Genomic DNA, 72089 nt, shown 5'->3' on the forward strand with positions numbered 1-72089 from the left:
ACTGCCGGTCTCAAGCCTGGATAAAGGAGGAGGATTGCGGTAAGCCAGTGGCAGCCAACATAAAAACGTAGTCATACCCTATGAATATGAACCAATATGAGAATTTCGTTGGGGCGTTCCCTACTGAGCGACACACTGTACTCTATAGGCTCGGAGGCAGTGATAAATGGGCAAGGGTTGCTAGGTCGTCCCCCGAAAGTGATGTGTCACACCGGCGACCAGGTGTAGTGTCAAATAGGTAAGGGTTCCCTCACTTTGTTGGATGGGTGGGGGTAAAGAAGTTAGTCCAAGACCATAAAATTAGGTTAGCCACTTGGAACATAGGGTCTTTAACTGGTAAGTTTGTAGAGTTAGTAGATATTATGTGTAGGAGAAAGATTGATATTTTATGTCTATAAGAGACTAAATGGGTAAGTGCGAAAGCAAAAGTGATAGAACCTTGGGGATATAAGATTTGGTATACAGGAATAAATAGGAATAGAAATGGAGTAAGGATTGTTATGAGTCGTGAGTTTATAGATAATGTAGTTGAGGTCCGTAGGAAGGGTGATAGGATTTTACTTATTAAATTAGTATTATGTACGGATATTATTAATATTATTAGTGTTTATGCACCTCAAGTAGGTTTAGATGATTCCATTAAGCATCAATTTTGGGAAGATTTAGATGAAGTAGTACAAGGGATATCTTATGGAGAAAAGCTTTTCATCGGCGGTGACCTTAATGGACATGTAGGCATTAGTAGGGATGAATTTGAGAATATCCATGGAGGCTATGGTATAGGAAAAAGAAACGTAAGTGGAGAAAGGATTTTAGATTTTGGTTTGTCCTATGATATGATCTTAGCAAACACTTGGTTTAGGAAGAGAGAGTCTCACCTAGTAACATTTAAAAGTGGGATTAATACGAGTCAGATAGATTTTTTCCTACTTAGAACGAGAGATAGGGGTTGTTACATCGATTGTAAGGTTATACCGGGAGAAAGTGTAGCTACACAACATATAGTCTTGATTTTAGATCTTAGAATTAGACAATGATGTAAAAGGGATAGACATAGGATAGATCCTAGAATTAAGTGTTGGGCACTGAAAGGAGCTAAACAATGAATGCTTGTAGAGCAGGTAGTTAAGGAAGTTGATTGGTGTCTCGAGGAGGATTCAGAATTAATGTGGAATAAGATAGCGAGTGGCATGAGAAAGGTGGCTAAAGAGGTATTGGGTGAGTCTAAAGGCGGTGCATCGCTAGGTAAGGATATATCGTGATGGAACGAGGATGTCAAATTAGCTATTAAGGTTAAAAGAGAGTGTTATAGAAATCTAAGTAAGAGTCGTAATAATGAAAATTTAGAGAAGTATATGATAGCAAAGAAGGAAGCTAAAAAAGTAGTTTGAAACGCGAGGAATAAGGTATATAAGGAGATTTATGACAAGTTGGATACCAAAGAGGGTGATAAGGATATTTATAGGCTTGCAAAGATGAGAGATATAAAATCGAAGGATCTAGGCATGGTTAGATGTATCAAGGATAAAACACAAAAGGTTTTAGTCAAAGATAAGGAGATTAAGGAGAGATGAAAAGATTATTTTGATAAGCTATTTAATGGAAGTCATGCTCAGGATCTTGGAGACTTCTCTATTCTTTTTTCTGAGATGAATCGTGACTTCATACGCAAGATTCAAAAGAAAGAAATTGCAGAGGCTTTGAAGAAAATGAAATCAAGAAGGGCAGTTGGCTCAGATGGTATACCTATCGAGGCTTGGAAATGTTCGGGAGAGAAAGGTTTAAAATGATTGACAAATCTTTTTAACAAGATTTGGCAGACAAATAAGATGTCTAATGAGTGGAGGAAGAGTACTTTGGTGCCTCTAAATAAGAATAAGGGTGATATACAAGATTCCACAAACTATCAGGGTATAAAACTCATGAGTCATACTATGAAACTTTGGGAGAGGGTGATTGAGTCTAGGTTGAGAAAGGTTGTCATGATATCGGAGAATCAATTTGGTTTTATGCATGGAAGATCAACTATGGAAGCTATGCATCTTCTTAGACAACTTATTGAGAGAAATAGAGAGAAACAAAGATTTGTATATGGTTTTTATTGATTTGGAGAAGGCATATGATAGAGTACCTAGGGACGTTCTCTGGTGGACAATGATAAAGAAAAGTGTTTCTCTCAAGTACATTAGTATAATTAAAGATATGTATGAAGGAGTGGTAACCAATGTCCGCACTTGTGGAGGGGTGACAACCAAATTTCCTATAACGATTGGGTTACATCAAGAATCTGCTTTAAGCCCTTTCCTATTTGCTATAGTGATGGATGAGCTTAAGAGATCAATTCAAGAAAATGTGTTGTGGTGTATGTTGTTTGTTGATGATATTATTTTGATTGATGAGTCTAGAGTTGGGGTTAATGCTAAGTTAGAATTATGGAGACAGACATTGGAAGCAAGTGGTTTTAAGTTGAGTAAGAGTAAGAGAGAATATATAGAATATCGGTTTAGTAAGCAACGAAGTAGTGATGAGAGTGTAGTGAAGCTTGGTGAGCAAGAAATACCAGTTGATGATTGTTTCAAATATTTGGGATCTATCATTCAAAAGTATGGAGAAATTGATGGAGATGTAAATCATAGGATAAAGGTTGGGTGGATGAAATGGAAAAGTGCAACTGGAGTGTTGTGCAATCATAGAATGCCATCGTGGTTGAAGAGAAAGTTTTATAGGACGATTATTAGGTCTGCTTTACTACATGGTACGGAATGTTGGGCTGCCAAGAGACATCATATTCAAAAAATGAGTGTAGCTAAGATGCGTATGCTTAGATGGTTGTGTGGAAATACAATAAAAGATAAGATTCAGAACGAGGAGATATGTAAGAAGGTAGGCATTGCACCCATTGAAAATAAGATGAAAGAGAATCGTTTACGGTGGTTTGGACATATTCGGCGAAGGCCTAATGATGCTCCAGTTGGAAGGATGGAGAAATGAAAAAATATATTAGTTAAAAGAGGTCGGGGTAGGCCTAGGAAGACATAGATGGAGATGATAGAAAAGGATATGAATGCTTTGAACCTCACCGAGGACATGGCATTGGATAGAAATGATTGGAGGAGAATGATTCATATGGAAAACCCAGAATGATTTTCTTTTTTGGTTCATATCGCCGACCCCAATTGTTTTGGGATGAAGGCGTAGTTGTTGTTGTTGCAAGTTATTTGTTAAAAATTTTGAAAAAACAATCTAAGGCTCCACATGGATTCCACCAACAATCAATAATTTTTTGGATACTTGAAATTCATAGGGATCAAAGCATGCTTCCAAAGGCACAAACAAGGACTGCAAACTCAATGGATCTTAAACCCTTGTATGTACAGAATTTTTACAATAAAAGGAGGGCATGAGCTTTTGGAATGTGGCATTAAATTTTACTTGCCGCGTTATCATTTTTTATATATTTACATAGAAACCGCCCCCAAGATGTCTTGCCCAAGCCAAAGCATGGCAACTCTCTTGGGGCAAGTTGGAGTGTCAGCGGGTCGGGTTTGGTTCGGACATAGGTGGAATCAGACTTGTATTCAATTTTTGGGTATGATATCGGGTTCGAACTCAGGTCCAATCGAGTCCACTATATGAAAAATCATACCCGGACTCAATAAGAATTACATGAATCAGACTCAGACCATACCTGGTAAAATCATATTTTTTATCATTTTTATATTGAAAATTTGTGGGTCATTAATTAGAAATTGGGGTGGGTTCTGGTATAAATTTTTCATAAATTATACCTGGGTCCATGTATTAATCAGTCTGAATCCCGACCCGACTCTTATTATTATCACCATACCTGAATCCTGTAGGGCTTGGTTCGGTCGGGTCTGGATAAAGCAGACCCATTAACACCCCTAGGTGCAAGGAGAAAGCCCATGGAGTTTTATGCTGGCGGGACAACATGAGTAAGTCTGTTAAAGCCAACACGGATAGGTCTATGATCCTGGGGTGGTTTCTCCGTGTAAATATTAAAAAAATATATATCACCAATAGATACTCTTTTGGTTTTTTTTTTTAGAATATCATGCATAACCTTCTTCATCTTCTTTATTGAACTCCAAATATATCCTTCATATGTGCAGCTGAGATGAGTTTATGGCATGGAAGGAGCTATTTCTGGTCCAACAATCACCTTGGAGAGTTGTTGGACGGTGGATTAAGGTGTGTTGGCTGGGCCCCACATGGAATCACAATTCACAAAGGCTCACCACCCCAACTGGGGAGTCAAATATGGACACTTTTGTGTCCTTGACCAGCAAGCCAAGCACCTCACTGTAATTTAATCTTTTTCATAGGAAACATCACTACTGTTTGACATTTCCAAAACAGCAGCAACCCTGCAATTTCCATCTTCTGATTACACCAACAAGATGGGAAATTTCAAACTTCAAACCTAACTGGGGATATGATTAAATAAAAGAAAACTAAACCACATGGTCATATTTGAGTTCTTGGATTTTCCAAGATAAACCAGGAAAATATGAAGGCAGACAGCATGTTTGTGGGCTTTAGGAAACAAGGCATGGAGGAAACGTTCGGAGTTGGGACACTATCATAGGGAGAGAGAGAGAGTTGTTACCTTTGCCTTTACCTCACCATGGTGACCAAATCCAAACGCCGACCTCTCAAAGTTGGGATGGGAATGGAACAACACCCCACACCTCACCACCACCCGGTTCTCTCTCTTCATCAGAACAGAGGGAAACCTATCCTAAAAATCCCCAACATGCCCCCTATTGCCAGAAACTTTCCTCTCGCTTTCTCTCTCTACGAAATAACACGCCATCTCCCCCTCCTCTTCCACAACTTTCCTTTTCCTCTCCCTCCTGCAGCTCCAGGGTTCCGAGTGCCCATGGTAAAGACTCCTTTCTCTCTCCCCCTCTCTCTCTCTAGCTTTTCTGGTCGATTTTCTTGTTGGTTTCGCTTGTTGGTGGCTGTTTCTGTTGGTTCTGCGCCTACCCATTTGCCTGTATTGAGGTGGGTGCTGTGTTTTCTTCTTTGTTTTTGGATTTGGGGTTTATGGGGATCGGTGGTTTTTGGCCGTTGGGTTGGTTGTGTTCTTGGTTTCTTCTTTTTTCGTGTGAATTTCTTTGGTTGCTTGACTTTTTGGGCACTTGGCCTGTGGTTTGTTTGTGGGGTTTGTAATATGTTCGTTTTCTTTTTGGGGTTTCTGTAAATGGTTGGTTTGCTCAATTGGGTGATCTTTTTCTATGATGGGTTTGCGTAAAGATTGGTTTTCTTTGATGTGGGTGTCTCAAATTTGGGAGGGTTTTGTTGATGTCTTAGGAATTCTTTTTGCCTGCCCATTGCTTTAGAGGTGGCATGCTGTTGGTGCTTTTAGGGTTTGTTTTGGCTTTGTGCCCTTAAAGTGGTGCTGCTCCAATGGTGCAATAGCAGAGGCGTTTATGGGGTTCCATTGGTGTTGGTTCTCTTGGAATTTGTTGATTGTTTCGTCTTTTGTCTTTGCTGTTTTAGGTTTGTATTTTGGCGCTTTTAAGTTTTCTTTATTCTTGTTACTGCCATTGCTCACTGGGGCTTTTGTCTCGAAGAAGAGAGGCATGTTGTTTTCATTGGTTTTGGTTCTTTTGGGATCCTCTGTCCGTGATTTATTCAGGATTCCATTTTTTTTTTGTGTGTGTGTGTGTCGGGGGGGGCTGTTGTTTCTGTAGTGCAGGTGCCAAAATATTGAGACACTGTGGTATTAGGCTTTCCTTGATTCTTTTGGAATGTGCTTTTCTCTGTGGCTATATTTCATGTTGTCTTTGGTGGTGACGGTTTGAAGCTTTAATTTATTTTTTACACCCTTCTGAGGTTTCATCAATAACAAGAAGGTTCTGCCCTTTGTAAACTAATGATATTCAATAATCTTCAAACACGTTCTAAGCAAGAATGCCTGACCCATTTGCGCTCCCTGAGAAAACCACCAAACCACATCTTCAAAATTCTTTCTTTCAAACCTAATCTCATGTTTTATCATTAATGAAAGAATGCCTTGATTCTATTGTTACTGTTGAAAACTTTTTGACTTCCTAGATGAACGACATTTGCACCAAACCGTAATCAATTCCTGAAAAGAGAAATAAGCAACAAAATTGTCATCTTGATACTGCCATAACTAAAATAAGTACTTCAGAACTCCATTCATTAAGTGTGCAATTTCTCTTGCCAATTTCTTCTCATGGTTGCTGTGAAGCTTTCCAGAATCCACTGATTGAGGTGACACAAGGCTGTCCTGAAGACTTCATAAATGGGTAGAGCCAATTCTTGGCATTCACTGAATTTGTAGCAGAAAAAGCTGTGGATGGAAAGTGGATATTGAAAAGGGTATAAGTACAAATTTCTGGTTGGAAACCCTAGTTTCCTCATGTTTGAGTCCACATTGCTGTGCTAGAACAAAGAATTAGATGATTCCAAGAGGGCTGAACAATACTTTGCTGCAACAATGTACTGGAAACCAAAGAGAAAATAAAAAGATCTATTCCTTTGCTGTCAAGCCCTTCCAGAAACCTTTCAGTCTATTCCTTCAGTAATTATTTGTATTCTTGTCTGTGAGACGTTTGGAATCTTTTGAGTTCTATCCTTCTTGAATACATCCGTATTATTATCCATGTCTGCTAGGGTTCAAATTAGTAGAAAACAAATGAAGGGAAACATTGGTGACTAGGGCCTTCTTGCTTAGAATTTGCTTGATTGTGATTGGTTTGAGGTTAATGGTTTCTTAGTTGATCTATAGTGCCATCTTGATTGTAGCATATCTGGCAACATCAAATATAAAGGAAAGTTGATGGCATGGGCCTTGCCAGAATTTGCTCGCCTACTCTTGTGATTGGTTTGAGAGTGATGATTTTAGTTGTTGTGTAGTTCCACTTTTAGTGCCTTTTCCTTTTTTTCACCTGTATTACTTTACCTGAGCTGATTTTCATGTCACATGTTCTGGGTAATTTGTTTTTGCTTTCAAATATAGTCTCTTCCAGTTGCTATTTTATTATTGAATGATTACCTATCGGTTTCTCATTGTGATCTTGATTTTATGTTCGCCTCTTTATGAATGCAGGTAATTGCTTTATTTGTTTTACTTTCCTAACAGCTTTGAATGATTAGTTTCTTAGTGTTTTTTTTGTGCTTGTTACCCATTTTCTTCTTTTGTATTGTTTTTTCTTTCCATCAGGTATTATTTAATGCAAATTTTAGAGTATCCAGCATATTGAACTCATCTCATTCTATGGGGTTGTCGTAGCAAGGTGGCACAGAGTAAGCAATTTTAGTGCTTTGGGGTGTTGATTGCCCTGATGGAGGGAAGCAGTGGTTTGGTGTTTGATGGTGCAAATCTTGTAAGAAAGAAGCGTAGTAGTTTCTCATGTAGGAGGCCTAAGACAGATTCACAATTCTTGCATGATGGACGTGAACTTTCTTCGTTCTCACTCACTTTAGCTTCTGATGGAGGGAATTTTAGTAAAGCTGCAAGTGATGACAATTGGGGGAATGGTCTGAGTTACAAACAAAAAGAACTCAAATCTATCAATGATGTTGAAAGTGAAAATAGACCATGGACATCAAGTTCTGAGGATTCGAAGAAAACTAGACAAAATAGTGAAACAGTTGGAAAATTTGATGACATTCACATGAGGCCTGCAGATAAATGTCACAGCAGCAGTGGTCCTGAGTTCAAGCGAAGCAGTGAGGCAGTTCTTGTGCCAGCTAACTGGAAAAGTTTGAGCAATCATAGACAAAACCAACTTCAGTCAACTGAGACTGGAGCCAAGCAAATTAAGGTTGGCTCGGGAGACTCTGTGAGGTCTGTTAGCATTGTGAGAAATGTAGACAGCAGAAGTAACCCTGGACAGTTGGGGGTCATTTCAAATAGCGTGGAAAGTGACAATGCTGTTGCTGCTGAGAATGGAAGCAGTCACTCTTCTCAGGAAAATAAGCTTAGAAAGGTGAAGCTCAAGGTTGGAGGGGTTACCCATACGATTCATACGAAGCCTATGCCTAACTCTGGTGGTAACCGGCGTGGCTCCCCAGTTGGTTCTTCTGCAAAGCCTCCACGTTCTTCAGATGTACCTAAGCAGCGGCACAGGCTGATTCTGCAGGTATATTTTGTTGAATTATATTTGTTTAGGCATTAATGCAGTTTGTGAACTGAGAGTTTGGAAGTTCACATGTGATGTCTCTTTAAGTTCTTTTTTTTTCTACTTAGGCAATCTATTTGCAAAGAATTTTTGTTAGAATCCGTGCTTAAAGTACCTAACAAATTTGGAGAGTTTCTTTAGAAAATCATTTATATATTGTTTATGTTTTTGTGAAGGAATTCTTATGTGTTGTTGGATTTCTGTTGTGTTTAGCTTGCAATGCTACAAGGTGATGGGTTTGTCATTCATTTCATTCTCCCATTTTCTCAATATAAAGGGTTGGGGCTTCGCATAACTTGGATGGGTATTTACAGTTTGTTGAATACAGTTCCTTTTCAGTGTGCTTTAGTGCTTCATTTCTAAGTGTAATAAACACTTTTGGATATCTAAAATCTGCAGGATAACTCAGATGACGAGGGTCAATCACCTCCAGATAGTGCAAACGGGCTGCAGGGTATCCAATGGAAGAATTTCAAGAATGGGGATTTCACCTTACCATCAAAGCTGGAGTCTAGAGGAAAGGTCTCTGAAGGAAATATCTGTGGAAAATTAACTGAAGCAAGGTTCCCTGGTGTTCCAGAACCAGTTCGTAAGAGCAAGCGTGTTCCAAAGAGGCGTGTATTAAATGGAGACTTTGATGGCGGTGGTGATGATGATGATGAGATCCGGTATCTTGAAAGACTGAAAACCTCAAAAGCAAATGTAGATTATGTTGCAGATTATGATGATGCTTATCAGGAAGAAAACCATAAAAATAGAAGCTCAAGAAATTCCACAAAGCGTGGTACTAGTGAGTTTGATGTAGATATTGACTATGATGGTGGAACTTCCTCACACAAGGAAAACCGTAAAAAAGCACGATCAAGGGTTGCAGATGATCTTTATGGTGTTGATGAAGAAAGCAGTTTAGCTAATGAAGATGATGAAAGCTTCAGTTCTGGGTTGAGAAGAAAGAAACCGAAGAAAGGGCTTCTTGATGCTTTGGTCGATGATAAGAAGGAGATCCCTCTGACAACACGTCAGCGGGCACTTCAATCTGGGAAAGATACATCATCTGAAGTTGCTCTGGTTGAGTTCCCTAATGGGTTACCAGCAGCACCCCCTAGAAGTAAGTCGTGCTTCTCTTCTTGGTTCTTTCAGCATTTTCTACAAATGAGGCCTTCTTTTAACATATGCACGTTTGGAAGTGCGAAATTGATAGGAAAGATGAGTGGAAAAGGAAAAGATGCAGTTTTTCCATTTTTTCCAAACAAAAGAAGATTTTTCACATGAAAATTTTCCTAAAAAACCAAGCTTTTGATATAGAAAATTTCTCCATCTCTGGAGATGGTTAATTTTTCATATGAAAAGCCTCTCTCTCAATTCCATTTTCAGATGTCACAAACAAAAGAAAAAATTTATATGTAAACTTTCTTTAATATGAGATTTTCTCTTACTTCCAAATGTGGTCTTAATGACAGAGCAAAAGGAAAAAACTGAGGTGGAGCAGTTGAAGAAGGCTGAGGCAGCCCAGAGACGTCGAATGCAAGTAGAAAAAGCAGCCAGGGAGTCGGAGGTTCGTACTCGAATTGTGTCCATAATTATCTTATAACCCTCCATACTTGTTCACCATGTTTAAGTATTGTTTTCTTTCTTCCAATTTTTCAGGCACAGGCAATTAGGAAAATACTTGGTCAAGATGCAAACGGAAACAAACGAGAAGACAAGTTGAGAAAACGGAAAGAGGAAATGGCTCTGGTAAAAGAGAGCAAAATATGCCTTATTGATTCTTTTACACCTTCAAGCCTGTTGTATGATATCGTATTTGGTTTCTCACACTTCATCTTCACAGGAGAAGGCTGAGCGAGCCAAGACTCTTGCTTCCAACACTGTCAGATGGACCATGGGACCATCTGGAACAGTTGTTTCATTTCCTAAAGATGTTGGTCTACCCAGTATTTTCAACTCTCAACCCTGCAGGTAAACATCACCCACCATTCGCAATCCTCAGACTAGGCTTTTTTTCGGGGGGGATATTTGATGAGGGAAAACCCCAGTTCAGCTGGTGGGGCCGGGAGCGATTGACGCTCTGCCATATGGCCCACCCCAACCAGTTTGAGTTTAAGCACACTCTGTTTTGAGAGTTGTCTACATGAGTTAGTGCAGGTCTTCTAATATGTTTTGATCTTTGGAATTTTGCAAATTCTTTGTTTGTTTGTATTGAGTTAATGTGTTTATTTGCATCACTTATGCAGCTATCCTCCACCTAGGGAAAAATGTTCAGGTCCTTCATGTACAAACACATACAAGTATAGAGATTCTAAATCAAATCTTCCACTTTGCAGTCTTCAGTGCTATAAAGCAGTCAACAAAATGATGGAACCGGTTACATCATGCTGATGTGTGCTTCTATCTGCTCTATAGAATCTCTTTTGGTTGTAAACCTGCAGATATATGGAAGTTGTGATCAGATATATGGAAGTTGTGATCGGAACATTTTTTTTATTGTGAAAGCAGTTTGCTTCCTATCCGAAGTATGAAGTGCATAAGGTCTGGGATCATTTTTCTGAGTAGCTTTGAACATGCATGTATGCACATGCAGAAGATATTTTTTGTCACCCTTCAGAATCCTCTCCCTCTCTTCTTGAGACGTAAGTACCTTTTAACATGTTATGCCTATCCAAAATGAATTGCCACCCTTCACTATGAATACATCTCTCTCTCTCTCTCTCTCTCTCTCTCTCTCTCTCTCTCTCTCTCTTGCTGCCTTCTATCCTGGACATGTTTTATTTTACCCTTGTCTCAGGATCCAAAATATTTTGGGTTTGGAGGGGCTTTTAATTACACCTTGTTAACAGAGAAAAAATTGAACTCCTGCATTAAAATTGTTCAATTAGTACCATCTTCAAGCATTTTGTTTTGTTGGCTAGTGGTATCGTTTAGACTTTGGCAGCAGCACGTGCGCCACGCAAACATGACAATAGGAGCATTACAGATCATATGACCGATACTTGTCAGTGTCAGTGTTATAACATGTCCGACTTGTGTCACCCATGATACGCCCCTTAAATAAGGGTTCACTGTGACATCATTCAAGTCTTGTAAGATAATTGTTGGCATATTATTAGAAATTATCAACTAGTTTTAGTGAATGGTCATGTTCAATTGATTAATATAAGAAACAGCTTACACGAGAATACAAGGATCAGCAGGAAGGTTTCATTTTTTTTAAGCGTGCTGCAGAGCAGATTCCCTTGCATAGACAGACTGCAAGCATTAGCTGAATAATGACTCTTATTAAGTTCAATATAACGTTTTTTGCTTTCAGTTTAAGCGAAATTTGAAGTTATGATCAAAGGCACTCTTGGAGACATACTATTGTAAATGCATGTCTTAATCCTTCATGGACAGAGCACAGTCATCACCACTAGGGGTGGCAATTTCTGAGCGGGTTCGGGTTGGGCTTAAGCCAACCCGTTTAATAAACGGGTCGACCCGTGTAACCCGTTTATTAAACAGGTCGGGTTCGGGTTGGGGGTATGCCAACCCGGCTGACCCGTTTAATAAACGGGTTAGGCGGGTGGGTCAACCCGCCAACCCGTCTGACCGACCCGCCAACCAGTCTGCCCGACCCGCCAACCCGACCCGCCAACCCGATCTGTCAACCCGCCAACCTGACCCACGAACCTGAAAACCCGTTTACCCGACCCAACCCATTTATTAAATGGGTTGGCGGGTCGTGTCGGGTTACCCGTTTATTAAACGGGTCGGGTTCGTGTTTGCCACAGCCGACCCGTTTAATAAACGGGTCGGGTTCGGGTTGAGGTATGCTGACACGCCAACCCGACCCGATTGCCACCCCTAATCACCACAATAGTTTCACGTCCACAAAGCAACAGGTGTTCTCATGAGCGTGAATTATAACCATTTGTTTTTCAAAAGTAGAAATCAATTTTGATATATGAAAGTTACATCTTGTGGTAGGGGCAGAGCAGCATACAATACGGGTCTATGGGATCCATTTGGATCTTATTCTGGTTTAGGGTTATCTATGTGAGTTTGTTTAGGTTTGGATTTTTTTTTTGAAACATGGATCTATCTCCGATTCAAATTAGAATCAAGGCTCTCTTATAAATACTCTTAGGGAGTAGTTGATGAATGAAAACATCTGTTTTTCTTTGATCCATTAAATTTTAATTCATGTTTCCAATTGTCTTTCCTGCTTTTTTTCGATTTTCGTGCGTAGTAGGTTATCTTAGATTTTTTCAATGTCGTGTTCAAGGGTGCATCATATCCATACACACACCAGTGTCACTGAGCCCTTTAAGCAGCAGGATACAAATTGATTTGCAGAGAATGATTAAAAGCAGAGGCTCAGTAATTCAATCACTTCAAACAAATGCACAAAATAGAAAGAGGTTTCAAATATTTCCTATCAAGGCATGTCCAAGCAGAGGTTCAATATGTGATTTTTATAAATATTTCCCATCTATGTTGTATTTTGAGTCAGAACTGAAGCACAGGAAAATGACAAAGGTTTACATAAACAAGTTGCTATCACTAAAAGCCCCCAACAGATTCATTGTAAATCAGGACATGGAAGTAAGCCTAGCCAAGAGCACGTTGCGTAACCAACATGGACAGGAGCAAGGATTTGAATGATACAGAGATGTTAACTATACAAACAACGGCACCAATGCAGGCCATTCTCCCTCAGCACCCTGCTGCCTTCAAGAAGTTGTCAAATGGGCTAGCAGGAGGCAGTCTCAGAGCTTGCCATGGCTCTGGTGGCAAATCATCTTTCTGCTGATCTATTTCACACGTGTCCTGATCATTACATGAAAAAGGGGCACTGAGAATCGGAACATACAGTGCAAAGGCAAACGAAGTCAGATGCAAAAACACCATGAAATCTCGCTCGCGTGATATCACTACCTTTGAGTGCACCATTGGCTTTACAGGTTGGATGTCATTTGAAAGAGAGAGCAACGAGTCTGTTTTTGGGTCTTGGACCAACCAACTTGACAACTTCTTCCTGGTTCCCAAGCCAAGGGCCTCACATTGACTTGCCATTGTGCTGTATGAAAGTGGAGATGTTGTCACAGACGCACTGGCAACATGACCTGCTACTTCAAGCGCCTAATCAAACAAAAACAATGAATACAAGTTAGACAAAGAACAATAACTTGTATTCACACACATTCCAGTAAATGCACAAAAGCACAGAGAGAGAGAGAGAGAGAGAGAGAAAGACCGATTCTAGCAGCTGCCCAACACTGATTATCCGTGACAGAGATGCAGAATCTGTTTTTGCAACAGGGTGTGGAAGGTCACAGATAGATGATTCACTTACAAGATCATCCTCCGTCAATGCACTTGCAGAAAAATCCTGTAGAACAAGTTATTTCTTAGCCAAGAATGGTATCCGATAATAAGCATTCTTGCTGTCAGATATATCTATGTAGAAGTTTCAATAAAGAACCATGGTTACATATATGAGGCATGCAAAAAACCAAAAATAAATGCATTTCTTCCGAGTGGGTTAGTGCTGCATAGGCACCACAGGAACTTCATGATGAAAAAAGAAACCACAAAGCCAGAGAATAATATTAATTGGACAATCAAGAATGACATTCATAAACTTGAGAATACTAAAGCTTTGGGTAATTGAGCTACCTCATCAAACGAAACTGATTCCTTCATATGGGCAGTCGTCTTACTCGTTCCCAGGTCAAGCACAGATTGAGGACCAAGCAAGAAGGTATCATCAGGCACAAATGTTTCACATAGTTCCTTGGTTAACATGTCCTCATCAAGCTGAAGATAAGAAGAGGGATATAAACTCAAATCAATTATTCCTAACAATAACATTGATCCACACGATATCATACCTTAGTCTTGCTGGATATGCCTCGAACTATAACATCTATAAGAGCCTTCCCTGACTCACTTTCTGCCATCCTTAAAGTGGAAAGTGAGGACAAGGCTGCATTTTCATCAGAATTGGTTCCATATTCCTTCAGATCATCTGGTGACTTTACGTATATGTAAAGGTCATCTGCGATACTTATATATGGATCCATCTGAAAAAAAAAAAGCAAACTGCTGCATAAGTTGATGAAACCAATGATTGCTAATGATATGTGTTTTTAAGCTCCAAAATAAATCAAGTTAAGAACATAATATTCAAATACCCAACACATAACTGATAGTGAGTAATAACACACGGATGGAGACCATCTTCGTTATTTCAGATCTGCAACAATCTCTATTTAGAATAACCATCTAAAGTCGGGTGTCAGATCTGACAAAAATGGCTAAAAAACTGCATTTGTTTAAACCCACTCTGTAACCTAAAGCTCAATGTAAACGCTTTGGAAAAAGAAAATTCCAAAAAGGAATAAATATTAGAAAATGTAAATGAAGATGGGCAAGATCATTCCACATTCTTGCATTGATTACAATGCTACTTGTATTGTCTCCTAAGTTCCCTTGTACCATCCTGACCTGCTTCACTGGCCGCAGGTCATGGTCAACAAGGCCCAAGGCACAAGCTGGGTTAGGACTAATTGAAAGGATACTGATAAATAAGAAACACTAGGTCTTGGATCCCAGTTCTCTGCCTATGTAGAAAAAACAGTAATATGCCCTCTAAGGTTTCAAATATTGAAGCATTGGAAAGGATAAAGTCTGACAAGATTCAAAGTATCCTGGTATGTTTCAATGAATGGGGACTCAATTTGATCTTGTACATTCCTAAATAGATTGAAACTACTATCAAGATCCTTTGCCATATACTTAAGAGCAAAGAATATAAGTTGATGATGATCTCTTCATGATTGGACACTTAAGTAATAAGAATCTGACTCATAATTGATGACACCCATGATATTTCACTGCAGAGTATCATTATACCAAAGTCATCAATGAAGTGCATCCCAACTGATACCCAAGAAAAGAACATGAAAGTAGCTAACAAAAAACAACAAAACATAGACCTCATCAAATACAGACAAAAGACAAAAAGCACCCACTTTCATGAATGGGATGAAAAATCAGTTTCAAGTATCTTACGCTGCTCAAGCCCAAGGACATCTTAAGAAGGTCAATTAGATCCGGTATGTGATATATTTTTGCTGCAGACATCATCATTGCTGTTGCCAATGTATAAAGTGACCTTTGGTGGGAAGGAGACAACATTCCTGCTCAGACAATGAAATATAATGAGACGGAATATGGTTAGCTACATGGATACAGGCTTCTATCAATAACTTAAGTTATAAATGTATAAGACATGATGGTCTAGACTCCATACTGAAAAAAAAAAGGAGCAAAGAAAGATGTGAAGGACAAAATAGACAAGCTGCATTCTCAGCAGTTAAAAAGAACACAGTTCTTGAAGGCGTCATTGGCTATGGCTGATAAATGAAAACAAGCAAAGCATGCCATGTTGAAGCTCAAATTGCTATGGCTCAATACCAGCTCGAAAAGTGAACTGAAATGAAAAAGGACAAAACAGGATTTGAACATCCTGCCTCATACCCGAGTAATACAATAACCAACTCCCTCATACATCTTGTGCCTAAATATGTGTTAGCCAACCCAAGCCAAACAGTGCTTGTTCAGATTCAGCCTGTTAAGAATGATTAGTAAACTAGGTTTTTCTTGGACAGAAAAGCCTATTTTATGCACCCTAACAACTTGCAACAAAGCCAAACCAAGAAAAGATGCAAGCAGTTCAGTTCCTTTGTCAGCCCCTCCAGCATCAATCAGCAAACATATAGCAAAGCTTTCAGGCAAATAAAAGAGAAATTTTATGTCAAGTGACAAGATTTCAAGCACACTGATACCAACTGTGTTAGGAAAAAATAGATCAATGAGTGACATGCAAGATTCAGGCTAGGCCAAGGTTTTGATATGTCTGGATTTGATTTTGAAAGAACCATACCAGGTCCAAGAACAGCACCCACAAGTTCTGGATAACCTATGTCACAGGGACTCGGCAAACCGGGTGCCGCACCCGCATCGACGCAATGTGACGCGGGTGCGGCACCCGGTGCAGTCAACCCGTCCCTCGGCACCCGGTGCGGTCAACCCGTCCCTGGGTGCGTTGACCGCACCCAGGATCATTTGTGTCCAATTTTTTTAATAAAAAAAAAATCTTCTGGTGGGCGCGCACCCCCCCTGGACCCCCGCCTGCTGACCGCGCAGCGGGAGCCGCACCGGGGGGGAGGGAAGCCCCCCGGACCCCCCTTTCTGCAAGGGCAAAAACTCTGAATCAGACTCCACAACTCATCAGCTTGACCCCTCCCCTGCACAAAGAGGGCGCAGGGAGGGGGCTCGACCCCTCCCCTGCACAAATTTTATATATATATACATATTTGCCGCACCCCCGCACCCAATGTGACATAGTGGATAACTGAATCACCATCCAGGCCAAGGAATCGGAAAGAGACCTAAGTCTGACCCAATTGCAAAAATCCAGCATTTCCCACAAAATAAGAAAAATGGTACTTTGCTAGATCTTGGCCATAACCAACAAGTAAAACTATGCCAGACCAATTAGCAATAAGTTGCTCCAACCAACTGGATAAGCCTATTGAACTCATTCAATATACACAAGTCATCGAAAACCCTAACTTGATTTTATTTGCATCAACGAGCAATAGGAAACAACGGCTTGAATATACCATCAGGATCAAGTGACACACTCCTGAGAGAAATGGGTAGCTGAAATGAACGCAGAACATTGTGATTTGATCCCTGCACGATTCCAATCTCAAGGTAAGAAACTTTTCATTGCATGCACAGAGAATGATGGATAAAAATAGTTAGAGATCAAGGAAAACAAATGTGCACATAATCAGAGCACCTATTTTTCTAATGGACAATTTCAACAACTGAAATTTTACAATATTAAAACCAAAAAATGAGCACATACCAGAAACTTACATAATTGAAAGAAAAGGCTGCCAGATAATACCAGCCATGACAGCCAATAATAAGTAGCCTTGAATAAAGAAACACCTATGATCATTCACGCATGCATGTGTATGTGTACATCCTGCCCCATGCACAGCTGAGCTGTGCTATACTATAACAGTATAATGCAGAAAAGTGCCAGGCATATATTCCGCTATCTTTTCACACGAAAAAACTAGCTGTTCAACCATGGAAAATTATTTTTTTTCCAACTGAGAAGCTGGAATACTAGTTCCACATAATTCCACAACCCTGCAAAGTTGAAAATTTTAATATTTTTTCCATGACATGTATAAGTGCTTTGTGCAAAAGGATTAGATATTTAGTATTAAATATTTTATTTATGTTTATAAAACATAGATCTCTCCATGAATAATAATATCACTAAAGGCATGTTTGCATAACCTACAGAAGTGAAACATAAGCAACAGATTTATTTCTTGTTTACATTGCTTCATGTTTCCTCTTAGGCAGCAGTTCCAGTCAGGCCTGCCATATATTCCCAGGCTGTCGACACAAAAGAATAATTTTGAAACTAATTGTTATGGAAATGACTCCATTTTACACAAACTTAGCTTGCCTTTCCAGCAAAGCTCTTCCCATACAAACCCCTTTGAAATCCAACAGATTATGATGCTAAAAGAATCGATTTCTGGATTTATTCCTAAAGCATAAAATAAAGTGACAAGAACATACAACAAATACCTTCAACCATGAAGCAAGAAGTGTCAAGCTGAATGAATGAGCTATAGCTGCAAAATTTGATGGCAAATTATCCGGTAAATTGGACTGTATCCAGAAGGCTGAAAGTAATTGCGTTGTTTGATCTTCACTTAGTTTGACAATGTTTCCTTCCTGTAATCCACGAACTACAACATGTTACACAACAGGACATACAAGCCAGTATGAAGCAAAATTACTGCAGACTGCAGAGTTTTCAAAAAATATGAGCACCAGAGATGCCTATGTAAATGATAATATCAAAAAGATCCATAGACAATTATAAGCCTGATAATGTGCACTACTAAAAGATTTGTTATAGTGTGATTCATACATACCAGGTCGGTTGAACCAGGGCTGCTAGCAGCAATGTCAACAATTGAACAACTTATCCTGTACAAATTTGGAGAACTTCTCCGAACACACCCATGTTTAAACTCCTCATCAGTAGATTCTTTATCCTTGGAATCATCATGACTGTCACCACTTTTTTCAACATTTGGACCATCTTTTTCTCTCCGTAGTTTTTCAAACAGCTTAGAGGCCGAGGAAAAAATAGTAGCTGTTCTTGAATGCAGTCTTCTTGGTTCATAAACAGACTCCATGTACAAGGACATGCAGTCATGTCTTGCATGGATAGAAGCTGGGACAAGCAGCACGGTGAAAATTCGATGGGCTATCAAACGGGCCTCCGTGTCTGGATGTATCATAGCTTTCAGAAGTTGAAGAAGCAGAGCCTCTGGGTAAACCTACAAAACATAAACTCAAGAAATAAGAAATACTGATGGACAAATAAGATAATCATGTCACTGTTCATTCAGTGAACCATGTCATGTGAACAAAATCACCAGTGAAGAAAATTCAATCATACTCCTGCTTTTTAGTATAGCAGAAAATGGAAAGGGCCAAACTAATCCTAGTCCCCCTGAAACTATGACCATGACAGCTGCAGGTCATAGAACTTCAAACCAGGACTAGGTTAACAGAAAATATAGAAAAGGGCAAGTCAACAACTTTTAACTATTAATAAGCACAAGAAATGTGCTACAAATCTTTTTGTTAAACCCCATCTGAAAAACAGGGAAAAAGAAAAAAGAGGAGGGAATCAAATTATCCCAATTACACAACCATTGAAATTATCGGAAAATGTGGTACACCAGATCATTTGCCATCAACTGAAGATTTAAAACCACGGTACACCATTTGCTTCAACAATGTTACTGATATACCATGAAAAATTTGTTCCCACTCCAACATGTTTTCCCATCCAATATATTTAAAACAGCATGCCTAGAGTATGAAGAACACAAAGCTACTCTACACATTTATACAAACATATTACATAGATACATATGTTTGTGTATCTATATAGGCATATGTGCGTGTGTACAATGAGAAACAGTTACACACCCTGACAAATTTAAGATAACATGAATTCATGACTTAACTTTCACCAAACCATGGGATTTTAGTAATTTTAAAAACAGAAACACATTAAAAGACTTTATATCAGAGTTACCGGAAACGCCTATGGAATAGGGGAAGCGCGCTTCCCCGGGACGCGCTTCGGAAGCGTGAAACGCGGCGCTTCCGAAATGCAAGGGGAAGCGCAGCTTCAATTGAGGAAGTGTGTCCCCCTTTAAACGGAAGTGTGTACCCCTTTAAAGTTGGACGTGATTCCCTTTAAAGGGGGATGCGCTTCCTATTAAAGGGGTATGCATCCCCCTTTAAAGGGGGATGTGTACCCCGATAAAGGGGGACGTGTACCCCTTTAATGGGGGATGTGTACCCCGATAAAGGGTGACGCTATTGTAGAAAGGATGAATTTGCCCTTAAAAAATTACACATGAATCTATTTTTTACTAAGGAAAAATGGGTATTCTACAAAACCAGTGAAAAAACAAAACTGAAAGGGGCTTAGGGTTTTGTTTTTTCACGTATCACCCGTCTCTCTCTCTCTCTCTCTCTCTCTCTCTCTCTCTCTCTCTCTCTCTCTCTCTCTCTCTCTCTCTTTCGACGACCTCAAAAAATTCTGGTGACCTCCACCCACTTCTGACGATGAAGATGTTCAGGACCTTCAGGTACGCTATCTCTTCTCTTACCCTCTCTCTCTCGAATCGGTTTCGCCTCTTGACTTTTTTTTTCTTTTTTTTTATGAGTTCTGGATCTGCTGGGTCCTCAATGAAAAGGGGACAGCAAGAAGCAAGGGTTGGGTTGGAGGGCTCGACCAGTCCCAACACGAAGCAAGGGCACACTAGGCGCAGGGTGACCTCCGGGCTCCGGCCACAAAGATGTAAAGGGAAAGGTGAAGAGTTGATGGCAGTTGGGTTGTGCCAGTTGCGAGCTAGGGAGAGGAGGACCTCTGACCACCTGTCGCATGGCAAGTGGCGATGTTGGGCATGGGGGGGCTCGACAGAGACACACAAAGAGGGAGAAGGTTGGGAGAGGAGGCTCTAACAGGGAGCAGCACCGATGGGTTGGGGCTCGTTGGAGGTAGAGATGGTGGTGTGTGAGGCGTGCACGCCGACGGGGGTGAACCAAGAGGGTGAGAGAGGGAGAAGAAGAAAGCAGAGAGAGAAGGTAAAAAAAAACACAGAGTGGGGGTTATAGATTGTGGTGGGTGCCTTATTGTATGGGTTGGATCCAACCAACTGAGACTGGGTATAAATGGGGGTTAGAGTGGTTTGGGGTTGGATCCTTATGGGTCCAACCCAAACAGAGTAGGTGAGAGGATGGTTTGGTGGAGGCTTTTGGTTTGGGTTGGATTCTTATGGATCCAACCCAAACTAGGTATTTAAGAGGCATAGTGGGTTGGGTTGAGTCCAAATGATGTTTATTTTTTTGTTTTAGTAATTGGTAAATTATGAAAGTAATGATTTCATTGATTTGTGTTCTTCACTCTCCATCCTTAGGGATGGCAGTGGACTGGGGGAAAGCGGGGCCCCGCCTCGCCCCGTTTGGACCGGGGATGAAGGGTATGAAACGGGGATGGAGGAGGGATAAAGGTTAAAATCCATCCCCGTTCGGGGGTGGAGGCGGGGATGGATGTGCACTTTTCCCCGCCCCGCCCCGCCCCGCCCCGACCACTTTTCCCCACAATATCCCTGCCCCACCCCGCCTCATCCCCGTTTGAACCGGGGATGAAGGCGGGGGTGGAGGATAAAATCCATCCCCGCCGGAGATGGAGGCGGTGGTGGAGGATAAAATCTTGAGGCGAGGCGGGGGTGGAGACCTTGTCCCCCGCCCCGCCCCACTGCCATCCCTATCCATCCTTTGTTATTAATAATAGTTTGTTTTTTGTTTTAGGTTGATTCCATGTGTTGAAGCAGAATTCTTTTGACTCTTGAAATTTCAGAAGTTGAATTCTTTCCGTATTACATGGAGTTATTCACTCTAAATGATGACCACTACTTAGGTTTTTAGTGTGTCTAGATTTCTAGATTAGCAAAAATGTATTTGTTGAGCCATCTGAGTTTTCATTTTTTGTGTTTAGAATAAAAAATGACTTCAAATTAATTACTACAAGTATTAGGTTGGAGGTAACTTGTCCATGGGTAGTAAGAACCGGTACTTGATGTGCTGCATAATCGAGCTCTTTTGTTATCTACATTCTTTTTTATTGTCATCCATTTGTCCTTGTGAACTTGTCTCAGTATAAAGACAACCATATATGTTTTAATGGTCTTAATCTATTGAGAGTTGAGAATCTGAAATGCATATTTCTGTCTCAGATTACATTTACCTCACCCAATTCCCATTCAGTGTCAATCTGAATTTTGTCTTTCTTCATTGTGATGTTGTCTTTGTTTAACAATTTTTCATAAATGCAATCTTTTGAAAGAACTTCCTTTCTTTTTCTCTTTTTTTTTGTTTGCTTCATCATAGTATATTATAGATAGATCTTTCATCTTTATGAATGATGCTTATTTAAAATTTTAAAGTGTTTTAGGTTGATTCATATACTTTTATGACACAGGTATATTTGCATGTTCTTTACTTCATTAATGACCATCAGAAGCTATGATCACGACAATTATGATGACGATGATGATTTTTTGTACAATTTGGAATTGGAGCATGAATCATCTAGTGGTGTTGGGAATGACAATACAAGAAAGGGCAAGGGGTCTTCTGATTGTCCACAGTTTGAGGACAAAAAAAAAATTGTTTTGACGAGGAAGATGAAGAAGAATATGACTTGAATGACTACTATTCTGAAGATGACCAAAATGATGAACCACCTAGCATGCATAAAACAATTGTCCTATGGCGTCATGTATTGAAACAAAAAAAGAGTGGGCAAGGAAAGCAAGGTGGAACCCAAGTTTTTACGTGCAGACACTACAAAAATATTTATCATGGGTCATATACTTGAGTTTTTGCACATCTCATGGGATCTCCAAAGGGACAAAGTGTTGGGATTGCCTTTTGCCATGTAGTTACAAAAAATACAGAATTGGCAAGAAAAATTAAGAGGCAAGTTCGCCGAGTGGAAGTTTCATCAAGTGCATTTGAGTTGAGGAGATCAAGAATTGATAATCCGAAGAAGCCTATTAGTATGACTACATCATCTAGTGGAAGCCGAAAAACAGTTGATATTCGTGATACCTTTAAAAAAGTAGAAAGAGATGATGTAGATCACAAAATTATCATATTTTTGTGTGCAAATGGCATACCTTTCAATATGCTTCGATCACCATATTGGGAAGAGATGATATCTGCAGTTAGTAAAATGCCTAAATATAAACCCTCATAATATGAAAAAAGCGTGAACAACGTTGCTTGACAGTGAGAAAGTGTGTGTTCACAGGGAGTTAAATAAATTTCGAAAAAAGTTTGAGGAGTTTGGAGTTTCCATTGTCTCAAACGGTTGGACAAATATCAAGAACAAACACTTGATAAATATACTTGCATCAAACTATTTTGGCTTGATGTTCTTATATGCAAGTGATTTTTCTAATGTGCAGTCAGCTGCAAGCATTGCCAAGTTTTTTAAGACGGGATTCAAACTTGTGAGGCCTTCTAATGTAATGCAAGTGATTCCAGACAATGCAGCAAATTACAAGTTAGCAGGTGAAGAATTAAAACAAATGTATAAGTATATTTTTTGGTCACCTTGTGTTGTGCACACACTTAATTTGATCTTTAAGGATTTGGCAGATGAGTTTCATTGGTTGGGAGAAACATATTTGCAGAATAAAGAAATTGTGAAGTATATCACAAATCATTCAAAAGCACTAGCAATCTTTAGAAGCAATGAAAAATTATAGCTAATAAAGATTGCAAAAACAAGGTTTGCTTCGCATTATACTACTTTGAAGTGCTTGCTTGATGTGAGGGAGAGCTTGAGGCTCACAGTAATTTCAGATAGATGAAGCGAATGAAATCAGTCATACATGGATGAAACTATGAAAAAATGTTGTTACAACAGAAACCACTGTTCTTGATGAAGAATATTCGGATTCTTGACGTTTAGCATTATTAATTACAAAACTCATATATAAGATGATTAAATTTTGTGATCAGGAAGGCCCTATAATTGATTAAGTGTATGAAGGCATGGACAACATATTGGGGGAAATCAAAGACAATCTAAAAGGACAACCAGATTTGTATGAAAAGATTTATCAGATTGTCTCAAATAGATGAGATAGAATGAATGTGCCTCTCCATAGTCTAGCCCACATGCTTACTCCAAAATATTACGAGTTAGAGTATCTCAAGATCCCAGATGAGTTTCTCCTGATAAAAAAATTATTTTATCTATTTAATAAAGTTTAAAGTTTAATGATTTAATTATTTTATTATTTCATTTGCATTTTATTGAAGTCATATCTGCTGAAAATGAATAGCTATTTACACTTTATAGGTCACAACTTGTGGCTTTTGCATCAAGAAGTGAAAGATTTAGCCAAAATACAGCAAGAATAGATGCATTGAATCCTACAATGTCGGTGCTTAATTGATGGCGTTTTTATGGTGGTGATACACTTAAGTTGAAAGCATTAGTCATTAAGGTTTTATCTCAACCTATTAGCACATCTTCTGCAGAAAGAGTGTTGAGCAACTATAGTTATATTCACAATGTTAAAAGAAATAGGCTCAATGAAGATCGTGTTGATACCTTGGTGTATATTCATTCCAATCTTCGATTGATTGAAAGGTATAATTAAACTATGATGTATTTTTTTTAGTATTTTTTTTCTCTTTTTCTATCATTGATTGTTTATTAGCATTCATATTCTTATAAAAAGGTGCAACAAGAAGGACCTAGTCGAAAATGGGATATCAATCTAGAGCTTCCTATTGTAGAAGAAAGTACGTTGAGATTAGAGGACATGCATTAGAGAGATTTGGATGATAGTGCACAACAATCAAGCACTATTTCCAATCCAAACCCAAAGATGCATAACCAAGAGCTTCATTACCTCCAATAATCATACGTACAAATGAAGTTGAAGAATATACAAATCAATCCATTAGAGCTAGTAGAACTGCAGATATACAAGAGCGACCATGAGTTCCTCAACGTCGAATTGATTGTTTCTTTAGCAGGAGACCTAGGCAAGGTATGTTGATCTTGTGTTTTTTATTTTTACTTTTTCTATATATATATTTTTTATATTTTAAATTAAGGTTTTTTAACATTTTCATTTTTTAACATATTCATTATAGGAAATGAAGGAAGGAGCAGAAGGCATGGTCGTGGAGGACAAGAAGCACGTGATGAAGTAGAAAGTTTTTGATCTATTGCTGACTTGAAGGAGAAGAGAAAAATAGCATATTAATGAAATATTGAATTTTTAATTATTCTTTTGATAATATAGTAGTAGTAGTCGAACTTAGAAACTTTTATGTTACTTTTTTTGCCAAGGTCTTGTAATATTTTGTTTGTTTGATATGTACTTTTATTTTGAACCTTGCATGATGAAGTGAAATAGTGGATTGTGTTAATTTTAAGTTTATAGTTTAGAACTTTATAGCTTATAATTTACAGTTTAAATCTTTATAGCTTAAAATTTTAACCATATCTCTATGTAATCTTTGAGTTTATTGATTTCTCATTTTCTATGTTGCAGAGATCACAAGATTTACAACAATCACAACATCAAATAACAAGTCATTTGATTCTTTTATTGAAAAATGTACATTTTTTAATCAAATTTATTTGTTTACTTAATGCATTATTTAGTGCTTGCATGCATTTGTCAAAAAATGTGAATTATGATCTTCTCTTGATGTATTATTTTTTAAATGTTTAACAGTTACAATATGATGCATTTGTTAGATAATTGCAACTTATATTATTTATTGTCTTAGATACATGTTTTATTTTGTCAATGATGACATAAATCTTATTTTTTGATAAAATAAAAATATATAATTATATTTTTGCTTCTCTTTCGATTCCTATTCGCTTCTCACTTGAATCCTATATCGCTTCTTTTTTTGCTTCCCTTTTGCTTCTCACTTGAATCCTATGTCGCTTCCTAGATCGCTTCTGGATCGCTTCCTCGGTCGCTTCCTGGTTAGCTCCTAAGTCGTCTAGCGCTTCCCACTTCCTAAAATTTTAGAAGTGCCTCGCTTCCCGTATCGCTTCCCACTCCCGCTTCCTCGATTGGCAACTCTGCTTTATATTTCTAAACTGCAGCTAGAAAAAGAAAATGTTGGTGACAATTAATGAAACAAACCAAAAATTGTAACAGCTCATATTAAACCAAAATTTTACATCCAGAATTCGTATTTTTTTTTGTTAAATCAATTCATGAAAAGTATGTTTTTTTAGTAAATAAGCAATGATAAACACATCTGCAGGTTGAGATTAAGCAAAAACGCATGAAACTATAATCTTTTAAGTGGCTACGGTTGATGGAGGTTAAACTGGTTAGGGTCTACCAACTCCTACAACCATACAAGCATACACACATGTTTATATAGTCAACCAGACCATCCTGCCCAGCAGGAATCACAGGTTCAAGCTCTATCAACTCAACCTGACCTTATGAGTTTCAATGTAAAACACAATCTTAGAAACATGAAATTTTGGTACGTTGTGGGCCATACATTTTTTAAACACTGCAGAAAACCTGCTTACATGTCATGATCAAATGATCCAAAACTAAATAAACTATGTAGACCATGCGTTAGGTTTGATTTACAAAATAATTCAGAAAAAGGTGGAAGAAAGAATGGTGGCTTCTACTAAATAATATATTTGGTTGGCCTTACCAAATATTAACTCGTATATACAGTGCAGATAGTAAGACGCTATCTAGTGACTTCCATAAAATCCTATCAATTTCAAGATTTATCTATTCGTCTGCAGTATTACACAGGACAAATTTTTAAACTGTTGGAAAATTGAAAGTTCTGTAATAGCTACTTCAAGAGAGAAAAAAAGGAAAAGGAAAAGAGAAAGATGAAACCCAAGGAAAACCATAACGATGTATATTTTGCTCAATCAAACCACATATAACAAAATAAAAATCCACACCTGTTGTACATATGATTGGAAAGAGACCAAGGAAATGATATGAGCAAGAATCAGCATTGATCCAACTGTTGCTCTGGCAACAACTCCAACACTAGGCAACTTCTCCAATGCTATGGCCATCATGTCAAATAGGAGTCTTGCATCACTGATCTGAAAAGATTTCCAACATAAAAATATTAACAAGAATGGAAGGAAGTCAAACATCCAAAAATTCAGCCACCGGTATTAGCTACCAGGCTCACAAACAAAGTTCATTATTTATTATATCTAAGGTCTAGCACCACAGCTCAGAAGCTGAAAACCTCTAAAGTTCAAGAGAGATGATTTTTCATAGCAACTAAAAAAACAGTGGTTTAAAAATATACCCTTTTGGATATTTCCAGCAAGCAATCTTCAATTGAACTCTGAAGAGAAAGATTGGCATTTGAATCTTCCAAACCAATGGATTCATCTGTGGCTTGAAGGCTTTTCCTCAAGTGTCTGCACAAGACACTGACAACACCAACTTCAGCAACTAGAGCCCGTGATCTAAACTGTCGAGCCAAGGCAGTAACAATCTCAATTATAGCAGATTTAGTCCGAGGATCATGTGCAACATTTTTGTGATCCAGATGTCGGACAATAGCAGCCAAAATCAACTGGTCGTTTCCTGCAAAATTTTGCAGACAAAATAGGTAATTACAAAAGCCAAATGCCAAGTCCAAGGTATCTGCATCTAGAGTTAAGGAAAAAAATACAACATACAGTTACTAGAAAATTCTGAGCCAGAACACAAGAAAGAAAACAATACAATTTACAAAAAAGACATGGCTAAAGGAACATGGGGTCCAAAGCTCGTTTCATTAAAGAAAAGAATATATATATATATATATATATATATATGAGTGATGTGTATCTTCCAGACTATTTATCTCCTAGACCGTCCCACACTCCTATAGAAAACATACTTGCATGTGTTTTTTCTTTAATCTAAACCCATAAATGTGATCAACAGATATTAGTTTAAGCACTTTTCATGTTTAGATGTGTTTTTAGATCAATGAAAAAATCAACGGTATATATTGTTGGAAATTATACCTTACTTAGTGGGTCGGGCAATTGAGATTGAACCAATGAGCTTGGAGGCACGCGTAAACACATTGTCTTTCAAGAAATAGTTGCCCCACTTAGGATCAAGTCCTCGGTGCAATGGGTATTCGTGCAACTACGCACCCAGGATACAATCGAGCTTTCGTCTTCTCGAGAATGATTGGACCACGCCCTGCACTGGGTGAAGCCAACAACCTTGACACAGACCACCTTGAACAGCCTCTTGACTAGTGTTGAATCAGATATGGATCTTGGGTTTGGATCTAGATCCTAACAATAACTGGGTTGAATCCAAACTATAACTGGATATGGGTCTGATCAGCAACCGGGTCTAGATCTTGGATAAAGATCCAAACTATAATGGATTTGGATCCCAGATAGGGATCCAAACTATAATAGATCCGGATTAGATCTGGAAACGAATTTGAATCTAGACCACAACTGGATCTGGATATGAATCTGAACTGAAGTTGGATCTAGGCTAAACTATATATGGATCTCTCTAAAAGAATCGGATCTCTACCTGAATTTGGGTCTAACCCAGGAGAGAGAAGCACCAAAATTACAGAGCGAGAAAAAAAAACTTCAGATAGCGAGAGAGAGAACAGAGCTCGAGATAGAGGAGAGAGTAGAGAGGGATGAGAAAGGAGGAGGGAGAGCTGGGTTTATATAGGCCTCAGCCCACCAACCATCATAATGGCCATTAATGGAGCCCAGACGGTTAACCATAATGGGTCGGGGCTGGCCAAACGGCCATCCATAAAGGCCCAAACGGCTAGCTAGGGAAGGACGCCAAAATGGACCAAAAAGACAGGAACAGGGTCTAAAATGACACCGCCAAGTACAAGACCATCCAAGATAGGATCAAAAGTCAACGATCAACATGGTTGAGCGGCTATAGACCGTTTGGACTCTTAATGCTCATGCAAAAACATTGAGCAAATCCAAAACGGATCCGGATAAGATCCAAAAAGGTTTTAAAGCAAAGTCAAGGTCCATTTAGTGGTTGGTCAAAGGTCAAAAATATACTTGAGGATTAAAACCGTCCCAAGTATTAAAAAGAAAGTCAAAGACCAGACCAAACCAAGCCAAGCCAAGCCAAGTTGGGTCCGGGTCCGGGTCCGGGTCCGAGTCCGAGTCCGAGTCTGAATCCGAATATGAAACTGCAAACCGCAAACCCAAATCTAAATCTAAATATAAATATATATTGTTTGTAATTCCAGATCCAAGGTTTATTCAAGCCCAAAATCTAATGCCCTTGAGGGTCATGCCTCTAAGGCACCACCCTCCTATATAAGGACAAAGAAAGTTCCTACAACTTTTAATATGGGACTAAACTTTTGTAGGGAACCTTATACCCACATGCTTAAGGAAAAATAGAAAGATAGAGGTTATACTTAGGTATCTTTGAGCCAAAAATCTAACATATATTGCACCAAACACTTGATTAACTAAAAATAAAAAATTTCTTGTTAAATTTATTTGATCCAAAACATGTTTTTTAGTAAAATAAGTAATGATAAACGCATCTAAAGGTTTGGATTAAGCAAAAAACTTGCACAAATATGTTTTTTAAAGAGGTCGGGGATGGTCTGGGAGATAAATGGTCCAGAAGATACACATTACTATATATATATATACATATATATATATATATGAAACGCAAAAGCCCCCGGCTAAACCAACCAAAATAAAAAAAAATGCTAATCACAAAGAAAACAAACCTGAATTCTCCATCAAGAAACACATATCAGACAGAAAGAGCATTGCCAGTCCTTGCCTGGGAACCCAATGTCTCCTTGTATCAAAATAAAGGAACATGGGGTCCAAAACTCGACGCATTGTTGTCGTCTCCTTCGCCAATTCAACCATTTTTTGGATGCAAATTTGTGACCATACCTTGGGTGATTCAATCTCATCCCTGCAAAATGAAAAACTTGAATCTGCTCTTGCAGTATGAACACTGATGACATTAAAAAATAAGAAACTTCACATGGAACAAAAAATACATCATGACAATTAATTTTAGTCTACTGAACAAAACAAAAGCATATAAAATGGCAAGCAATAACAATTTGTAACTTTGCATCAGATATATTTGCACAGACATAAATAAAAGCCCACATCTTGTGAGCATAATATCATTTATCACATTACGTAAAAAGCAAGAGAATAAGTGTGTGTCAGTGTGTGTGTGTGTGTGTGTGTGTGTGTGTGTGTGTGTGCAAGCCTGTATGCATGTGCACATGAGAGAGACAGCAAGAAAGAGATGGAACAGCCAATAATCTACCATTGACTCATGTTTGAGTTGAGCAGAAGGAGGTTCCACAAAGAACTGCTTCTGATGCTAGGAACGAAACCCTTCTTCAAGTGCAATGATAGATCAAATGGGACAATTCTAGAAATAATGTGGGCCATGCCACTGATGCACAATGATGCAACTCATGCCAGAATCCAACCTAGTAACAAAAATGTGTCCAATCTGAGGGCCTTACACAAATTCTAAATGCACAGCCTCATACTTTAAAATCCCTTGTTTTTATTTTTTCTGTACAATCACGAGCATACATACTCATTCATACACAGAGTGTTGCAAACAAAAGTTAATTAGGTCTAGTTTACTAGAATACAAGCCATAAGAAACACAATATACATCTCTAAACCCAGAAAAAACATATGCTAAACGAACAAGTACACGGAAATGAGCTCCTTCAAGAAATCATATAACACAAACTTTGCTGACAAAATTATGTCGAATGATTTAAGCACAAGAAATGTGCATTGGTGGTCTCCAAAATGATGAAAACAAAAAGGAGCAGTTGACAGCATTTAAAAGATGACTAGGTCTAGCAAGTTACCTTGTCAATTTGAAAGGATCTTTTTTTTCAGGCCTGGATCGCATAATATCATAACTTGGGCTAATATTATTAGTAACACCGGCACTTCCTCGTGCCTCACAACGGACAACTTCATTCACCCAATTGTGATGTGTTTCCCCTTGTTCATCATCTGCATGATGCATCTCCGCCCCATAGTTGTCCAAGATAACATACACAATCTGCATCATATAGTGCAAATTACTTATAAATGTCGATAGAGACATCTCGAATGTAAAGGCTCATATTGAAGGTTAATTATTTGAAAATTTGTGAGACGTCATAGACAAATAACTGCAATCTAATTATTAAGAGAAAAAGAAGTTACTATAAGGAATATTCTTCTTAAATAAAACACAGCTGTGAGTACAGCCCATACAAGCAGGGAGCAGTGGTGACAGCTTGTCTAGCTTAATGCGATACATATGGGCTTGTGTATCTGCTGAAACTATAATGTGAAATTTACACAACATACCTCAATTCCAATTATTTCAAATTCCCGCAGGTTCGTGCATGTTTCTAGGTTTCAGCTGCTTTGCTTACCATTTTGACAAAAAGTATGGACCTCTATTAAATGTGAATTACGCAGTGCAAGCACTTGAATGCGGATACGTTCTATATGTGATGCTAATATTACACTTTGGAAATCAAGAAAGAAATTTTATCCATAATTCCATAGCCAACACTTGTATCAATCTGAAAGAAGACAAATCTGCCAGCCTTCTTATGTGCTTGCTATGTCCATGTATGAAGATAAGATCAGCAGTATTAAGATGCCAAGAACCCTAAATGATAGGATACATATTCTACCCAAGAGAAATGTATGACAAGTATCAAGTCAATACCCTGTATGGTTGGATCATGGACTAGGTTGTGGAATTGAAAGTCAGATACAATTTTTTGGGTTCAATTTAAACATTATTTTAACCCTTATGATTCAGCTTAAGAAAAGGCTGAACTATTTTCCACCTCGGATTTATTCTACAAAACGTTACTACTCACATTGCTGCAATTTTTTCAAAATTGACCCGCATACTATCATATCTTTTCTCTAAACTCTAAAAATTTAACCTTAGTTTCAGAAAATCAGGATTAGCAGATAACACTCTGCCTCAGCTATTAGACTTCAATTTTAATCATGTAGCAGAAAATTTATTCAAGTTCAAAAAGGTCTCTTCAGGTAAATAGCCAGGAAAATTTCCCAGCAAAATAAAGCAGCAAACTAAATAATAATCACAAACCCATACTTTTACAGAACATGCCTACCTCATCAAAATCTGAAAATATGTGTGAAAATTCTGCCATGAACCAAACCTGCAGTTTGAAAAAACAGAAACACATAAGTCATCTATAATTAAACTGTGTTTAGAACAAGTTCCCCACAACCCCCATGCACTCCCAGATAAAGTAATATTTAGAATAAAAAGAAGCAAAAACATCACAGCAACCAATCAGTAGTTTGGTATGTTAAGACTTCAATAGACTAATCCCAACAAATCATGCACCTTAATTGAGGCATAAACAACAAGGAAAAAAAATACCATAGCAGAAAGGCACTGCAAGCTAGCTGCCTGAAGTGACTGTTTATCAAATGCTTCCCCATTCTCACGAGCAAGCATACAAATTTTGCGGACTAAGCTCTCAATATTGTGTGTATATGTTCCATCAGCCTGTTCAGTCAAAGGTATTACTAAAAAGAAATTGATGCTGAAATCGATATAAGTCAACCACAAAATCAAAAACATCCATAGAAATGCAACATAACAATGCAACAAAAATCCTCTTCCTTGGAAACAAGAAAAAATGCCCAACCAAGTCATCAAATTGGAAGAAACCATCAAAATGCTATAATTATTCAAAAATAATAATAATAATCAATGTAGCACTATATAAATGCATCATGAAAGCTAGCAACTGCAAGACTATGAGAATTTACCGAACATGTTACCTGAGGAAAAAGAAACATGCGAGCAAAGTGTACCTGACTATAAATAAAATTTGTCAAGGTTTGACATCCAAGGATCTGCATTGCATCTTCGCGTGTGTAATCCAAAAGTTCGTTTACCACATTCAGTAGATTGGCAGCAAAATACGGCCTATTCAGCAACCAGATGAAAATGTTCAATAACCAGCAAAGCCAAACTCAACATCAAATCAGAGCAAGTATTAATATCCTCAACTGGTTTCAACCCCAGAAAATATAAGAAAGCTCCAAACAGAATTAACTACAAATAATCTAGACACATTAATTTGAAATTTTGAACTCTTTCAGAGAATCAGAAGTAGATGATGAAAAGTTTTTCGGAACTCAAAAAACAATAATCTCCTTCTCAAGTATTATTTTTCAGTTCTAAACAAGTAATCTACTAGTTACTTCTTAAGAGTTAAAAGTAATGAAAGAGTAAACTGAAAGATATACTTTTAAAAGGCATCATCAAAACATAGAGGTTTTTAAGAAATAATAGTAAAACTATTGAATTCTCATATTACTAGCATCTATCACAAAATCTTCTTATGAGCAGGCCTTTGAGATTCTGCCAGAAGAACCAAGGTGTCTATCAGTTATTGCCTATAAATGGGATAGAACAGACAAAAGAGTCCATATGCCATGATCTATAGTACCTTAGGTCCAGGCGAATTAGGCAACAAAAGGGGTCCAGTCAACCAGGAATGGGATAGTCTTGCATTTAACTTCATAGCTCAAACCTTAGCCAAGGATATTGCTTCCATATTCTAACTAAAAGAACTAGATATGAGGAAAGTTGTGCCCGATATAGCCTATATGTTAAGGTAAAAAATTGGACAGGGGCTATGTAACACGGACTCTTCTAACAGGGCACTGCACTAGCGTCGCACCCATGCGGGTGCGACGCATGGACACGGCTTCCTTTGTGTCAGGTGAATTCAACCACATAGAGGTCCATTTCTGTCTAAAAGTAAATTCAGTTAACCCTAACCAAGTCCAATTTTATCTATATTATATATATATATATAAATACATAAATGCACACATACACACATTGTTAACTTAAAATTGTTAAAAATTATATATATATATACCCTGACCGCACCCCCGTGTTAAAATGTATCTCTCTTTATGTAAATATTTACATATATATATATATATAAAGAGAGATACATATACATATATACATCACGTATATATGTATATGTATCTATATATATGTAAATATATATGTTTCTTTTTTGTAAAACCCGCAAGGGTATTTTAGTCATTTCTCTTCATTTTGCGCATATTCATAATTATGAATATGTTGTAATTCTTTTTACTTTTTTACTTTTCTTTTTTTCTTTTTTTCTTTTTTGTCTTTATTCTTTTTGTTGACTCAAAGTCAACCTTGGAGGGCTCAACACTAGCTATTGAGCCTCTCCAACGGTTAGAATTCTAACCGTTGGAGGGGCTCCAACAGCTAGCGGAGCCCCTTCAAGGCTCCTTTTCCTCTTATAAATAGGGGAGTTCCCCCTTTGTAATCTTCACTTCTTGGAGTTTTTGTTCTCCATTCTTCTCAATAAAATTCTTTATATTTTGTATGCCTTTGTGCATTTGAGTTTCTTTATTGTACCTTTGTGTACATTTGTTCTAAGTGTTCTTGTGCATTTGTGCACATTGGTGGTGTTGTGCTTATCGCACACTTTATCTCTTTTTTGAGATATTTTCACACCCCGCACCCAAGTTTTTTTAAAGTGCCGCATCGCCGCATCCGCACCCATATACGCACTCGCATCCGCACCCACACCTATGTGACATAGGACAGGGGTTGCAGAATCATCAAGAGTTGCACACTACAAACTACACATGTCTTCTCTCCCTTCCATTGTTAGCCATGTTAAACTATCATGATTAAGAAATATTCCATCAACTAAGATGCCCACTTTACAAGCAGTGAGCAGGTTGTGCAAATGGTGATATCAATCAAATGATGTTACTACTGTTGGTGCTCCTATGAAAAAACATTATGCATTTATTATTAATTTTTACATCAATTTATTATTGAAAGTGATGTTATAACCCGAAAACATTACCAAACATTTCAAACCCCCATGGACATGCTTAAGCACACCAGCACCATGTATCCAGAAATCTCATAATATAAAAATCATGATAATGGTAAGAAAAAGGCAGAAAGGCTCGACTTTTATGGTTTAAACATCACAAGAATAAACACTCGGTTATCAAAGTCTGATTAGGTCCCATAATGAAAAGCAACTGAGATTAAGATCTTATCGCCACTTACATTTGACCCTTGCACAAGCAAAGCAGTTTATTATATGTCTCCATGATAACCTTAATTAACTTGAGGTGCTCAGAACGCAATTCCTTGTGGCTCCTTTGCTCCAGACACTTGGCAATCTAGCAAGGAGGGAAAAGCTACAAAGTTAAGCAAGGAAGATCCCAGCTGAGTTCAAAAAGGTTAAGAAAAAAAGAAAGGCTCTACGTGACACCAAAGAGAGAGACATACCTTTGGGACTCGGAAAGGGTTCTTCGCTGCATATTCACACAACTTGGTGATTTTCCTTTCGTTTGGAGGATCATCCTGTTAAAGACATGGGTATCATCAAATCTCAAATAACTAAAAAGACGATCAAGAAATGAATATACCCTCATATAAAAAGTACCAAAGAATCATATCAAAAAAAAAAAGGGGGAAGGAAAGAAAACACCATGTTAACTACATACCTAATAAAATCAAGATCACTATGAAGAAAAACTTTGAGTAGTTAAGACAAATGGCCAAACCTCAAACACTACCCACCATCTGAAAACCAAAAATAAAACAAACATAACGCATTTTCTTTCAACTTCTACAAAAAGCATTTTGATGCAAAAAGTACACCACATTTGTTTTGCCATGTGATTCTTGAACCTTCTCAGCTATTTGTAATTCTTGATCACAATCACAGAAGAATCACAGGCTACGCAAACTTGAAAAGGTGTAGCCTGTGATTTTGAAATCTCAACTGTAAAAGTTGGTCACAAATGTGAACCTGTGACCAACAATCACAGGCTGAGGAATCACAGTTGTGACCAAAACAATCGTGTATCAGGAAACCATAACAAAGATAATGCATGTATCACATCTACACTTGAGAAATAATAAATACAGTTGCAGTAAACAGTGAAAGCAAGACGGTCGAACAAAAATAAGAATAAATCAACAAAAAAGATAAAATTACGTCAAGTCCCACATTTCCAACAAAACCAAAGCAAGCAAACATCCCCATTGTTCAAAAGCAAATATAAAAACAAATGTGGCTACAAAAAGGATACCATCCAAACAACCAACACCAACAGCATGAAATGCAAAAAAGGAAGAAACTCATTCACGGTTTTCTAACCAAAGATCAATGAAACAAGAGGACACCCACTTCATAAAGACAAGAAATAACACAAACCCAGAAACCAAACAGCAAAGCAAGACCCAACAACTCCACCACTAGAGAGAGACAGAGAGATCAAAAATCTCACCAGGTTCTTCGGGAAGATATCAGCAAGGAGCTTCTTGTAACGCTTAACAGGCTGACGAGATCGAGACCTCAGCCCGGGACAACAAACGCACATGTTTCCACAGATTGGCAGCACCCTCCTGGACATGAAACCCATCCTTCTTATTCTTCTTCTTTTTCTCTACCCTTCTTTCTCCAAAAACTACAGAAAAAAACGAGTAGCCAGCTAGAAATTCCTCCTCCTCTAGCTGAAAAAGAAGAGGAAAAAGTAAAATAGATTGAAAAGGGACCTCCTCGGAATCAGTTTTTTGGAGTAAACCGGCATTCTTTAATGGAGGACAAAGTACCCACAAGAGAAATTTTGGGTTTTTGGAGGGGAGTAAAAAATTCAAAAAAAAAAGTTGGTTCTGCATCGTCACGTGATCGAAGTCCAGTACAGGCACTGAAGTGTCAACGAAAGGTTCAAAACATGATGGGTGTGAAATGACCAAGATAGCCAAGTTACTTGAGGAAATTACATATCCTATTTGCCCCAAGGCGTTTCTCAGCGCAGCGAGGTGGGGGAGAGCCTTGGCTACTTAGATGCATACTGACAACAGTTAAAAACGGCAAAAATATCGGTAGCCAAAAACTCGTAAGAATTCTTTTTGGAAAATCTTTCGTTTTTTTCGATAAAATCTCGGTCATAAAAATACTTTTTTACAAAAAAATATAAATAAAAAATATTCAAAAATAAAAACCACATTGCTTTTTCATGATAAATAGGGAATAAAAACATAAAATATCATATTTAAAATATATTTATGTTTTTGATGAAAACTTCACATGAAATTGATGGAGGGAAGCAAAAAAAAACTCTCATAAGAAAATAAAATTTTGTCTTTGAGAGTTTTTGACATGAGAAGTTTTTCCAAAAAAAAAATTACGCTTGTTTGTATAGCATCCCAAAAAACAAAGTGGGAAATATGAAGAAGAAAAAAAGTTGATGAGGAGGGTGGCGGTGAGTGTAAAAATAAATTTTCTCTTGTTAAGGAATATTCCTTCACACCTCTTCTTAAAGGAATGTTTCCGATCAAGAAGTGTACTTTTTAGAAAAAAACTCTTTTAGCAAAAAATATCTCTTTTGGAAGGGTTTGAAAATTCATATGAATTTTCCATTTGACATCACTTTTACTGCATCTTTCTCGCTTCCAAACGTGCCTTAAAAAAACTCATTTTCCCCAATCTCTTGGCCAGGCAAACAAATGAGCCTGGTTTGTTTTAGTCTTTTTCTTGTGAAAGAAGCAAAGAGGCCCCTTTTTTATAAGAAACTAAGGCTCTCAACGGGTCGGGTACCTGTCTCATGGGGGGTGTGCTTAACCCCACCAAAGTAACAGTTCAAGGTTCAGGTATTGTTGATTCACAAAAATGATATCTCAAATCCAGATCCATATGATTTTAAGAAGTTACACTTAAAATACATATAAAGCACTTGAATTGGGTCAAGTACCCAACAATACAACCGGATTGAGTCGAGTAATAGGCAAAAATAATAACCCATTGTTCAGGTAGGTTGGGTTTAGGTCAACCCGAATATTCTTAAAGTTGGTGTTTTTTATACCCATATCCAAGAATTCGGGTTTGAGTCAAGTCAGATCGAGTGCCCAGTAGTTGACAGCCCTAGAAGAAACAGAGCCTTTTATAACTGAAGGTAGAATAAATTAGCGGTGTCAATGAGTCGGGTTCAGTTCAGACCCAGGTAAAACCAAATCCAAAATTGATTTGAGATTATGGTACCGAGTCCGAATCCAGACCCGAGTTCAAACGAAACCATTGACACCCCCTAGCATAAATGGGGTGATTTGGGAAACCAGACAACCTACCATAATTGAGGAGCTAAACTATATAAAGAAGATGCCGAATTCGCGGAGACAATAAATGATATGAATTTCTTTCATAGAACTGAATCTTAGACATCAATAATTATGTGGGTCATAATTAAAATCATAAGGGTATTTATGAAATTGAACCCTAAGTAGTGCCCAGCTCACTGGAAACCCACGAACCTACTTTTCTCCAAACATTTATTATTTTATTGTGAAGTTTTACAGCCTGGGTATCAATACAACTTAGTTAACTGAGAAATTCCAAACCAAGTTAATGAAAATTTCAATTTAGCGCCAACCTTTTATCCTTATTTCTAAAAAGTTCTATATCTCTGATTTTTTTTAATACAAGCTACTATTTTTCTGAAAACTGTCAAATAAATGGCATTTACTATCAATTCAAGTTAAATATCAATTAAACAATGTAAAATGTTAATAAGAGTGTGTTTTAATCTTTGGGATTCCTTATTTGAGGATTTGAGCTAACATAGGGCTCAATGATATGGCACGGGACCCATGCCAAGATCTAAGCATATCCAAACATTGGATTTCAAATCTCATAATTTCAAATATTTCATGTCCTTGAATCAAAAGATAGAAAGAGCGAGGCCCAATTATGGGTGTCAACTGGTCAGGTTTGATTAGGACGCAAGTGAAACCGGACTTGAACATAGTTTGAGATGCTGGTACCGAATCTAGAACCGGGTTCAATTGGATCCACCACAAGAGAAACCATACCCTGATTTTATAAGGATTACGTAAACCAAACTCAGACCATACCCGTCTAAAATAACATCTTTTATCATTTTTACATTTAAAAATTTGTGAATCTTTAGTCAAAAGTCAGGTCTGGTATGAAATTTTACAAACCATACTCGACTCCATACTAATATCTGACCCTTCAGGTCTGACCCAGATCCTAATCAGACCTTATTTATCACCAAACCCTAACCCTACAGGGTTTGGTACGAGTTTGGTCAAGTCATCTTTCGTATCAAAAGATTCAAGGAATTAAAACCTACCCTAAAACTTAAAATGACAAAAATACCTACCCTTTTCTTTCCTTTGAGGGTAAACAAGTATGGGACAATACAGAAAACTCAAAAGAATCACTTCTTAATACGTTGGATGCCAACTTGAGGTCTTTGATAGTTTTCAGACAAATAAAAGCTCAATTTGGGAAATTTAGAAATATGAGGTCATATTTTGAGATTAAAAGTAAAAAGGTTGGCTCGTAAGTGTATTTTTTCTATTAGTTAAATAAATATTAATGACATTTGTTGATAATTAACCAATTAATTAAAAAATGTTAAATGACATGTTTATCCCTCCTTTTACGTACATGTATTATTTCACTTGTTCGCCTTTTTTCACCTTTCCCATGCTTGGTCTGGCTGTACGTTCACATGGTGGGGGACATTCGAGGAATTAACAAAAAAACAATACTTTTATAGTGGCACGAAAACTTATACGCTTCATGTCAAAGTCGAGCTTTGACTCAGTGGCTTTACTTGGTCAAACTGGAAATGGGAGAGACAAATACTGGATAACATTAAGGTCCGGATCCGGATCCATTTTCGTTCTAGTGACAAGGCCAGATTGTAGTTGGATATGAATAGGATATGGTCGTGGATCCATTCTGTCTCCCAATTATTCGGTTAGGATCAACATATGATTGAACTGGAGTCAGATATGCTAAAATTATACTTTTAATATAAGGGTTGCCATTGGGGTCCGATCCAATGTGGCCCGAACCTAGACTAGTGCCAAGTCTATCCGACACATGGCAACTTTCATAAGTGTTAATGGGTGAGATATATATCGAGTATTTGGCCCAATTTAAATCAAAATTCTCATGTTTGGGCATATACATGCGGACCGGATCAGTAGTATCTGACTATTCAACTCAAATTGAAACAATATCCCCGAGTGTGGGCATAAAAATGCTAACCCGATACTATTTGAGCAGACCAGAACCTTATCAAAAATGTATGGGTTAGGTTTAGACCCAAGGGGTTTGGCATAGTAGGATAGGGCCTAGACCATTTGACAAGCAGTCTAGGTTCAAATCCCATGGGTGTCACCCCTGCGTAAGACGAAGCTTGCTGACTCCCTTTGGAGTTTTACGCTGACATGGACAGAGACCATAAGTATGGCAGGCTAAGCCAACGTGGCTAGGTCTATGTGACGACCGTTTTTTCCGAGTAAAAACCAAAAAATATATATTATGAGTTAGGTTTGAACCATATTTTTTGCTCAGTATCCAACCCCGAAGCCACTTAACCCGGGTATGTAATTCTATCAAAATTTATGTTTTAAAACATTTTTTAAATTATATAGGTTATGATTCCAACTTTCGTTTTCTTGACCTCACATAATAATTTGGGTCTTACTTCGTGTTATCTGAGCAAGTTAAGGTACAGTTAATTAGTTAAATATCTAAGAGTTTGCCCTAATTTTAGAGATTTATATTTGCAGCAATGGATTGTACTTACAATCAACTTAGCAAAACCCTTTTTTTTTTAAACCTAACTTCATATAGAGGTGATATTAGGGATGGCAGTCGACTGGGGTGGGGATGGGGGACAAGGTCTCCACCCCTGCCACATCTCAAAATTCTACCATCCATCCTTGTTTCCATCCCCGCATGAGTTTTGATTTTAACCTCCATCCCCGCCTCCGTCCCTGTTTCATGTCCTCCATCCTTGGTTCAAACGATGCAAGACGGGGTAGGGCTTCATTTTTCTTTGGTGTCTATTGTCATCTCTAAAGAAGGATCGGAGATGGGGCAAGGATCGAGAACGGGGCGGGGCAAGAGAAAGCGTAAGTCCATCCCCGCCTCCATTCCTGCACAGGTTTTGATTTTAACCTCCATCCCCAAACCAAATGGGGCGAGGTAGGACAGGGCCCTGTTTCCCCCTGGTCCACTGCCATCCCGAGGTGATCTACATACTACATTTGCTAGGAATTACATATCACTAATAATGTATTTTTGACAATGCAAAAATCGATAGTTATAAAATACATGGTTTTTTTTTAATCAAAAAGTATAATTTTCATTTGAAAAAAATGATTCAATGGTTGATTCCACTGAATTGATAATGTTGAACACATCTACAATTAAACCGAGTTTAGGAAAAAGCCCACAAAGTTTTATGTTGTCAAGATAGCGACCGTAAGTAAGTACGAACGTGGCTAGGTCTCTGATCCTGGGGTGGTTTCTCTGCGTAAATGTCAAAATAACTAATACATTATATGTGGTAAGGCTGAACCATGGTCGAAAACATGTGACATTATCGGATTTAATAAAAAAAAGATATATTTGTCTGTCATTACATTTCCATCATAACAATTTAGTTTACCAAACAATGTCAGCAATCATAATGTATATAACTAAATTACTGGTTATATTTCATCACTTCTGCAGATCTTACTCGATGTAGGTGAGTGAATGTTCACTGCGAATTGGATTTAACCAATGATATATATAAATATACCAACGGGGTCTCTGCTTATCCGGCAGGATCAGTTAGTGTACGTCACTTTGTATTGGAGACGTTGCAGGATCAAATCCTAATGGTACAGTTGTATAACTTGTTGGGGGTCTGCCTAACCCCAGTTTTTTCTATGGAAAAAAAATATAATATATATAAACGTGACTATAACAGCTGCTTCAAATAATCAATTTTTTATAATCCAAAGTAAAATCTCCTTATAACCAACCGTACATCGTGCTCACTATGGAGTACACCTAGCTTCCCACTTGTACGAGGGACGCCACGGGTGGCTGTGAGTTGCCAACGTGTGTCATCTTGGTGACATTCACAAGTCACACCAACCAGGCGAGCTTAGCCCTAATCAAAGAAACACATACCCCACATTAATTAATTTTTTTTGTTACTTCCCTAAGTCCAAAATCAAAGTGTTCCTGTTTGGGGGTGTCAACGGGTCGAGTTTGACACGGACCCGACCCATATCAAACCCTATACGGTCAAGGTTTGGTGATAAATAAGAAAACCTGATTAGAATCAGGGCTGGACTTGAAGGGTCTGATTAATTCATGGAGTCGGGTATGGTTTGTGAAATTTTATACCAGACCCAAGCCCGACCTGAGTTACGATTAAGATCTGCAAATTTTTTATGTAAAAATGATAAAAAAATTTATTTTATTGTATGGCTTGCATATGGTTCATGTAGTCCTTATAGGATCCGGGTATGGTTTCTCTTATAGTGGGTCTGATTAAATCTAGATCCAAACCCGGTACCATCATCTCAAATCTGGTTTGAGTCAGGTTTCACTGGGTCCAAACCTAACCCGACCCGTTGGCACCCCTAGTTCATGTATTATATTAAGATGATAACATGCATGCGCTGACAAGAGCATGGTGTGGGCCCAAACATGCACATGGTTTGGTATCTTGTAACATGCCTTTGTGCCCCAATGACCACCATTCTGGGTAGCATAAAAGCGTGTACTTGTTCACAGGCTTGACCTGGACTTTGGATCCCAACCAAGTCTAAACCCTATCCAAATAAAGAAGTTCATGTCTAGTCAAACCATGGTCAAGGTTAGCCATACATGGTCATTTAGTTGACTCATATCGTAGCAACTAGGGATGGCATTAGGGGGGGGTCCACTCCTGCCCTGTCTCAAAATTCTACTCTCCATCCCCACATGGGTTTTGATTTTAACCTTCATTCTTGCCTCCATCTTTGTTTCATATCTTTTGTTCCCGATCCAAACAGGGCGAGGCGGGGCGGGTGAAAACGTAAGTTCATCCCTGCCTCCATCTCCACACGGGTTTTGATTTTAACCTCCATCCCCATTTCATGTCCTCCATCCTTGGTCCAAACAGGGCAAGGCGGGGCTGAGCCCCGTTTTTCATGGGTCCACTGCCATCCCTACAACCTAACCATGTGTAAGTGTAACCATAGTTCAAGGAGGTTCATGTGATATGATATCATCTTAATATAATACATGTATACATGTATAACCATGTGTAACCATAGTTCAAGGAAGTTTTGTGTGATGTGATGAAAAAACCTAAATAAAAAAAAAATCAGACCCGAATCGAATCTGGATTTGACCCGGATCCAAACTCACTAAGACCTCCCCCCGTGCTTATTTAAAGCACGCAAGGGGTAGGGTTTCTCATTCATGAAACCCTCCCTTGCTACCTTTCTCTCTTCTCATTCGCTCGACACCCCTGTTGCTCCCCCCAACTATCGCTCGCCTCCTTCCCTCCTCCTCTTCTGTTTATCGGAGGCCCCCTAAACCAGCATCCTCACCCGACCCTCTCTCTTCTTGAACCCCTCTCTCTCCTCATGCTTGTTTCTCCCTCTGCGTACCTTTCCTGTCGAAGACCCACCTTCCCCAACAACCCTGCACTGGTGACCACCCTCCTTCACAGCGATGACCCCCCCTTCCGACCTCCTCTCGGGTGAGCCCCTCACACCTCTCTCTCTCTCTCTCTCTCTCTCTCTCTCTCTCTCTCTCTCTCTCTCTTGTTGGGTCAGCATGGGAGGGGTCGATCCCCTCCTGACTCTTTTTACTCTCAGTTATCGAGGAAGAGGTTGTGCCCCTTTCCTATTTCTCGTTGAAGTCGGGGAAGGGGTTGTGCCCCTTCCCTCTGTGTGTTTGTGACAGGGAAGGGGTTGCTCCCCTTCCCTTCTCTTTCTCTTTTTTGGCTAGCCAACAGGCAGGGGTGATGCCTCTACCATCACCTTCCCTCTTTGCTGACAGACGGGCAGGGGTTGCGTCCCTGCCCCTCTCCCTTCTGTCTGAGCAACGAGCAGGGGCTATGCCCCTTGCCCCTTTTTTCTGTTGATCGACAGGCACGGGTTGTGCCTCTACCCCTTTCCTTTTTCATGACGGGCTGTTAGGCAGGTCCTTTATTATATTCTTTGGATCGACCCATAGCGCGGGTTGACGTGTCTTTCTATTTTAGAGTAATCAATGTTTGCCTTTTGCATCTCTCACGATCAGCTCTCACGACGGATCTCGTTCGTGTCCCACGGCCAGAGACTTTCACTACCTACAATCGAGGCATTTGCAACCCCGAAACCCTCAAGGTAGGGAAAAGTTGTGCAATGGACTTTGGATAAACTGAACTAAGTTAAATTATTTAAAAAGTAAATTAAAATAAATATATATATAGAGAGAGATAAATATATATGTATACGCTTTTTAACTCAAGGATGCAGTTTTGCGATCCTTGTCCTTTCTATTATGTCATTTACTTCGCCGTCGTGCTTTAGTGCACAAGCTACTGCTTTAATGTTATTCACTTTAGCCGCCGCGCTTTAGTGCACATGCTTATTTGCTTTACTCATTTATTTGGCTTGATACGCAGTTTTGCAGATCAAGCATTGCTTTCTGTCAATTACTTTCGTCGCCGCGCTTTAGTGCACAGGCTATTTGCTTTCTGCATTTACCTGCTTACGTATTTGTTTAGTCGAGGTACAATTTCATACCTGATGCATTGCTTTACACAGTTATTTAAGTCGATGTATGGTTTCGTACGTCAAGCCTTGCTTGCGTTTTTAATTCCTGATACATCTATTTGACCAAGGTTATGCACTCTTGCGCTTAATGTGCATCTTCGCCCTTTAAGAATTTCTTGCATCCTGCTATCGCAGTGCATTGTGCACGACCTCATTTTTTCTTGCTGACTAGCACTTGCACTTACTTAAGTATAGTCTGGAGCGTAACCTATTTCGCTCGTTTGTTTAAAAATGACATGAGTTGCACTTATGCATTTTTGTTTCAAAAAGGAATTCGTAAAGCGAATCCGTGTTTCCAAATGCATGGTCTTGTTAAGCAGGTTTTGACAGTCGTTGTTGCACGATTGCAACCCAGTCTCTTGAATCGAAGTATTTGGGAGATATGCTTTACCATTTCTGTTTTTGTATCCGATGCAACTCAGATAACCCCTATGAGGGGCATGAACTTGTGTTTTGGGTGGTTCTTTTAAAATACCCTTATCTTTGTTTATTGAGACCAGTATCGCGAGGTATACACATGATACAAATACTGTGATAAACGAATGAGAGATCTGGGGCGATCTCGCCTCGTTCGAGTTGCACAATGTTGTACTCATGGTTTGGAAGATAAATCATGTTCAAAATAAGATGTGTGGTTCAGCATATTCTAATTATGCTTTTTTGCAAAAGATGCGGGTTTGCGCATGAGCGCTAAAATTTTCAATAAAATGATTTCTATTCGTGAGATCAACTTTCCAAATATATACTTTTATAAAGTAATGTTTTAGAGCCCCTTTTTAGAAATAACATCCAAGTCTCCCAAATCAACATATTTGGGAGTAGTGTTTTTTCTACTTCTGTTTGTGTTTCTGACATAACTCGGATAACCCCGTTTAAGGGCACAGGCATGAGCCTGGGCAGGGTTTTTGTTGAGAAACCTGTACCATTACTGATATCGCAAGACATGCGCGACATGCTATTGCTGCAAAATATTGGATGAAAGATATGTGGCAATACTGTATCCTGCAATGTTATTTCAAATGATTAAAAGATAGGACCTTGTCAAACTAGATACTTGTTGTACCATTTATTTTGCAAAACTTTGTTTTTGGGTTTCTTTTGGAGAAAACCCATGCCCCTTTCTTCGTAGTCGTACTTTTATGCATGTACGATATATTTGGACTACGATGAGTAAGGTGAGAGGTTTGTAGTCACCTCGATACGTGCATTGGAACATTATTGTAACCATGTAATGTTGATGTTTGCCTATACATGTTGTGTCGGTCTAAAGAACCAAAATAGGTCAAATTTAAGCTCGAATGTTTACACCATATACCGTGAGGATTGCTTTTGAGAAATTCAGACATGGTTGTACTTTTGAATAGGTATGTTGCGTACTACGATGAGTAGGATGAGGTTTATGTTTACCTCAAACGTACAATAGCACATGTTTTGAAATCTTATAATGGTGATCTTTTCACCTTCACAATAAGTTGACCCTCTCATCGTGGTTGTACTTTTGAACAATTACATTGAGTACTATGATGAGTAGGATGAAAGGTCTATGATCACATCGAACGTGCAATGACATGTGTTTTGAAACCTCATAATGGTGATGTTTTTACCCTTATAATGAGTTGACCCCTCTCATCATGGTTGTACTTTTGAACATGTATATTGCGTATTGCGATGAGTAGGATAAGAGGTCTATGTTTACCTCAAACATGCAATGCCACATGTTTGAAATCACCTAATGGTGATGTTTTTACCTTCACAGGCAAGATGCTTGAGTGAGTCGAAAGATTAAAACATATATAATGTGTCTTCAGTTAAAGTAACACCTATATACCCCTTTGACCTATTGACTTCATCAAGAGAGAGAATGAAATAGTACAAAACTTTGATGAATAGGTTGTTAACAACCACCATTCAGGCAAATGACTTGCCGTCCCCAGTCATCGAAGTTAAGAGACAGGACTACCAGAAATTATCCTAGGTGGTAGATCTCATAGACTTTTGCAGAAGTAGGATGCATCTGTTGTCTACGTACGCTTTTGAGAAATCCTCTTTCGGTCATCCATCGTCCCCTTAGAAGTTGACTCAGCTAGTTATTCGAGGTATTAAAAATACATGGCATAATAGACCCCCGAACTAGTTTCAGTTGTTTCTTCGATTTGTATCTTGCGCATACTCGCAGGCCAACTAATATCAAAACAATAAATATCATGTTTGTAATACTTGTTGGCTCAAATCGCTTCTGACTAATATAATTGCTTGATGTGCAATTGCTTACAGATTGTAATTTACGCACTGCCTATACCTTGCGATTGATAAAATTGCTTGTTATGCAATTGCTTATAGGTCGTAATTTACGAACTATTCACATCTTATGACTAATGTAATTGCTTGTCTTATAAGCTACTTACACCTTGTGATTAATATAACTGTTGTCGTGAAATTGCTTATATCTTATAATGGACGAGCTGCTTATTTTGTGTTGGTTGATAGCTTATTGCTCGCATAACCAATTGCTTATATTAGGGATAATTGTTCAGTAGCTTAACTCAATTGCTTATATTAGAGATACTTGTTCATTTGTATAATTTATTGTTCATTCCTAGAGATAGCTCACTTGCTTGAAGTAAATCATCTAATCATGCTAGTTATAGCGTATTCTTTGTTAAGATTGCTTATTTCAGTTTCACATTGTCTCACTTGTGCACCTATCAGTTTTTTGTGAAACTAACCCATTTTATGGGTACAAGTCATGATTCGGTTTGTACGGACTGCGATGACACGATGGCATGATGAAATCAAGATGAAACTTTTTCTCTGAGGTTTCGCTATTGAGGACAATTTGGTATTTTTGCATAAAAGCTTTCTAAAAATTTGTCTCCTTTGTAAAAGTATTAAATTATTGTATTTCAGAATCCATTTTGTTTCTTAAATGCACAGAGTTTTAAATCTGCTTACGAAAGAAAGTTTGCACACTAATGCCTCCATGGTCCATTGACTTGCTATTTCAAATACCATTTTTGCTCAACTACTTTTAAAACTCTGAAAAATGATTGATTTCGAAGCTTTCAATTTTTTTGTAAAAAGTTATAAGTCCTGAATTTTTGGAGCGTTACATGTGATACCATGGTTTAACATATTTTTTAGAGAATGGATATCATGGTTTAACATCGCTATGCATATATACACGAAGTGCATTTAATTGGCTTTTAAATGAACTGGTTGCCCAAAAGCTTCATGAAATCATGAAATTTTGCTTCATACGTGTGAAACTATACATTTTTATTGCACTCATATGATTTATGATAAATTAACTTACGTAAGATGGAATACCACGCCGGTGGTGGTGGTTGTAAGAGTGCTGAGTTGAAGGCACCAGATCAAACCCTACTGGCACATGGGTGTGTTCGGAGCTTTATGAGGTGGGCCACGTAAGACACGGTGGTGGTGGGCTCCACCCGTAGTTTTCATGACTTAGGCGAGGGTTTCTTGTCATAAAAAGCTTACTTAAGATATAACATTTGCTCTACTAAATTAAAAAAAATGAAACTTTTTAACGTTGAAAATGTCCCTTACATATATAGTGTTTTCTTTATACAGCCTTCATATGTGATTGAGTGTTTTTTTAATAAAAACTAAAAATTTCACAACACCTGTTTTTTGTGTTTTCCATGTAATTTTCCATTAAGGCTCCGCTTGTCTGGCAGGAGCAGTTAGTGCACGTCACCTTGTGTTGGGACATTGCAAGTTCGAACCCCAAATGGTACGGTTGTATAACTGGTAGGGGTCTGCCTAACCCCAGATTTCTCTATCGAAAAAAAAAATATAGTTGGAGCGGGCTTCGGCTGTTAGACTGATAGTTGGGATTCTCGTGGGCGGTAAGCCCTTGCGCAAGCTGAAGCAAGCATAAGCCTTGGGGTTGAGGGTACTAGCCATGATGTTTTCCTGTCTCGGTAAGACTCTGATGTCTCCTATGCTGGGCTCAGGGTTTTCTCATGTTAGTTCTGGAAAAAAACAACATCTAATTAAGATCTCAATTCTCAACCCCAGCTTCATGCGTATTTTTTTGGACCTACTTCTTACCCATATCACAAGGACACACACAAAACACGACTCAACATGAGCTCAAGATGGGATTTTACAAGTCGTTTATTAATTTTTTTGATATTTACATGGAAAAAGCATCCCCAATAACAGAACCTAACCGCACTGGCTTTGCTTGCCATACTTACAATCACTGTCCTCACAGCATGCCCTCAAGGAGTCACCATGCGCAAGGGATGGTGCTCATAGGATTTGAACCTAGATCACCTGCCTAGAGGCCTCCCCAACCTCACTACTCAAAACCCCTTTTGGGTCATTTAATTGATTATAGTTATCCTTTATATTTTTTATAAGATACATTCATTAATATTATTACCAAAATTATAATTTTTTTGTACATAACATAAGTGTGACACATGTCATTCCCCCGTGTCTTATCATGTCATTAATCACAGAGTCTATAATGGTATGTCTAGCTTATTACCCTGTCAATTATAAGGCAAACAACATTGCATTCCAACCGAGTTTCATTGCCTTGCGGCTCAAATCAATACAATTATATTTGCCTTCATTTTAGCCTATGGCACTCAAACGCGCCATTTTGGTTGTATGGACTATGTTCTTAATGACACAATTGAACATGCTATGACCCAATAACACACATATGGATATTATTTTAATGTTTTAATAGTTTAATAGCAATAATAATTCAATAAACATACGTTTTCAATATTATCAATAATAGCTATTTATTGTTTAGAAAATTAAAAGATCCAAACTATCATATCTTGTTTATCAAAACGATTCTAAACTTGCACATTGTACATTTTTTTGAATAGCTATCATATAATAGCTTTTAAAACTGTGTGAGAACCCCCTATCAATACCCAAGGAGCCTACTGCTTTGTCTTGTGAAGAAGACCGTGGGGACTCGAACTTGAGTTTTTTTTATTTTATATATTTACACGGAGAAACCAATTAATCATAAGCTCTCTCTCTCTCTCTCTTTAATATTTACACTGAGAAACTGCCACCAATATCAGAAACCTAGCCACATTGGGTTTACCTGTTGTAAGTATGGGACACTCCCACTACGCCAAACCCATTTGGAGCTTAAGCTCTCTCACATGTGATGTGTTTTTTGGCCGTGTAATGATGACCAAAAGTATGAAAGGCTGAACCAGCGCGGCCATGTCTTTGTGTGGAGTGCAGTTTCTTGAGAAGGAGCCCATGAAATAGTGTTGAATCATGGCCTCACGCCCTTTTTGTCTACGTAATAATTTCGTACAGAACATGAAAAGGGCCCATGAGACAGTGCTGCACCATGGCTCCATACCTTTTGAAGTAGACTCATCAGAGTATTGCAAAACAGTTCATTTTTTTTGTATTATTCATCTAGTGGCAGTTTCCCTCTTATTATTTTTGTTCAAGTTGAAGTTATGTTAATTTGTAATATGCCTGGAAAGATGTAAACAAATGGACGGAATCATGACAATAATCACCAAAACCAACGAAAGAAAATATTTCCAATGCCAATAACAGTTGAAAGAATGGTTGTATATGTGCAGTAGGAATCATAATTGAATGTACAAATCATTTCTACTTTAGTTACTTACGTATTTATTTAATTTTTTTGCTATGCCAAAAGAAAACTCGGTTCTCATTGGCCATGATTGGATGGGTGTGAACCCTGCTATCCTACACTTGCCAAAGGATACACTCTCATATTTTTATTTCATATACAGTGAATGGTAGCTGCCCTGTGATCGACGGCCACAAAAAAAAATGCTAAAAAGGACAAAACACACTATTTGCGGCAACTTTAAAAAACCACCACTAAAAATGTGCAAATAGCGTGTTTTAACATTTTTTGCACTGGCCATCCATTAAGCCCCGCGAGGGATGGCTAGTGCAATTGGTAGGTAGATAAACAGCTAAGGGTTGCACAACTATCACTTTTTCTTCATATATATATATATATATAGAGAAAACGAGAGTAATAAGTATAAAATTTTAATGTAAATAATCAAGAATATTTACGTAAAGTTTGGATCTAAAAATGACCCAGAATAGAGAAATCTAGTTTAGACCGGAGTTGCAGCAGTACTAACTCCAGAAAAATGTTGAGAGCAAGATTTTGATCAACCAAACCCCTGACAAACCCCTTTAAGGATTGGATACATAAGTGACTTTGATTCTAAATCCAAAAGATCTAAGCTCAAAAAGGCATTTAAAAAGAAGGAAAAGAAGAAATCATTAGTTTGAGGAAAGACCCAAGATAAAAGAAGTAAAAAGAAGAAGATAAGTGGCAAAATAGGGATTCTCCATGGAGGGTACCTCTCATCCCATAGGGAGCTTTCACGTGGCAGCTCTCCTCTCTCGTTATCTCTCTCCTCTCTTTAAGTCAGCAACCCCTTCAGTTTCTTTTTTAAAAAAGAACTCTCTCTCTCTCTCTCTTATAAGACCCACCCTCACTCTTATCTCTCTCATCTAGGGATGACAATGGACCGGGGCGGGGGACAGGGTCTCCACCCCCGCCCCGTCTCAAGATTAGAACCTCCATCCCCGCACTGGGATAAGGATTTTAACCTCCACCCCCGCCTTCATCCCCGTTTCATGTCCTCCATCCCCTATTCAAACACGGATGAGGCGGGGCGGGCCCCATTTCCCCGTAGTCTATTGCCATCCTTTAGAAGGACTAGGAATGGGGAGGGGTGGGGATCATGACGGGGGCGGGGCAGGGAAAAGTGTAAGTCCATCCTCGTCTCCATCCCTGAACGGGGATGAATTTTAACCTTCGTCCCCGCCTCCATCCCTGTTTCATACCCTTCATCCCCGATCCAAACAGGGCGAGGCAGGGCGGGACCCCGCTCTGCCATCCCTACTCTCATCTCTTCCACCTACGATGTTGAGCACCACTGTCACACTCCTCATCCCGTTGTCACCATTGCGCCTCACCCGCGTTGTTGTTGTGCTGCTAAGCACCACCCTCACACTGGCAAGTGCCACCCTATCGTGTTGTTGCACGCTTTGAATGCAATAGAAGGTAATTGTTTATGACATGTTGTGTAAAGAAATGGGTGGATGTTGTCCATGTAAATGCATGTTTGAATGCGTTGATACTTTTTACTTAAATGCATGTTATGATGTGTGGATACTACCCACGCGTCATTGAATTTCAAAAATATGAAGTAGAAATTAACTACTTATGACAGATTGCATGCATTAGAAAATATTTATCACGAGTTGAGATGTTTCATGGATACTTTCGATGTGAATTTGATGGGTATTGACTCAAATATTTTTGCTAGTCTTATTCAAATCTTGCAAGTGTGGTAAGTGTACTTAATGCATGAGGTGCATAGTTGAATGACATGAATTTGATGGATGTTGATCAAAGTGCTTGCTTGCCGTGTTAAATTTCAATTATTCATGTTTTAAATTTGCAAGTATGATAAATGTGATATACATGAATGAATACCATGAAATTTATGAGTATTGACTCAAGTGCAACTTATAATGATATGATGCTGATATGTGCATTTATTTTGTAAAATGTCATGTATTTAAAAAAAGTTTTTGAAAGATAAGAAAACTTTCACTAAATTGTCGCACTCTAAAAGCTGGGGTGACATTGATTCGTCTATTGAGGTCGAGTAAGTGAGTCAAATATGAACTTGTATTGCACCAACCCCGTAAGAATTAATGGATATGGACAGAAGGTGATCTCGTCAGAGTCCTTATCATGGTGGTTTAAGAGGACCTTATACTCCGATACATGTGGGGGAGGTAGAACTACAACTTTATAATGGTAGTAGGCATGACGATGTGTTATAGACTCTAGTATCGATCTCTTGTTGTCTAAGAGTTAAAAGATAAAAAATATAATTTGTGTGAATGAACACTTTATTGGAGGCCGGAGTACCTATAGTGTGTCGGGTGTGGTGCTTTGGGCTAACCAAATAAACTTAATATACAATGTTTGCAAGAATGACACAAAATACAAAAAAATTATTAAGTTACATGTATGTATAATTGTATGCGTAAATTATATAAAGGCATAATTTTATGCTTAAGTTACATATACACATAATTGTATGCATAAATTATATGTGGGCATAATTGTATGCTTGAATGACATGTATGCAGGATGATATGATTAAGTTACATGTGCACATGATTGTATGCTTAAGTTAGACGTGTGCATGAATGTATACATTATTTATATGTTATATATACACATGACAATATGCAAATTGTAAAATGCATATTTGTATGCTTAAATCATGATAGAATGATGTAATGTTATATATGATAAATTATAACCTATGGTTCTGTTTTACTTATATAGGTTATGTATTGTACGTTCTATAGACTTAATAAGGGTTTATAAAATTATGTTGAGACATGATATATCTTACTCTCTATTTTATGTTTTTCAGATTCACGTGCATAAGAGGGCGGATGTCGTAGCACACAAAGACTTCATGATTTTTGAATGAACTGAACTTGACTGCTATTATCATTTTAGTTGTAAACTCTAAAATTTCATTTATATAATGAATGAAATTATTTTGATATGTTGAATTATAAATTGTTTGATTCAAAATTTGTCATGTGCCAAAGTTTGAGGGTAGTTTTGAAATGATTTGATATGACTTTTGTTGTATTTGAAAATAATTATAGAAAAAAATCCTCCTAGATTTTCAAATTTTGAGTTTGGGGTGCACGAGAGAGAGAGAGAGAGAGAGAGAGAGAGAGAGAGAGAGAGACTTTTTTGCACTTCTTACCATGTTGTTTTTGATAAAAAAATGATATTTTGGGTGGTTCAGTTTTCAAATCTTATAAAAGCATATCCATGTGTTGGTGTCAAACCCTCCAAGAGTTGATCCCTATAAAATCAAGCACGTAGATCAATCAGTTCTTATGATCAAATTTTAAAAAATAATACAAAAAAATGATCTCAACTTAAAATTGTCTGTACAAATGAAAGAGAGAGGAACTATTGAGAATATAAAAATGCCCAAGAAACCCACTCATCATGTTTTCATCACTCCTTTCTTTATATATATATATATATATATATATATATATATATATATAGAGAGAGAGAGAGAGAGAGAGAGAGAGAGAGAGAGAGAGAGACATGCTTTTGTAGCTTGAGTTTCAGAGACACGCTTGACCATAAAATTGAAAGGTTGACCTTTGTTTGGCTAAATAAAGTGATTAAAATGGCCTCATTATTGATTTGTTTAACAAAAGGGCACAGGACATCATAAGATGATATATGGTGATAAAAAAAAAAACAAAAAAACAAAAAAACAAAAAAAAGTCATTTTTATAAGATGGGCAATTGGAATAAATTCAAATAAAATAGATGTTTATTTTTTTTCGATTTATGATACAAGAATTCAATCCCTAGTCAAGAAACTCTCGGCATTGTAATGTCCTGTTGAGCTATGATCGCGACACGTAAAACCCTATGACCGCACTCCACCCTAGGGGTGTCAATGGGTCGGGTTTGGTTAGTATCCAGGTGAAACCAGACTTGGATCAGATTTTTGGGTATGGTATCTGGTTCAGGCTCAGGTCTAATCAGGATCACTATAGGACTCGATAAGAACTACATGAATCAAACACGGTAAAACCATATTTTTTTTATCATTTTACATTGAAAATTTGTGGGTCTTAATCAAAACTCGGATCGGGTCTGGGTCTGGTATAAAATTTCACAAATTATACCCATCCATGTATTAATCGGACCTTCAGACCCGAACTCGTGTCTTCTTATTTATCACCATACCTAGACCCTATAGGGTTTGGGTCCTGGTAAACCAGGCTCATTGACACCCCTAGTCCACTCCAAGATAGTCTACTGCTTTGGATCATGCATAGGAGTTGCCCATGGTGGGTTTCGAACATGAGATGCGGTGATACCTTTACCTCTTCAACCCACTCCCTAAACATATGGTGGTGATGCAAATGAGTTAGATCCATGATGAGGGTTTTGAATTCAACCCCGATCAGTATCCGACTTTCCCATGTATTTAACTATTCTAAATCCTATCCCTTTGCATACCCAACATATGGTGCAAATGAGTGTTCTCAACTGGAGCAAAGTTCAGTTTGCTGAGCCTATTTTAGGAGTTTGAACCAGCTCTTTACAAGCCGAGCATGAGCCAAGCCACAAGCGGCCCAGCTTGTTTGCCAGCCCTAATTTTCATAGAGCCATCAATGGATAAACATGTGAAACCTTTTATTTTCAACTTTTTTTTTATTGGGCCAGTATTATGGTTTGAAATTCAGATCCACATTCAACACTACCGCATGAGATCTAGCTCCGATCCAGTTTTGGTTTCAGGCGAGCTGTCCAATATTTGAAGCTCGATTTGGGTCTATCATGATTCATGCCATCAGACCAAGCCAACCTCCTTTCATCTTCCAACAATTAAAAAAAAGGTTTTGGTTTGGATTGGGTATTCAGTTGAATCCCAGCTTATTTGCTTGGTTGGTTTTAGAGTTTTACATTTGGATCTGAATCTGACTCAAAACCCATTTGACATCTTATTCCAATTCCACAATGGATAATAGTTTTTTTCCACTTGAATCTGATCCGATTCCGAGTTGATAGGCAAGATCCAATTATGTTCTGTAAATGCCTAATCTCAACCGAATTTGATCAGTTTGCATCCTTAATAATCTCCATCAGTAGTGGCTATGGATGAGCTGGTCCTAGAACCATGCTCCAGGTTGAACCTGGATCACAAATATCCTGGATAAGGGTTTGAGGATAACTGAGACCCGATCAGTTAATCCAGAAAAGGAAGATTCAACAAACTGGACCGGATTGAACTTCAAGTTTGTAAGGAGCATCATCATCTAGGCCCGCCAAGTGTCATAGAATCGGGGTTGTTGGACCTATACTGACCCAATTTGAGAGTAATTATGGTCATACTGTAGATAACTGCATCTATGATATTCAATCCCCACCTCATATCTCACTTGGGAACCATGGCATATGTGAGAGTGGGGCCCATGCACACTTCCATCAGGTGAGATGTGCAATGGTCACGGAGTGTAGCGTGACATACAACGGGTCGGACCCCCATAAAAAAGGGTGCGTCTAAACTCAGATCCGACTAAGTGATGTAGGTATTGGATCTGGATTTGGGTTTGAATGGATTTTTTATAAGAAAAACCATACCCTAATCCGATAAGAATTACATAAACCACCCGGTCCATACCTGGTGAAATAATATTTTTTAAATTTGTTTATATTGAAAAACTGCAGATCTTAATCATAACTTAGGTCGGACCCGGGTTTGGTATAAATTTTCATAAACCATACTCGACCCATAGAATAATAGGACTTCATAGGTCTGACCCGGAAAGTTAATTGAACCACCTTCTTTGTAACCAAACCCTGACCCTAGAGAATCCAGTACAAGTCAGGAATGGGTCATGCCTGATCCATTGACACCCCTAAAAATTGTGAGTGAGAGATTGGGAGTTTGAGTGTTGGTGCAATCACTTTTTTCAAAAGGCAGACGGCCTTGGAACATGAGACTGCACTAGGCATGGCCCATATTTAGCTACTGGATCCTTGTTGGACTTGGTCAGGCACGTCAAATTCGGACTTAGATCTGGACCAAATGAGTTGTGATGATTAGGGGTGGACATTAAGCTGGCCCGATTAGGGGGCGATAAAGGCCCAACAGGCCCCAGCTAGGGCCGAGATCAGGATGTCAATGAGTCGTAATCCGGCATCCAACCCAAACCCGAACATGAACCCAATTAGTTGGATTTGGTAGCAAAATATGGATCCAATTAATAATCAGATCTGGATTAGTTATTGAGCTTTGAATCCGAGTATGAATAAATATCGGACTTTAAGCTAATTGGATCTGAAATCAGCTTTGTCTGGTCTTATCCGATTCCAAGTCCTAATCCAAATCTGATTAGGTCGGACTTGGTAATGGCTAAATCCAACCCAAATCCAAACCCTTTTACATCCCTAGGCCGAACTCTTTAGGAGACCTAGTTAACAGGCCAGACCTATCGGGTCTTATGTATTTTACACATGAGCCTTGCTCATTTCGGTACCAATTACTTAATCTGACCGGGCTTGATCCAAGTTTAATCAGGTCTAAGCTGCGGTTTCCAGCTCTTGACCGACCTAATGTCCACCCCTAAGTGGGGTTGTCAATGGGTCGGGTTTGACCTGTACCAAAACCCTATAGGTCAGGGTTTGGTAATAAAAGAGAAGGTCTGATTAGAATCCGGGTCAGGCCTGAAGGGTCCGATTAATATATGGAGCCGGGTATGGTATCTAAAATTTCATACGTGACTCGGAGCCGGACCAATCCGTAACTTTTTAATGTATTAAAAGATAAAAAATATTATTTTATAAGGTATGGTTCGGGTCTGGTTCATGTAATCCTTATAGGACCCAGGTATTATTTCTATTATGACGGGTTCGATTGGACCCGGATCCAAACCCGATACCATCATCTCAAATGCCTGGGTCTGAACCAAACCCGACCCGTTTCTCTTGCTTGCTTGCTGGTTCATTCTTCCTCCCTCTGTGAAGAGCCATTGGGAGGATAAGAGGGCGAATTCCTCCCAGAAGAAGTCAGGGCAAGAAGGAAAAACCAGAGAGAGAGAGAGAGAGATGGCTCACTCTTGCTTTGCTGCGACGGGGATCTCCTTCAAGTCCAACGTCTCTCCGGCGATACCGCTCTCGTCCTTCCTTTCTTCCGCTAGGTATCCTAACGCTTCTCCTCCTCCACTCCTTTTGGCATAGGGTTTAGGGTTTTGGGTCTTTCTCGTCCTTTCTAATATTATCTTGTGGTCGGATGTTGGTTGTGATGAATTGGATCGTCTTCTCGGGTTTCTGTTATCGACTCATCGGTGCTTTCTCTGTCCCTCGCTCTCTTTCGTTTTCTTGATACGATTCATTGGTGCTTGTTGAATTGGTCTTTGACTCTTTGATTGTATCGAAGTTAACATTTTTTTGTTCTAAATGCCATGATTGATTTGTATTTTCCATGATATTTTGTTGGTTTTTGCTTTTGATTTGATTAGTGCGGTGATCTTCATTATGCTCTTGCTGTGGTTTTCCTGCGACTTTTTGTCCGTTACAATTGCATTTATCTGGGACCAATTATATGGTCAAATGGGATGGATGGTGTGGGAACTTGCATTCCTCTCGGTTTATCCTCATTTATCTAGATAGTTGGGTACATCCAAACAAGCTGTTAAGGTATGGGCTTGAAGCCTACACCATCAGCTTCTAGTATCAGGATGGAGGATGTGATGATGTGGAGTTGGTGCAAATTGTTAGATGGATAGATGGTTAGTTCTATTATCCGTCGGTAGCCCATTTTTGTCTTCGATATCGAGAAATACGTTCCATTGAATCCCTTGTATCATGTGAATGCTCGTGCGGCAGTCGGATATTGGGATATTTCCGCCATTGCATTGGGATTCATCCATCTTAAGAAAAAAACGGTTCTATATTGCATTAGGTTCGCTTGTAAAAGGAAAAAAACCGGTTCATTTGCTCAAGAAATTTTAATTCTAGGCTACATCTGGTTCAGTTGTATAAGTTTCTAGATTCCAGAGTTGCCTACGGAAGCATGTTCATATCATGCGGGTGTCATTTGTTTGGATAAACTTCTGGTTTAACGGTTCTATATTGCATTAGGTTCGCTTGTAAAAGGAAAAAAACCGGTTCATTTGCTCAAAAATTTTTAATTCTAGGCTACATCTGGTTCAGTTGTATAAGTTTCTAGATTCCAGAGTTGCCTACTGTAGCATGTTCATATCATGCGGGTGTCATTTGTTTGGATAAACTTCTGGTTTAACTCTACTCTCTGTTCTCTTTCTACACAAGAGAAAGGGCTAGCTCTCAATTCATCCTTGTTCAACCTGAAGCAGGTTTGCTGTTTTTTTTAACAATTCTTGAGTTTAAGGTTACCTTGTATATTTAGTGAATAATGTACTTCTTACATCTCTTATTATTATTATTATTATTATTATTGTTATTATTATTAAGCCTGCTGATCCTGAAGATGATCTTTGCTGATGGTCCACCCTTTTTTTCTTTTGTAGAACATGCCAATCCATATCCTATTCAAGAAAAAGTTCACATATTCCAAAAGCTATATATTCTGGTGGATACTGGACTCCTGAGCCTAGCTCTAGGAAAGGGATCTGGTCTATAAGGTGGTGTCCTTCCTATTGCTTGATTGAAATCTTTTGATATTAATATGAAAAGAATTTCATCACTATGTGAATTTGGTTTCAGGGATGACTTGCAAATTCCTTCATCACCATACTTCCCTACTGCACAGGGTGGTCAAGGACCTCCTCCCATGGTGCAAGAGCGTTTCCAAAGTGTTATCAGTCAACTTTTTCAGCATGTAAGTTTTCATTGGAGAAGTGTTTTCAAAATGATTTTGTTTTCCTTTTTTTTACAGTTCATGTTTGACATATTTATTTGGCTTATGAGGCATAAGTGATGTTTTGATGAGGCTTTCATACTTTTTCTTCAGAGGATCATACGATGTGGTGGAGCTGTAGATGACGATATGGCAAATGTTATTGTTGCTCAACTTCTATACCTTGATGCAGTTGATCCTAACAAGGTTTATTCTACTCCCCCCCCCCCGTCCCTCTCCTTTCTCCTCACATAAACGAATTTAGTTCACACTTCTATGATGACAGTTTTATGGTTGTTCTCTTAGTTAAAAGCACATTTTTTTAAATTTCTCTTTTAGTCCTCTTAACACTTTGAGAGGTTTTTGACTTTTTAAAAAAAATAATAATTTCCTTATCACTCTTTGACTATCCATGTCAGATGGTAATGTATACTTCATAACAAATAGAATTATAGAATCACTGAGGTTTACAACCAAACACTGAATGAGCATTGAATCTTTAGTTGATTGTTCACAGAGCTATAGATAGTTAAATCAAATTAAAATAAATTAGCTGAAAGATTATGGAAGAAAAAGAAGAGGTTAATTGAGGTCGAAACTTCATACTAGCCTAGGATTTCCTTTTGTATGGGATGATATTTTGGATCTCTATCCTCCCCTTGCAGCTTTCATCTTTCTGAGTTTTGTGATGTCTGTAGTCTGAGTAGGGAAGGTTTGTTATGTCTTAGAATTAAATTTTCAAGCTGTTGAACTGTCTGATCAATGTGTCGTGAATTTATTGCTCATTTCCTTATTTTGCAAAATTTGAGATTTTGGGCCTTGTGGTTTCTGTCGCTCTAGGGAGGCAAGTGGTCAAGCAATAGCTTATTATATCAACACCACTGCTTGTTTTATGTCCTCTTTGTTCTGGGTTACGTTTGAGAGGCATAGTTTTCTTTCATCTGAATTCTTTAAATTTCTACTTGATCTACTTGTAAAGGATAGTATGGCATCTTGTGCGGCCATGCTTGTGCACTTTTTATTTCCATGGCTATCCAAGTGCTGTGAAATAACCAGAACCATTTTAGCATATGACCTAGGGTGAACCTTGTTGATATAGTCTCGTCGGATTGAACTTGAAAAGCCGGTAATGCAGGTTATTTTTCAAACTTCTATGCCTAACTTCTTATATCTGTTGGGCTGTAAACATAGGGTTCTCAAGCCAAGCATTTTTGTGCAAACCTTGTGCACTAGAGTCATTCTGGCCTCCTTTGTGGTTCTTTATTTGATGCTATAATAACGAGATTGTGTGTATCTAACCCATGCTTCAAGAGAGGACCTTTGGCCAATAGCCTACTTGTATGCTTTTATTTAAATGCTTTTGTAATAAATACATGAATTATGTGGGGCTATTTCAATATGCATTATTTGTGTGTATACCTAACTGAGGCTTTTATCTAGCATTTGGTACATTAAGTAGAAAATACTGCTTGCAATACAACAATTATTTTTTACATTTTGTCACTGAGCTACTGAGCATGACATGCCATCTGAGATCATTAGTAGCCAGACAACTGGTTCAAATCTGATGAGCCACAATTCCATACATACAAACACATATTAGCTGTGTGCATATAATTTCATACTTATTTGTAAGTTGAAGGTCCAATAAGAGCATACTGAATTAGCCTTTTCTAATGCATACTTAAATTTTTTTAACGAGAAAGCATACTGAACTCAATTTTAACTTTGCTAATCAACACAGACAGGACATGAACAATCACATGCTTATGTCTAGCATTATGGGAGCATTTTCCCATTTGGTAGGGGCATATTCTGGACAGTCTGCTCCCAAGTTGTGGTATTCAGAATCAAGAAACAGGACCATCACCCCATATAGAAAAACAATGCTATTAACTGATTGCCCAGTAGAGGATATGACTTCTAAGTAAATTTTTTTGTCTTCTGCTGTTTGCCCACCTTCCCCTGTTGAGTTGGATTCTTCGTTTCTTTTTGAAGATCTTTATTCTCTCTGTCAGGAATTTCAAGATTGGTGCCTAGCACTTTGGCTATCTGCATATTTTCTTGATTCACCAGGCTTGATGTGATTCTTATGCTATGCAAAGTCTATGGTTTTTATTTGCCTTCGTTTTTTGTTTTCTTTAGTTTGATGCCTGTCAAACGGTAATGAAACGAGGGATCACAAGTGATATCCCTAAATATGCAATAACAAGTCAGTAATCTGCAAGATACATAAAGTCACAAGGCCACTAATGGGCAAAATACATAGTCACAAGATGCCTAGGCACGATAGCATAAAAGAGCATAAGAGAACAATAACGTCCCTAAAAATTTTGGGTTTGAAAAAGTTTTAAAAATCCATTATCAGAATATATATATATATATATGTAAAATGCACTCTAAAACCCTAATTTTCGAAATTCTTACCCATCCCTAAGCCGAAACCACTGGGTCAACCGCAGCTCAAACGACGAACAGACCGTCGAAGAATCGAAGTGGCATCAGCCTATCGATCAACAAATTCTGGAATTTGGGGCAATCAGGATGAAAATTAAATGGGGAGGGAAAATGATGAACTTACCCATGGCGTGGGTTGCTGGATGAGGTGTCCAATTGATGGCTAGCGGAAATGGCTCCTATCAGTGATGCCGTCGTGATAGAGAATGGGGAAGTTCAATGAAAAACAAAAGGGTTGACAGTGGTGGTGTCAGCCTCTGTTCGTCACCCGAGTAGGAGGAAGAAGGGGGCAAAGGGGGGATTCGGGCAACGGTTGAGGAGAAATAAGGAAAGAAAAAGGCGTAGACGACGATGATGATAGCGGCAAATTACGATCGGAGGTGGGGGTCATGGCGGTAGCGCAGGGATGGTGGTCGGCCTCCGGTCAGTGCCCGAACGGGGAAGAAAAGAAGGAAAAAAGAGGGGAGGGGGAGAAGGAGGAGAAAGGTCGGCTGCGTTTTGGGGAAGAATGAGAGAAGGGAGGGCGCCCTAATGGCCTTGCCCTTTTCTCAAACATATGAAACGTGTTGGGTCCGGATCGGGCCTGGTTTGGATCTGGTTCCTATACTACAAAAAAAAACAAATAACCTAATAAAATTTAATTAATTATGATTTAATTTATTTTTCTTTTAAAAAATTTATTTTCTTTTAAAAATTACAAGGTTAGAATATATATTTCAATGAATATTTAAATTTAAGAAAAGTAGTCCTTATTATGAAATTGGGTCGACCCATTGAGTTCGAACCCACTTGAACACCGAGTCCATTAAAAAATTCATAAATTTTCTAAAATTTATTTTTTTATTATTATTTTCTTATCCTATTAACACCAAAATAATTATAGTAATTCTAAATAGTTCATAGTTTTGGTACTTTCTTAAATCACGATTTGTTAATTAAAAATTTTCTCATAAATTATTTTATGACCAAAATACCTTTCATTAGAATTTCTTTCGAAAATCACCAAAATGCATCTAGTTAAGTTTAAAACACATTGAAAACACTTAGATGAGGTTGTGTCTCCCTAAAACAATTAGTTTCATGATAATTTAAGTATTTTATCTGAAGTAATTCTTAAATTGACTATTTTACCCTTACTGGTCAGAAAGATATAATTAAGCGTATAAAATACCCAAAATTGACATTTAAATGATAGAAACACATTTTTAACTCGAAGGTAAAGCTAATTCTTTATTTATTTAAAATCTAAAAAATTTACAGCTTTTATAAGAATATTGGTGTACGTTTTATAAAAGATATTTTTAAAAGGATATTTTCAATAAAAATGTTTTGTGGAAACCGAACACCAAATAATAAAAACCGGTTCACACCAAGGGTGAGATCCGGGTCAAACTTAGGGAACGAGACAAAAAATTTGTATTCCATTTCCAAACAAAGCACGCCTTTATTGCCTTGAAAATAGAAAAATAAATAAATGAAAGTGCAACAAACAAACACGTAGAACCCTATTACAAAGTCTTGAATAAAAGGGAAATTAATACAACCCAAAATGTAGCCTAAGGCCCTACTTAACTAAAAATAAAAGAAAAAGAAAAAGAAAAAGAAAAAAAAAAGCCGTCTCTGCTCTCGAACCATGTTCCATACACGGGTGTCGATATCTCCGTGCGTCCACTTAGACGGCAACCACCTGCAAAAATAAAATAAAAAACACGCAAACAAGCAACAACTACCAAGTTACTAGGTTAGTTCAAAACAAATAAATAAAAGTAGTAAATATAAACTAAAAGAATTAAAAATTCTAGACACGCTCCCTAATGTAACTCAGTTGGGTTATGATCTGGAACAGAGTGTCCTCTGATCCAGGACACGACACCCACAAAAGAAATTTACGAAACAAACCTAAACAAATGCAAAATCGATGATTTCGTCCTACGCGATTTTGAGATTTCTTGTCTGGACAAGTTCTCGTAAATCTAACGAACGGATGGGTAAACTGCATTGAATCCTTGTGAAAATTTTTAGATTGATTCCTAACACACTCAGGAGTCCGACGCAGTTTACAGAATTGAAAAATTCTGCAAAAAGTCACATAAAATAACGACGACACTAAAATAAAAAATTAAAACTGATACACAGGGAGTTTCTAGATAGAATACTGTAAAACAATGCGACAGTCCATCAAACGGATTTCGATCCTGACCAAAATTTCCAGATTGAAAATAGACTCGTCCAGAAACCCAACCCAATTTACGGATTCGAAAAATATGTCCGGAAACTTCAGATACGCATAAAACAAGATCAGGAAATCAAACTACGGATTTTGCCTAAACTCAACAGCTAATCTAATTAAACCTTTTAAAAAAAATTAAAACCTAACTAATGAGATAAACAAAAAATAAAAACGGATTAATATCTTAATGATCAGAACAAATAAAAAATAAAAAAAATAAAACAGAAACTAAAAAAAATGCTATGCTAGATCTATTTGACGGCTTGAATTGAACGATGGTCGATTCAAGCCGTCGACCTATCTTTTTTTTTTCTCAATAAAAATAAATAAAGAGAACACAACCTAAATGCAGATCAATAAATTTAATCTAATCCAATCTGATCTATAAATAAAAATCAGGAAATAAGAACAGAAAATTTAAAACTAAATATGCGGTAGAGAAGTGGGAGGAGATACCAAATTCGCAGATTCGGTGTCGCCCGACGGACTGGGTTGAGAAGAGAGTGAATTCCTGCCTCGTGGAGCATGCAGAAGCCTCTCGGATTGGATCTCACGCTGATCCTGCAGAGAAAAAGAAAGTAGAAGAAAAGAAGAAGAAATAGAAGAAATAAAGAAGAAGAAGAAGTTGAGAAGAGAAGGGGGATTTGCGTGAAGAGGGAAGAGGGGATCAAAGAGGGAGAGAGGCTGCTGTAGAAAGAGGGCAAAAACTGCCTCACGCCCCTCTCTAGTTAGTTTTTATATTAGGTTGTTAGGTTTTTACAAAAATAGTTCGTAATTAAAAGACTATTTCAAAAAGCTACTCAAACCTATTCTAATGTACAAAAAGAGGGTGGCGCCAAGTAAGAGTTTTTTTTTTTGAAATTTTATTAATTATTCACTGTAGATTTGGGTCAATTGGACTGCAAATTATGTGTGGATCCTATTTAAGATCCACCAGATGTCACTTTGATTGGATCCGAAACCGGTTCTTTTATGAAATTCGCTCCAAAACTGTAAAATGGCCATAACTTTGTCGTTTTAACTCTGAATTGGACGAAATTCGAACCACAGCTCCGTGACACCTGAAACATCATAAACATGGGCATCAAAATTATAAAAGACTCATAAATGCATGAATTTAATAATCGATATGAATGCATTTTCATGCATTATCAAATATAAAATAAATAATGTATTTTATTGATAAAATGCTCTAAATAACAATACAATTAAGAGGGGACAAGGTCTTCTATTTATACAATAAAGGGGAGCTCAATAGAGTTGTTGGGAGCTCCCCAACGGTCACAAATTTGTGACCATTGGGGAGAATCCCAACAGTCCTATAATATGGACAATTTAGTTCATGTTTCAAAAGTAAAAAAAGTAAAGAAAGAAAAAGTAAAAAATAAAAAGAGAGAAAAGTCCCTAATGGACTGTGCTAAGCACATATGATAAAAAGACAAAAAATACCCTTGAGGGTTATGTTAATATACAACTATATATGTATATATATATATATATATATATATATCAAAATATGTGTATAATATCATACATGAATACATAAATACCTACATTTTTACACTGCTATGGAGATAAACACAGGTGCTCTGATGTCTTATTTGAATTGTGGCCCAATAATAAATTTCTTAATTATACCCACAGGATATTGTCATGTATGTGAACTCTCCTGGAGGATCGGTTACTGCTGGTAATGTCACAATTCTAAATGAGATTTTACCTTTTCATATCATATACCATGTGAGGCTCATTTTAGATTCCGTAATTTCCTCCATGTTAGGCATGGCCATATTTGATACCGTGAGACATATAAGGCCTGATGTTTCGACTGTTTGTGTCGGACTGGCAGCTAGGTGAGTTGCACTCTTGCTTTTTGTCTTTTGTTTTCTTTATTTTTGTGTTTATGCATATCACTGTTTATTAAAATAACAATAGGTCCATCTAGATGGAATATATGGTGCTATTTGATGAAACTTTTAATTCATAGAAGTGCTTGATGTAAGCTGTAATCTTTTACCTTAAATTTTGAAGTTAGTTTTTGCGATTTGTTGGTTTAATTTCTTCTTTCTTTATGAGCAGCATGGGAGCCTTCATCCTTAGCTCAGGCACCAAAGGTATTGACGTTGTTTAGCGTTCATTATTGCATCAACTAGGTCAGCTCTCTTTTTGAAATTCAAACTGTCGACCTGCTGTGACTATCTGAAAAGTTTCTTCTTAAATTAATGAAGGAAAACGGTACAGCTTGCCAAACTCCAGGATAATGATTCATCAACCCCTTGGTGGGGCACAGGGTGGGCAGACTGACATAGATATCCAGGTTCCCTCTCTCTTTTCCTCTCTACAAAGGGACTGCACACACACACACTCTCTCTCTCCATCTGATTGGAGTTGTTGAAGAGGCTAGGGTGATCTTTTAAGTAGATGGAAGCATTTAAAATTCATTCTTTTTCGCAAATATTGTTCTAGTTGGATGTATGATTTTCTAGGGATGCCTTCCAGAGTTACTACTGTTTAGTTAAACCCTTGGCAGCGTTTGCATGGTCTAACTTTGTCATCCCAATAGGCAAATGAGATGCTGCATCACAAGGCTAATCTGAACGGCTATCTTGCTTACCATACGGGTCAAAGCCTTGAGAAGATCAACCAGGACACTGATCGCGACTTTTTCATGAGTGCAAAAGAAGCAAAAGAGTACGGATTGATTGATGGTGTTATCATGAATCCTCTAAAAGCCTTGCAGCCATTGCCGGCATCCCCTGCAGCATGAGCTGTAGAGCTAAATACCCAGAAGAACCGTAGTGGATTTCTCGGTTCCTTTTGTTCATTGCATTCCTCGATGTATACTAGAACGTTGGAACCACAAGTTGCCATATTTTGGCTTTGGCAGTTTGCATACTGACTGATCTGGAAAGCACGCTACGTGATTCCCATGGTATGACCTTGTACAATCCTAAGTAAATGAAAACAGTTGAAACATATGCCGACCTTTTTTAATCGATCTTCTTGCTTACGTATTTATGAATTCTGTTGGTTTCCGGCTTCAATTTTCTTTTTTCTTTACTTCCAGTTTTGAGTGGGATAAAATGTAATTAGGCATCTGAGTGAATATTTTCAAGTAAAATTTGTTGGTTTCCGGCTTCTGTTTTTTTTCGCTTTATTTCCAGTTTTGATTGGGATTACATGTAATTAGGCATCTGAGTGAAGATTTTCAAGTGGAACTTGTAACCTCTCGAAGTTCTGTTAAACAAGTTATTATCGTCTCTGTTACCAGAATGCAGCTGTAGGTTATGGAATGGGCCAAAATGTTGAATGTATTCATTAAGTGGACCATCAAGGCCTGATTAGAACAGAGATGGGTTAGCTGCTTTTAGGCCTGATGGACCATTGTGGTTGCAACTGAAGCCTGGAGACCGACCTGATCACTTCTAGATACTAGATAGGGTTGCCACTGCTGAAAATGGTAGGGTTGCTTCTGTGTTCCAAAAGTATAGATGGAAGTTACCAACAGGGGGCTCGGCTTGTCTGGCAGGAGCAGTTAGTGCGCGTCACCTTGTGTTGGGACGTTCCAAGTTCGAACCCCAAATGGTATGGTTGTATAACTGGAAGGGGTTTGCCTAACCCCTGTCGAAAAAAAATCTGGTTGGGAGTTGCCAGATTTGTCTTGGTTCGGATTTAACGAAATTGGGACATGGCATAACCAAGGTTGGGCTTGAAGTTAGATTCCGATTTGACCATGGGCCAAGGAGGCCTCTTACAGTACCCAAATCTAACTATACTTGACCATAATCTAACCTAAATTATACTTGATAATTAACTTGAGAACCTCAAAAAAGTTGGGGATAGCCCTTGAGATTCGAACCCCAGACCCCTTGGTTATGATAGAATGACCTTACCTTCCAGCTATCTCATTTGATCGTGATCATGTGCTGATTCAAAGGCCTTTTATGATAACCCAATGTATACATCAAAAGAGTCTTTGTGATAACCAGGTCTGTCAACGGGCCAGTTTTGTCTTGGGTACCTGATCTGACCTCGATTCAGATTTCCGGGTATAGGTAGGGGTATCAATAGGTTGGGTTTGGTTTGGACCCAGGTAGAACCAGACTTGGACCCAATTTTCGGGTATGGTATCGGGTCTGAACTCGAGTCTAATCGGGTTCACTATAAGGAAAACCACACCCGGACCCGATAAGAACTACATGAAGCAGACCCGGACCAAACCCGGTGAAACCATATTTTTTTATCATTTTTACATTGTGAACTTCGAGCCATGGTTAAAATCATTAAAGAGATTCACAATATACTTGTGCAAACTTTGCCGATTTGCATAAATATATTGTGATTTTTTAGCTATGGTTAAAATCAATGAGGAGATTCTCCACATATTTGCAAGAACTTCTTTCCGTTCGAACAAATATGTTATGAACTTAAAAATATAGTTAAAATCAAATTAAAGAGATTCACATGATATTTACTGTCGTCCTTTGCACAAAGATTAAAATCAATAAAAAAAGTTTTGCGTGATATTTATGCAAACCAGCTGACATTTGTACAAATGTCTTGCGAAACTATGAAAGATTAGAATGAATAAAAAAAAAGTATGGCATGATATTTGTACGGACCTACTGATAATGGTACAAACCTCTTGCGAAACTTCTAAAACATTAATATGAAACTAAGGTGGTACATGAACCTTTATATATTTGCACAAAATATCTTGACATCTTATAGTTGCATGATTTCACATTCATATAAATACTTTTTTGTTCCGACTATTACAAAACACTACTCAATCCATGAATAGAGCTCAAAATTTCACGGAAGATGTCAACATAATAAATCATGCATTAAAACTCCTCTGGACGAGAGAGATACAAGCAACTTACTGGTCAGTATCAGGTCAGAAATACGTATTAACAAGTATATGCAGTCGGGTGGGCCCAAAATAGGCCATCCGAATTCAAAATTTTCAAATTTTTTACATGAATACATCAAGAAAATTTTTAAAAACACAACTACACTACTTTAAGCCAATCTACAATGGACAAATCTTATTTTCGCAGCCATTAGGCCAGATAATAAACCTGTGTTCCCGAAGCTTATTTTCTCAAAAATAGTTTTGATAAATTTCATAATAAATCATATAAAGCATGTAATTTTTCCATAACATAAAATCATGCTAATAGTCACAGTATATTCACATGAATCAACTACAATTTTTAATAAAAAATTGAAAATAATTAGGCTTTAAGTGTTTTTTCAAAGATTACAAAATTTATTTATGAGAAAGTCGGTAGCATAAAACATGTATTTTATATGAAACACCTAATGAAAAATAGACTAATTTTTATCGTACATTCACGTGAACCTAGTCTACTATTTTTAACCAAAATTTGCAAGAAAACAACTAAGTAATGCATGTATTTTTTAAAATTTATAGATTTTATTTCTAATAAAATTGATAGCACGCATATATTTTTTCTTTTGATCTTTAATTCAAAAATTTGGCTACTTTTGAGGGTGAATCAATTTATTTTAGGAAAAATCAAAATCAATCACTTTCTATTTATTTTTTTTCACAATCTTCTTTTTAAGTATTTTTGTCAAGGTTTGATTAAACCCGATTTTGGGAAAATCAATTTTTAGAAAAGGTTTTCTTTCGAAAACCCTTTTCTATCTTATATTTTGAAAATCCTAAGCAAAACCCACGTGTGGGTGGCATGGTTTAGGGTTTGTCCTTATGAAAAATTAGAGGAACCCATGCCTACGAGTTCTGCTTTATGTGTACAACATAGAACCTCGTACCTCTTTGGCAAAAATCATGTCTATGCTTGCGAAAGTGAACTTCAAGCATGAACCGACCGTCCAACATATGCAACAACTATATTGATGATCTCCTTCTGCTTTTCATACGTACGTAAGTGTACTTCTTGTTGGGCCAAGAGAGGATGCACCAAGAAATTGTATGGAAGAAGGAGAGAAAGAGGAGAGAGTAAAGGGGAGGAGAGGAAGCAAAAGAGGGAAAAAAACACAAAAAGGGCAAATAGGGGGGCGTGAGCCCCTCGCTTTTATAGAACTTAGGGGAGGTTAAGGGCTAAGTTAATCTCAATCCTTGATCTAGATCTAGGTATTCTTTCCTAAATCTAAAAAAAAAATCTACCTTTTCTATTCTCTTATTTATTTATTTATTTTTGTTACATTTTTTTCTTTAACTACTTAGGGTATATTATTTATAACATAGTATACATAATATATGTCTAGTGAAATGTGAGGCCACATGGGTTGGTCGACCCCCATGGGTTGGCCATTTTTAAAATTAAAAATGTTAAGGCTTGATTTTTCTTTCTTTTTTTTTTTTCTTTCCTTTCTTTCTTTTCTTTTCCCACATTATTACCATATTCCTTTTTGATCCAGCCATCCCCCTCCTAGAATCCTCTAGGAGGGGACACCCCTCTTCTCTTGGGAGCTGCTATATGTAAAAAGGTAAGTTTTGACTTCTTTCCAAGCCTTGATTTTTGGTAAGTTTTACAAGTCTTTTGATTTTAAAGTTTTATTTTTAAATTAACTTCTTAAGGTTGAAATAAAGTGCCACATAGGATGAGACCATCCACCTATGGACTCCTACACATTTATAAAATTTGATTTAGTTATAATTTTCATTCCACTAAATTAATTAAATTGAAATTTAGATTTCAACTCTCTACAAACTTGAATTTAGAATTAAATGAAATAACACTAGATGAAATGTAAATTAAGTTCAAATGCAAGTACGTATCATCTATGAAAATTTTGAATATATATTAGTTATTTATTATTTTTTTTCTAAAGATAATTTGAATTCTTCAAAAATAATTTCTAAAGAAAGGGAATCGAATAGGGTCGATGAGACCCTTGGGCATGTGAGTGTATTTCATACACTTGAATTTTTTCTTCTAAGTTCTATATTGCCTATGGCGCAGTTCTTAACTCCAATTATCATTTTTAATTTTTCACACAATAAGAAAATTGTAAAAAATTATAAAAATTCTTCGAAAAATCGCGGGTATTACATCCAACCCCCTTAAAAAAAAACCATTATCAAAATTTGGTTAAGGTTACGTACCGAATAAGTGTAGATGTTTCGCTCTCATCTCTACCTCAAGCTCCCATGTACACTCTTTGAGCTCATGATGTTGCCATCGAACCTTTACTAACGGAATCGTTTTATGTCGTAGCACCTGCTCTCATCGATTTACTACCTCGATCGGGCGTTCATTGAATGTGAGATCCTTTTGCACCTCTACCGCATCATACTGAATGATATGCATAGGGTCTGGCACATACCTTCTCAACATTGACACATGAAAAACATCGTAGATGTTAAAAAACTGAAGCATGAGTGCTAATCTATATGCTACGCCTCAAATCTTTTCTAAAAATGTTGTTTTTGCATAAATGAAGCTCAAAAGCGATTTCCACTAGGGTCGGCAGGACCCGTTGTCATTTTGGGTGTTTTATTTTATTTTTTTATAAATTAGATTTTAAACTCATGAAACTAAATTCAAGTTTATCGAATTTACATTACATACATCTCAAATTATCATAAAACTTATCTGAAATCTTATTCGACTCCATTTTGATTAAATTTATCAATTATTTTATTAAATTCTATATTTTTGGTAAATTCGATTTTGAATGTGAATTTTATTGAAGTCAACTTGAATAAACTTTAAATTTTCATAGGATGTTTCTTATAATTTATTGTAGGCTAATTTATATTTTTATATTTCTTTCTCGTAAAGTTTATTATTAATATTATTTTATTCATTCACATTACCCTGAGAAATTCGCCGATATTCCTTGATTCATTTTAAAATTCCAAATTCAATTTCAATAAAAATACAAATTATTGTATATTTCAAACTTGAATTAACATTCAATCAAGTCTTGACTTAGATTTGAATCTAATTATAATATTCGAGACGTATTTATTAAATCTGAGTTTAAATTCTCAAATCGAAATCCAAATTGATAAAACTTTCGAAATTGAAATTGAAATTTAATAAGACTTCAAATTAAAATGTACACTTAATTTGAATACAGACTAATATTGTGATTAAAATTAAATTCCATTTACTTTAACTTAAATCCAGATTAAATCCGATTAAAAATCAAATCTTGATTCAGAATAAATTCTTCACTGAAAATTTATTCTAAATCCTAATAAATGTTCAAATTATAAATTAATTCTCATCTTAATTTCAAATAATATTTTATCCTTAATTCAATATTATTTCTCATAAAATATAAAAAAATTATGGGTTTTACACTGGCTAAGTTGTACAAAGTGTTAATTCCCTATATGAATGTCTGTATACAAATATACATACAATATGAGTTGTGAAAAGTGATGTTTTGTATATGTATGCCTTAAAGTTTGAATGCACATGACATATAATGAATCATCTTGCATGCTTATGATCAAAGAGACACTAACATTTAATTGCATGTGCATTGTTAGTGTAATATATTATATGATTGTATATGTATGTATATTATTAATAATGTTAAATACGTGTGAATGAATGCATATGTAAAAAAGAAATATGTTACAATTATCAGGCATGACATAAAAACATTGTTTACATTTAATTATGCATCTATATGCTCAAACTGGAGGCCCAAATCTTAGTGATAAATTCAATATGTGTGAGTGCATGAAAACAATAGAGTTAATGTAATTGAAAGATTATTCTGTAAACATTAATTCTAGTGAAACTTACAATGA

At 37.6% G+C, this 72089-nt stretch overlaps 3 protein-coding genes and 1 long non-coding RNA gene across 6 annotated transcripts; 2 read left to right on the plus strand and 2 right to left on the minus strand.

Annotated features, from left to right (window-relative positions):
- Positions 1 to 4675: 4675 nt before the first annotated feature.
- Positions 4676 to 10865, plus strand: LOC149846251 (uncharacterized). Of its 3 annotated transcripts, XM_089996274.1 has the most exons (8): positions 4676 to 4906; positions 7220 to 8141; positions 8580 to 9288; positions 9641 to 9735; positions 9828 to 9917; positions 10012 to 10139; positions 10415 to 10560; positions 10677 to 10865. In XM_089996274.1, exons 2-7 carry the CDS (start codon positions 7341 to 7343, stop codon positions 10557 to 10559), a joined length of 1968 nt encoding a protein of 655 aa, XP_089852400.1. In that variant the 5' UTR covers positions 4676 to 4906; positions 7220 to 7340; the 3' UTR covers position 10560; positions 10677 to 10865. The 3 variants fall into 3 exon arrangements, with proteins under 3 accessions (XP_089852400.1, XP_089852398.1, XP_089852399.1); XM_089996272.1 differs by having other exon boundaries at positions 4677 to 4906; positions 10415 to 10865; XM_089996273.1 differs by lacking the exon at positions 4676 to 4906 and adding an exon at positions 4949 to 5028 and having other exon boundaries at positions 10415 to 10865.
- Positions 10866 to 12605: 1740 nt separating this feature from the next.
- LOC149846252 (uncharacterized) lies at positions 12606 to 13306 on the minus strand. The gene is made up of 2 exons (XR_016430271.1): positions 13095 to 13306; positions 12606 to 12986 (listed from the first exon to the last, which is right to left on the minus strand). It is a non-coding gene; the product is annotated as an uncharacterized LOC149846252 (long non-coding RNA).
- Positions 13307 to 18020: 4714 nt separating this feature from the next.
- LOC149846253 (protein SEMI-ROLLED LEAF 2-like) lies at positions 18021 to 35943 on the minus strand. The gene is made up of 12 exons (XM_089990733.1): positions 35809 to 35943; positions 34802 to 34876; positions 34577 to 34692; positions 32302 to 32416; positions 31862 to 31990; positions 31587 to 31634; positions 30303 to 30502; positions 29169 to 29407; positions 26721 to 27004; positions 26383 to 26505; positions 18200 to 18610; positions 18021 to 18104 (listed from the first exon to the last, which is right to left on the minus strand). The coding sequence occupies exons 1-12, from the start codon at positions 35941 to 35943 to the stop codon at positions 18021 to 18023; spliced, it is 1959 nt and encodes a 652-aa protein (XP_089846859.1).
- Positions 35944 to 56740: 20797 nt separating this feature from the next.
- On the plus strand, positions 56741 to 66316 carry LOC149846254 (ATP-dependent Clp protease proteolytic subunit 5, chloroplastic-like). The gene is made up of 9 exons (XM_089996275.1): positions 56741 to 56956; positions 58307 to 58420; positions 58503 to 58617; positions 58750 to 58842; positions 64967 to 65012; positions 65103 to 65175; positions 65402 to 65436; positions 65551 to 65639; positions 65886 to 66316. Exons 1-9 carry the CDS (start codon positions 56865 to 56867, stop codon positions 66087 to 66089), a joined length of 861 nt encoding a protein of 286 aa, XP_089852401.1. The 5' UTR covers positions 56741 to 56864; the 3' UTR covers positions 66090 to 66316.
- Positions 66317 to 72089: the final 5773 nt, after the last annotated feature.

This window comes from Nuphar pumila, chromosome 2, assembly GCF_984573655.1.
Source record: "Nuphar pumila chromosome 2, dmNupPumi1.hap1.1, whole genome shotgun sequence".
Taxonomy (NCBI): domain Eukaryota; kingdom Viridiplantae; phylum Streptophyta; class Magnoliopsida; order Nymphaeales; family Nymphaeaceae; genus Nuphar; species Nuphar pumila.

Excerpts from the sequence above, each read along its gene's own strand:
- LOC149846253 (XM_089990733.1), bottom strand. The coding sequence starts at position 35,943 with ATGGGTTTCATGTCCAGGAGGGTGCTGCCAATCTGTGGAAACATGTGC. Across the intron at positions 27,005-29,168 it reads TTTCTTGATGGAGAATTCAG|GAAACGACCAGTTGATTTTG; the intron begins GTTTGTTTTCTT and ends AAAATTTTGCAG. Across the intron at positions 18,105-18,199 it reads GCCCTGGTTCAACCGACCTG|GCATCTCTGGTGCTCATATT; the intron begins GTATGTATGAAT and ends TCATTTACATAG.
- LOC149846251 (XM_089996274.1), top strand. The coding sequence starts at position 7,341 with ATGGAGGGAAGCAGTGGTTTGGTGTTTGATGGTGCAAATCTTGTAAGA. Across the intron at positions 8,142-8,579 it reads GGCACAGGCTGATTCTGCAG|GATAACTCAGATGACGAGGG; the intron begins GTATATTTTGTT and ends TAAAATCTGCAG. Across the intron at positions 9,736-9,827 it reads AAGCAGCCAGGGAGTCGGAG|GCACAGGCAATTAGGAAAAT; the intron begins GTTCGTACTCGA and ends CCAATTTTTCAG.
- LOC149846254 (XM_089996275.1), top strand. The coding sequence starts at position 56,865 with ATGGCTCACTCTTGCTTTGCTGCGACGGGGATCTCCTTCAAGTCCAAC. Across the intron at positions 58,421-58,502 it reads AAAGGGATCTGGTCTATAAG|GGATGACTTGCAAATTCCTT; the intron begins GTGGTGTCCTTC and ends ATTTGGTTTCAG. Across the intron at positions 58,843-64,966 it reads ATGCAGTTGATCCTAACAAG|GATATTGTCATGTATGTGAA; the intron begins GTTTATTCTACT and ends TTATACCCACAG.